Here is a 70,237-nt window from a genome sequence, read left to right as displayed (position 1 = left end):
CAGAAGGCAGAGGGAGGAGGCCGTCAGGAGGGGCAGGGGAGGATTGTGTCCAAAGAGAGCACAGGCCCCCGCGGATTTGAGGAAGGCGCGTCGGGGGGCACAGCCAGACGCCGTGGTGCCGGGGTGGAAGGAGGCGGGGAAGGGGGACCGGTCAGCCCGGGAGGGCTCTTCACTCAGGACTTGGTTTGGTTGAGAGGACACGCAGGCAGCCCCCGTGACCCCGGCCTGGCTGCCGCCTCCGTCCCCATGCTGCCTGCTCTGTTCTGGTGGCATCTGGTCATCGGCTCCCCAGCACCCTGGCTCAGAAGCAGTGTGTGCTCAGCCCGAGTGTACAGACATGTGCACACACACCCTGTGTAGAGGGAGGGGGGTTTCGTTAGAGATTCCTGATCAGATTGGCACAGCGAGGGCAAGGGCGAGGGGGCGGTTGGAGACGGAGCAGCGAGAGGGGAAAGGCATCAATCCACTGATTGAGAAGGTCTGGTGTGTGGAAGGGGTGAGTGGGGCCCAGGGTGTGGACCAGCAGGTGAGGCGCAGGCTCAGGCTTCTGAGCAGAGGGGAGGGGGAGGGGAAGGAGGCGACTGTGGTGAAGCTGCAGCCTTGTGCCCACACACAGGGCCACCTCGCGTCCTGAGGGAAGATAAAGGCAGACCACGTTGTTCACGTGGGGTGGAAGGGGGGAGGGGAGGACGTGGAATCCCTGTGGCCCAGGTGGGTGGGGAAGCTGCTGGTGTAGGGCAGGCCCCTGAGGATGGAGACCAAGAACTTGCAGTGACAAGGACCAGAGTGATGGTCAGCCTTGCCGGGCAGGGCATCATAGGACGGAGCGGGGAGGGAAAGGGAGGCACGAGAGGGAGGGGGAGGAGGGGCTTGCGGCCAGTACCATCGAGGAGATCTTGGCACAGGGATATAGGCGTGGGCGTTTGCCTTCAAGGACATTGCCACTGAGCCACCTCTGTTTTGGTCACATGGGTAGTGAAAAGTGGCCTGGGGCACCCCCAGCCCAGTGCGAGGCCCAAACATAGCACAGATCCTCACCGACTCGTGTGGCTGAGGCTCTTGTGCCAGGATGCCCCTGCCCAGGACATTGGTTAGGAGTCTGGGAAGGTTCCCAGTGGAGGGCCCAGCTGTACCAGGCTTTGAAGATAAATAGGAAGACACCAGGTGGCCACCAAGGGGAAACAGCATTTCAGAGAGCAGCGCAGCATGGCGCGGTCAGTTTGGGGTAGCAGAGTGGTTAAAAAACACTGGGACCAGACAGTGTGGCTTTGAACCCTATTCTCCTGGATATTAGCCGTGTGGCCTTGGCCAAAAGACTTGGCATCTCTGGGCCTCAGTTCCCTTGTGAGGATGGAAATAATGCCTACTCATTGGGATGTTATAAGGTTTAAACAGACTCTTGCAGGTGAAGTGCTCCCAGCAAGTGTAGGCGGCTATTTTAATTGCTAAGTGGAGACCACGAGTAGGTGTAGTGGGAGCAGGACCAGACCGGGGAGCTGGGTGCTGGCTTGCACCTGAGGTCCAGCACTGTGTCTCATTTGTGGGGTTTGCTGATGGAGTGTGCAGTGCATGGAGGGGTTGTTCAGAAAACCCAGCCCAAAGCAGAACGACATTTGCGTGTTTGAACCAAAAAGTCATTACCCGACTTAAGGGCTCAAATCTCATGAAAGTGCTCCTCACGGTCTAAGTCTGGAACGTATGATGAGCTAGTGAGTATACACCAAAGACCCAGGGCAATGCGGCATTCGACTGTGACTCCTGGGGAAGCTTTGATGAGACAAGACATGCAAATCAATTAGTTATGTCTGGAGCATGGTGGGTGTTCAGTGAAAGGAGACTCTCTCTATATAATAACCCTGGTGGATGCTGACCCCTGCTACTCAAAGTGTGGTCCGTGGGCCAGCAGCAGCATCAGGAGGAATGTCACCTGGGAGCTGTTAGAAATGCAGACTCTCGGGCCCCACCCCAGTCCTACTGAATCGGATTCTGCATTTTACAGGATTCAAAGGTGATTCTGTGCAGATTAAAGTTGCTCAGTTTTGGTGAATCGTAAATAGAGATCCATGGCTGTAAGTTCCAGAGGGGAGTAAGGGTCTGTCTCCGTCTGCTCGGGCACCATAACAAATGCCACACGAGAGACTTGGACAGCAGACATCTGTGGCTCCCAGCTCTGGAGGCTGGAGGTCCAGGAGCAAGGGGCTGGCTGATCTGGTTGCCGGTGAGGGCTCTTCCTGGCTCGCAGACAGCCTCCTTCTCTCTGTGCCCTCAAATGGCCAAGGGGGGGGGGACAAAAGGAGAAGGAAGAGGGGAAGGGGAGGGCAGGTTGGAGGGAGAGATTGTTCTCCTCTTATAAAGGCCACCAATCCTACCAGCTCAGGGACCCCTTCTATGACCTTACTTAACCTTAATATGTCCAAACACACTCACACTGGGGGGTTAGGGCTCCAACCTAGGAATTTGGGGCAGGGGTGCAGTTCGGTCCATAGCAGGGTCTCATTCCTTTTTTGGTTCTGGAAGAAGGAAGCTCTCACTCCTTCTTGCCCTCCTTCCCTCGCCCTGTCGCCCTGACTCAGGCCAGGTGAGCCCCTCCTCTGTCGCATAGGGCCATAGAATTCAGAGAACTGGGCCCACCTCCTCCCTGCTCTGGGCCCGGTGCCCGAATCGGTGGCAAGGCTTAACACTTCGGGTTTCAGCTTCTTCATCTGTACTCTGGGCAATTTGGAGCAGCTCCGCCTCCAGGCTTTGCCTCGAGGGGGAAATGCCTGGCCAGACTCTCCTGGCGTGGCAGGTGCAGGGGTATCTGAGACGCCACGGCACTCGCTGCTCCTTGCTCCCCGCCTCTGCCGAGCGCCACACGTGTGACAGCCGCCGGCACAGGGCCCCCGCCCGGCATCTCGGTGCCTTTGTAAGAGATGCTCAGACTTCAGAGCACATCGGTTCCCTGTAACAGAGTTTCCTGGAGTTGGTCATCCGGGTGTGATGCCCAAGCAGAGGGGAGGGTTTCCTTCCAGCAAGCCCTGAGACAACAGGGTGCCGGCTAAAGCGAGGTGTTGTGGCTTCCTGCTTGCTTCCGATGGTCGAGTACCTATCATGTGCCAGGCACGGGTCTGGCTGCTGGGGCTGGGGCAGTGAGCCAAGTCCCTGCTTTCGTGGAGAAGAACATGCTCTTATAATCCAGTGAGGAAACTCACAACACAAATAAATGCCAAGGATGTCAGAAAGGCTAAGAGGACAGGTGGGAAATGATGAGGAGGTGAAACCCCAGGCTCTGTGCAGAGAGCAGCAAGTCCAAAGGCCCTGAGGTAGGAATAGGTTTACTGTGCTTGATGAAAGGTGTACATTGTCTGTAAGCTGTAATTTTCAAAAGTAGCAGCTGTTGAATATAGGATTTTTTAAAAAGATTTTATTTATTTGACAGAGGGAGACAGAGTGAGAGGGAACACAAGCAGGGGGAGCAGCAGGCAGAGGGAGAGGCAGGCTCCCCGCTGAGCAGGGAGCCAGATGCGGGGCTCGATCCCAGGACCCTGGGATCATGACCTGAGCTGAAGGCAGACGCTTAATTGACTGAGCCAGCCAGGCGTCCCCCAGCTGAGTTCCGTGCCTGTTCTTGGGTGCTCTCTGCCTCATCACCTTGCCAGGGGATCCTTGGGGGATGGTCATGCCACACTGAGGTGCACACTCCTTCCCTCAGGTGGAAGAGAATTAGAAACGTATGGGTTTCTTAATCCTTTATAGGGTGTGTACTCTATGCCAACTCTGCTCTGAGCCCTTGGTGCAGATTCACTTGTTAGATCCTCAGACGTGGGCAACACAATTACCCCCGATCTACGGATCAGGAAACCAAGGCCCAGAGAGGTTGAATCACTTGCCCGAGATCTCCTACCTGAGGATAAGTAATTTTCTTGTCTTCCATGCCAATCCGTTCTGTTTCTGCCAAAATCAAACTCTCATCATTTCCCTGCTTAAAACACTTCACAGGCTCCCCATGTCACCCCCAAATCTCTGAGCTCCTCATTGGGACATTCCAGACCCTCTGAGCTCTGCCCCTGTCCCCACACTCCCACGTCCCTGCGCACCCTCTTTCCTCTGCTTGGAATTCCCTTCCCCCTTCCAAGTCTAGCAAACCACTGTGGGTGCTGGGCTGGGCTCTGCCTCTTCTGGCTTCCCCAGCTCATGGCTCAATGCCCCACTCTTCTCCCCTCTGGGCTCCAGCGCCACCTGCCTGGAGCACCCACATAAAAGAGCAGCCCGCCCCCTTCCCTACCCCTGCTTGATTTTCTCCATGACGTTTGTATTCATCCAGTGCACCATCTGGGTACCCGAATAATGCTTTTATTTGAACTTTACTGGACTGCAAACTCTTTAGGGCCCCAGGCATATTGACCCATATTTGTTGAGTGGGTGAATGTGTCCATAGAGGTGGTTCTCAAAGTGGGTCCCCAGACAAGCAGCATCTGCATCACTCAGGAACTTGCTGGAATGCAGCTACTCGGGCTCAGCCCCCCGAAACTGAGTCAGAAACTCTGCTGGGGGAGGCAGTGATCTGTAAGCCTTCCAGGTGACATTGATCTGGATTCAAGAACCACTGTCCTACAGAATGCACGGAAGGCTTCTCCAGGCCTGGCTAAGTGTCCGTGGAGGCCACATGCTCATGGGGCCTGACCTGGGTCGCCCACCCTGCAGCCGGAGCACTCTCTGCAGGAGTGAACTCTGCATCTGCATTCGGGCCTGGCAGGGCTGTAGCCGGCTGGGCAGTGGTCGGGGGGGCGGTGGGTACCAGCACTTGAGGGGTGACTCGGGCATGTGACAGTCTGGAAAAGGTTCACACTTGCCAGACATTCTGGGTGGGGTGCCGTGTGGAACTGGAGGGAATGGGCTGGTAAACCCTGGAGCAGGGGTGAGTGCCCCAAGCGGCATTCGGCAGACACAGCAGCAGGCAGGGTGACCAGCCTTTCCGGTTTCCTGGGGCTGAGGGGTTTCCGGGGACCCCAGACTTCAGTGGCAAAAACCAGGAATGTCCTGGGCAAACCGGGACGCTTGGCCATCCTGGCACATGTGCTGAGCGGGCTTCTAAGGGGCTGGGGTGCCTGTGGGAGCGATGGCCACGGCCGGTCCTGGCTTCCCCCGCTCAGCGCCCCAGCTCCAGCTAAGTCAGTCTTGCACGAGTACATCGTCTGATGCCACTTCAAATCCGTGATGTGTGATTCTGTTTCCGTGCGCTTCAAGAATAGGCAATACCGACCCTCCGTGTTGGAGGGCGGAGGGCCCGAGGAGCCTCCTGGTGGGGGCCCTCTATCTGGATTCGGGTGGTGGAGATACGGGCCTGCACACGTATAAAACCCAGTCACACTGCCCACCTGTATTTGCCCGATTCTCTGCTTATGTGCCACACCACGATAAAGAGTAAAGAGTAAGTTGTGAACCTGGAAATTTTACCTTTTCTGATGCATGAGGTCGTGTGTTTCAGAGAATCCGAGAATTGGAGGCTAAGCTGGAGATCCAGAAGAGACATCTGAAGGAGCTTGAGGAAAAGGTAGGTGGGGCGCCCGGCCCCTCCCCCCATCCCCTGGGGCTTCTTGCTGGGACTGGTCACCGTGGGGCCTTGTCCTTCTGCAATGCCAGCTTTGTAATGCAAGAGGGGGCTGCCTCCCGCCTCCCTTCTCTGCCCCGGTCCCCCCAAGATGGGCACATCCACGAACTATGTAGCTCTTTCAAAGGCTTTTCTAGGGAAGAAAAGTGCAGTTTGGGACCAACTTTGTGTGTGGGCAAAGTGGGGGTGAGATGTCTTTTATTTTCCCTCACAAAAGACCTTTCGGGGACGGTGTGACCCTCTCTGGAGCGTAAGCCAGGCTTGGTTCTGTCCCATGGACCCCTTCACCTTAGATGACCTCTGTGTGCCAAAACCCAGTTGTGTGTTCTTGGGAGTCTCTCCCCTCCCGGCGGGAAGCAAGGCTGACCTGTCCCATGCTGACACCCGGCCTCATGTGTCTCTCTGCGTTAGCATCATCTTATGGGTGGGGAGCCTGGGCCGGAGATGGGTTCAGACACTGGACCCTGATTCCGCAGCTGGGAAGGTGTAGCTGGTCTCCTGGGTGCTGCAGCCACCCCTCAGTGCCCCCAGCATGTTCCGTTGGTCCAGGCAGACAGACAACTGCCACTCAGAACCATGTGTGTGGCATCTGTGTCCCCCCACTTACATCCGCCCGGTGACCACGGGGTCCTTGAGCTCAGGGACCAGCTTGTATGCACCGCTGTATTCAAGACAGTTCTCACCGTGGAATAGGGCACCTCACATGTTTGCCAAACGAGTCATAGATGAGTCATAGACAAGTGAAGCAAAGCCTGTCATTGCACGTTCTGTGTCACAGAGGTAAGCTCACGTGTGGGAGCCACACGAAGGCTCCAGCCCCGTCCGGGGGTCATCGGGGACGATGTGCCCAAGGAGGGGATCCCAGTCAACCTCGAAGGCTGATACGCAGTCACCCCGGGGAAGAAGAGGGAGAAAGGGCATTGGTGGGCTTCAGTTGCCTGAGGCGGGTCTTAAGAGAGAGGACGCCAGTTCCCCCCGTGGGCAAAGTGGGGCCAAAGTCACAGAAGTCCCCCGAGGACCGATTTCTGGGCAGATAATCTAAAAATAGGAAAACAGCCCCTTCCCAACCTGGAGGCAATCAAACACCGTGGGCCCAAAGAGACAGAACAGCTCTTCAGATGATGCTAAGCCAGTTTTAGAAGCTTCCTCCCTTTCCTGAGAGGATGCAGGAGTCACCTTCCTTCTCCCTCCGGAGCCTCTGCGCCTCCGGCCCGCACAACCGGCAGTGTCCTCTAGGGGGCAGCAGAGGGTCGTGGCGGGCCAGCTCGCACAGGGGTTCGGGCCAGTTCTCCCACTAGAGCCCTGGGAACCTCTGTGGGATTCTGGTTTAAGCAGATGCCTAGTGTCTCCGTCTGCAGATGCCACCGCAACCATCTGGGGCTGTTTTGAGGTCCCGAGGGAATCTCAAGTCTAATTCCATCCAAGAATCTCCAGGGATAACCGGGCTTTGCAGGCAGGTGTGTCTGGGCTCTGCCCCAGGCCGGCCCTGGAACCCTGGGGGATTTATCCCTCCACCCTGGCCTGGGGGCTCGCGTCTCTCCCTGTCTTCTGGGGTGGTTGTGTGGATTGCATGAGCGTGGGCGTGTGATGTTCTGAGCCCCAGGCCCAGAAGAGGTTGGTGGGCCGTCAACGCTGGTTCTGCGTCTCAGTCCCCCAGCTGGGCTTTAGGACTCGAGTGGGCAAAATGGGTCACAGAGCAGGAAAGGACAGCAAATAGACTTCAAACACGCCACAGTTGTCTGGCTCATTAAAGTTTTACGAGGTGGTCTAGGCACACACGTAAAATAAGGCAGGTGGCATTTTTAGTGAGGAGGCCTCCTGGGCAAAGCAAGTGTGTGCAGGATGGTCTGTGTCCTCTTGTCGCAAAGGAGTTGCCGAGGGGGGCAAGCAGCGTGGCTCATGTCAGTGGCCAGGAACCCTTCCCTGCCACACCCCACCGGGTGCTCTTGGCAAGTCCTTCCACCTCCCCGGGCCTCAGTTTCCCCACGTAGAAAATGACAGCTGGGTGACTCCATGTAAGCCCTGTCCGGCTCCAACCTCCAGTGACTCTAAAACTTGTGTAAAAGTTGGTGGCTGTCTGTTTGGATTTGAATTTTTTCAATAAATAATTTAGGGGAGTTATTACCTCATGGGGGGAGGGAGAACGATTTTCAAAAGCCCCGGATGATGCTCCAACAGGTTCTACCTAATGAGCAGTAATTCTTTCGCAACAAAGCGGGTCATGAATTCAGTTCAGAAAGAGAAGTCTACTTTCAAACTGATCTGTATAATTTTTCCTTCCTTTAAGGCCATTTTTCCCCCTATTTTTTTTTTCTTTTAAAGCAGACGAACTGAATGGCACAAAAGATTTTAAATAATGGTCTCTTGGGAGAGGGGGCCCTGGCAGAGATGGTGCAGGGGGGAGGGCTTCTGCTCGTGGGCAGGTGGGTCTGGGGGGCCTGTGGCCCGGGGCGAACATGCCTGGTCCTTGGGCGCAGGCCAGGCCTGGCCCGGCCTTTGGTGGGAGCCACCAGCCGTGACCATGGGAGGGTCCTTCCTCCGTTTGTAGTGCGTCCTGCCACCGTCTGCAGGAAAGCCATGTCTCAGCACTGAAAGCATCCTGGTCTGTCTGAATCAGCCGGGGGTTTGGGGAGAGCACTTGGGGATGCGGAGGGACTCCAGAGGACAGGTTTCCCAGTGAGGTCAGCTGCCCAGGCCCACTCACTTCGCTTTCCTCCTCCTGAACCCGAACCTGGTGCGGTAGTTCTTGTGAAATGTGTCACTGAATCCCATACTATGTATCTTACATCTTTCTTTCTTTCTTTTCTTTTTTTCCCCCCTCATTTTCTTTTGGTCTTATTTTATAGTTTTTGTTCCTTTTTTTGTTTTTCTCACTAGCATTCATTCTGTGGCCTTGAAGACTTCACTAAGCAAAGAACTCGGGTTGGTATTCTTTTAATTTCACAGATAAATGTGATGATTTTCTGAAAAGGAGAATTTCTCCCATTTCTGACCATAGCGTTCCTTGAGCGATGAGGCTCCATGGAAGGTGGGCTGTGGCAGATGCCTCAGCTCCCTGGCTCCCTGGGCGGGGGGGTGGGGGCCACCAGGGGTCTCTGGCGAGTCCTACCCTTCAGAGGGAGGTTGGGAGAGCTCTTTGTGAAGAAGAAGAAGGGACAGTGGGGACCTGGTTTCTTCCCTGTTGTAGTTCATCTTCAAAAGGGGGGGTGTGGTTTTTCCAAAGTTTGTTTCTATTTTGGCTTTAGTTTCTGGGGCTGTCTATTGCCTGTGGACCAGACCATAGCGGGTTTCTGGGGTCAGGGGTCTTCAGGAGCAGGAGACTGATGGGCAAGTCCATGACCTGCACATAAAATACCCAGGAAGCCTGTGTGAAGAGCCCCCAGCTCCCTGCCCCTCCCCCACCCTTAACCCTATGCCTGGTTCTGATGCTCAGGGACCTTGAACGGAAGCCATCGGGGCAGCTGGTCCTGCTCTGCCCTGCGTGCCCCCAGGACTCAGCTCTCACCAAGTTCCTGCTTGGGCACCCATGTCCTTCCCCATTCTCTTTGCTCTGAGTGTCCACCTTAGGGCTGGGGGGGATCTGCCAGGGCCCTTAGGATCTACAGTTCTGTCTCTGAATCTAGCCCAAGCTGAGAGCCCTATGAGCTCTGGGGATGCCCACAGTGCCCATTAGCTGTCCTGACTCCCAGGCCGAGCTCTGCTGCTGGTTCCTCCCCTGCCTGATGTTCTCATGGGAGCCCTGAGCCTGGCCCCTGAATGCAAGGGCTTTGTATCTCCTGTGTCCCAAGGCCTAGGTCAGTGCTTGGCATGTGGTTGACTTTCATGCAGTGTTTGTGTAGTGACTAGTAAAGGGATCGTCCCAGGCCTAATCAGATGGGAAGTGGGGGTAACCATGGGGGGTGGGGTAGGTACTGGAGATGAGGCCATCCAAGTCCCATTTCCTCTATCCTACGTGGTCAGGGAAGGTCCTTTAGTGGGCTTAGCTGGAGAGATTGGGACTGAAGAGGGGGCAGGTAGGGTAGATAAGCCAGGGGCTTCCCCAGCCATTTTAACCGTTGAGTCTTACAGCATTTCAAATTGTTTTTTAATCTTACAGGATAGAAAAAGAGCTTATGGAATAAATTGAGTCCCTACGGCAACCCCAACCCCCACTCAAACCAAAATTCAACAGCAAAACAAGCTACTTCAAGCCAGAGACTGAAAACAGAATCCATGCATACTTGATGAGGAAGCCTTTTGGATCCATGGCTGGGTCCTGGCTGGGCCGAGCTGTAGGAGCCCTGAAGACGATGGGGATTTTTGTTGAGCTTGGGGCCACCTCTGAGTCCCCACTCTGGCACCTTCAAAGCCCGAGGGGCAGAGACCTGAATACCAGGAAACTAAGTGCAATTACTAGAAACTGAGTCACTGGAGGGCCACTGCACTGTCAGGGACCAGGCCGGAGTCCTTGTCCCTGCGCTGCATGCCTCCCCTGGCCACGGGGGTGTGACCAGCTGGACACAGACCTATGTACATATGTCTCCATGAACTGTGCTTCATGTAGCCCGGAATGTGTCAGCCAGAGTGACTTGCAAAGGTCCCTGTGACCTGAACCTGAATTCAAACCCTGGTCAGCAAATCCCTTCAGATCCCCGTGCAGCTGATCCAGCAGGTAGCGACCAGGGAGGGAGAGAGAGCGAGCGAGTGAGCAGGACTCTGACGAGGGGCTGGAGGCTCGCCCATTGTGGAGGGCGGATCCAAGGGCCTCAGATTTCCAAGAAGGAAGCCGCGGGCTCCATCACTCTTGTGGATGTGACGCGGCGACAGTCGCAGAGCATGACTGTCCCTGGGGCCATGCGGAGTGGGGACTGAGAAGGTGGACACAGACTATACCAGTCCCAGGCTATCTTTCATCTTGGTTGTAATTTGCAAGGCGCTGCGGAGGGAAAATGCTGGAAGGTGGAGTGTTCTGTGGCGCGTCCGTGGGGAACAAGCCTCCCTCTGACCCCAGTGCTATTCTCTCTCAGTCGTGGAGGAAGGAGCCCTTCCTGACCTTAGGACATGGGCCCCTGAGTGGAACCTCCTAGAAGACGGAGTGGGGCAGCCAGGAGGGCAGGCAGGAGCTGGTGAGAGTCGGCCCCGGAGGGAGCCCCTCGGAAGGGAAGAGACTTGGGGGTGGGGCTGCTGCTCTTATCCTAGGGCAGGTGGGGTAGGTGGGCGACCGTCTGCAGAAGAGGCCCCTGCTCACATGACCGCTCTCTCCTAAACTTCTGGAAGAAGACGTGTGGAATTAGGAGGGATGAAGTGAAACGGAAGGTGTGAAGGAGAGGATGAATGCCCTAGGAGGATCATCAGGGATTGGGCTGATCCCAAGGATGGGAAGATTAACTGCTCTGTGTTTGCTGGGCTTCGAGAGCAACCCTGGGATTTCTAGTAAGAAGAACCCTGGGAGAAATCCAAGTGACTGAGATTGAGGCCACTGAGGGGACCCACAGAGATGGGAGCCCAGCAGAGGAACTGGAAGTTCTCAGAAGGGCAAACCCAAGGATGGAGAAGGAGGTTGCAGTGGGCACAGAAGGGGTGCCCAGCCAGAGGGGGCGGGATGTCCAAACCAAATCAAAGAATTGGGGCGGGGGGGCGCTCTAAGCAAATGCACACCAGGACAGCTGAGAAGTGACCATTCTCTGTTGCAATCTAAACCCAAAGCACCTGCCACACCAGGTGTGGCAGGACAGGGGCCACCTGCCACGACTTACCAACATTTGGTATCCAAATGGGAATGAACTCGTGTCTTTGCTTGAAGACAGGCAGCTGAGCATCCCGGGTAGCAAAGGGAGTATGGAACCATGCAGTGAGTGAAAATGAACACCCATCTGCTTCCCCTGGGGGCCCAGGCAGCAGAGAGAGCCATTGCTTTGCTAACTTAGTAGACAGAAGTCCGGAGGTGCACATGGGTCTCTGGGAAGCATTTCTGAGGCACCGAGTGCCCAGCCTCTCCCCACTGCAGGAGCATCCAGGGGGGTGGTCCTCATGCCCTCCTGTCCCCGTCCTTCTGTCTGCTCGGCTCTCCCACTCAGACAACAGGGCAGGAATGCTGTTGGCTTTGAAGTCAGACCCATCTGGGTCCACTCCCAGCCTGGCCCCTTTCGCACAGCAGACACTCGCAAAGTACCTGCTGCTCTGAGTCTTAACTTCTCCGTGGGATGGGGGTGATGGTTTCCATGCAACATCTTGCCTCTTGTCTCCGTGGGGCATGACTAGACAGACCTGCAGGACTCCGGGATCCTGGCGGGAGATGTGACAGGCAGCACCCACAGCTCCCTTGGTGGGACTTGTTGGCGAAGGAGACCACCCGACCCCTGGGGGACCAGGAGCCGTTCTCCGAAACAGCGCAAGGGAGTGAGACCCACACCAGCAGGTATGGGAGCAGCCCTGGCTTAGAAACCCAAAGTCCCCCAGCAGGGGCTAGTTTCCTGTGACCGTCCCGGGCATTGCTTCCAAGGTCCCCGCCAGGGACAGACCCGGTTCCAAGAGCCGTTGTAGTCAGGGGACCCCGGAGCTCTGGTGGCCCAGCAGACGTGTACCCGGACTCCATCACAGCCCTCCGCTCCCAGGAGGGGGCATGCACCCCTCACGGCCGCCTCGTAGTGCAGCCAAAGTCCCCCACGGGTGTGGCTCCCAGGGCAGCAGAGCTACGAGGTCAGCTGAACCCCCCAATCAGTGTCTCGTGTGGAAAGGAGAAGGGTTGGGTCTACCCTTTCCCACCACCCTCCTCACAGATCTGCTGGGAGGCTGAGGGGAGAGCCCCGGCAAGTTGCTGGCACGTGGTGAAGCCCCTCACCCTCATTCCTGGCTCCTCTGTGGCCAGCGGCAACCCGTGCGGAGCTGGGCAGGGATGTCCAGAGGTCACCCCTGTGTCCTGTCCCCGCCGTTCTGGCGGTGCTGTGGGCCAGGAGACCAGCAATGCAGGCTGACAAGCCAGCCCCGTTTGTCTAGGATGTGGGACTTCCAGTTTGAAAGTGGGGTAAGTCCCAGTCAAGCCGGGACGAGGGGGTCCACATACAGCACGAGGACTTGGCTGGTGGCCCCACTTCACTTTGGTTCCCGATGCTCACGGATGTGTTTGCCCTCCGCGGCGCATCCTGAGCTCAACTTCTGTGAAATGCAAAAGGGCGGGGGGCATGTGTGCTGCACGGATGCTCAGTTCATCCGAAGGGCCCGAGATTTACTGACGGCACCCGGCACCGTTTGAGGTCTTGTGTGTAGGGGGGGCTAGCTGCAGGGGCACGGGGCACTGGGCCCCCTGTTTCTTGTCAGGGTTACCTTGGAGAGATGAACACGGTGCTTCAGCGAGAGCTCAACACCTATCTGAGCAAATTCATTAGCTTTCCTCCCACCGGCTGCTCCTTCCCCCTCTCTTCCCCCTCCTTCCATCCTGTGCACGGAAAGTCTCACGGTCCCCTCTGGCTCCAGCTTTTCCCTCACCTTCCATAGCCAGTTTGTGACCTGTGGAATTCTGCCCGATGGTCCCAGTACAAACAATGACATGTTTGTTTTTGCCAGTTTTCTCACATTTAACCAGAACCTGCTAGAGGCCTGCCAGTTTGGGGTTGCTCCTCCCTGAAGTTGTCTAAGAGCTCTTGGGGGCTTCTGCAGACTCCAAACTATGCCCCCCCAGACTACGCCCAGCAGTTAAGTAATTTCCCCAGGATTCTATCTGAGAATAGAAATGAGATTCAATCCCAGGGCGTGTGGTCCAGGTGCCTGACGACACCCCTCTCAGCCGCCACCCCACCCCGCTGCCTCCATGTCTGTCGCAAGCTCTGTGGGTCACCCCAGCACACCGGCCACTGCTGGAGCAGTGGAATTAAAACAAAACCTTCCCCCAACCCAGAAGACCTCTCCGTGGAGGTAGACAAGAAAGGAAGCATGTTTATTCTTGAATGAGCATCAAACCAGAACGTGATGCGCATCCTAGGTGCTCTGCTCAGAGATTTGCAGAGACAGAAAGGAATCTCACCCCTTTATTAGCCAAGCAGCCACAATCCATTCCGTACATGTCCTCAGGATAATAGTGATCAGTTTTCCAGTAAGAGGACTTGACAGCACCATCTGTTATGCCTAGGTCACCCTAAATTCACCTTGCCGTTGGGGTGACCCTCTGTATTTGTTAATTTGGGGGTTTTTTTGTTGTTGTTAGTTTCAGAGGTAGAATTTAGTGATTCATCAGTTGTATATCACACCCAGTGCCCATCACATCACATGACCCCCTTAATGCCCGACACGCGGTTACCCCATCCGCCTCCAGCAACCCTCAGTTTGTTTCCTAGAGTTAACAGTATCTCTTACGGTTTGCCTTCCTCTCAATTTTCATCTCATTTTATTTTTTTTTATACAAAGGGGAACAAAACTTTTCTCATCTTTATGACAGGTGGCTTTGGGGCGTGGAGCCGGGCATCCCCTGAAGTTAGGCCCCTCACCTCCTACAGGACCTGGGAGACAGGGTTGTATTTTCCTTGGATGTTTGCATTCCATAGAGATGGTCCCCAGGCCCTTCAGAGAGACATTCCTGGATCAGAAAGCTGGCAAAAGGCTTACCCTGTCACCTCCTGCATGCCCCAGAGGATGCTGTCCTCAAAGCAACATCTGACCAGGCCCTCCCTGCCTCTAAACACTCCCAGGACCCCCCCCCCCCCCCCCCCGCCCAGTGGCTCCAGAGATATGCCAAAGTCTTTGCCCTGGAGCTCAAGGTCTGCACAGACATGGCCCTAAGCCACCGTCTGTCCTTCCTCATTTCCCGTCCGAGCACCCACAGGACCGGCCACTCCCTTCATCTATCCTGATGCTGCCATGGGTCTGGGACCCGCAGGCTGCCTCCACCTGGCAGAATCCTGTGCCCGCCTCTGTCAGCTGCAGTCCCTCCAACCCCTGACTCCCTCCTGCAAGACATGTTTGCTCCTGCCGGGTCGTGGTGCATTCATTTCTCACCTCCCGAGTTTTGGATTCAGACCCAGGTTTGAATCCTGATTCTAGCACTTCTCCTATGTGAGGCCTGGACAAGCTCCTCCACCTTCTGGAGCCTCTGTCTCACCATCTACAAAATGGCTATGATAATGCCCACTTCCTAGGATTACCTAGGAAGTGAGCCTCTGTCTCACCATCTACAAAATGGCTATGATAATGCTCACCTCCTAAGATTACCTAGGAAGTGAGCCTCTGTCTCACCATCTACAAAATGGGTATGATAATCAGCTCACCTCCTAGGGTTACCGGCACAGCTGGACCAGCTAGGGTGATGTGACCGAGATCTCGGGCGATACTCAGAGTGCAGCACTAGCCCTAGGTCCCTGATTAATGTTTCCGATCCTCAGAGAGGAAGCATAGAGCTTCATTCACTCATATAGGAGGGTGAAACTTGAGCTGCACCGCCGAGAATTTATATTTCTGATGGTCCTGCCTGGAAATTTCATCTTACCTCTCTGTGCACATCATTAAGCATCTAATTCCAAGTGACCTTTCTGCGATGTTTTCTTGCTTTGGGTGCCTCCTGGCACGCCAGCTTGTAAACCGAGAGGCATTCATTCATATTGTATGATGCGTGTGAATGAAACCCAAGGCCCACTCGTGAATAATTCACCTGTTCTTACCCTCCTCAAAGGTTATTCTCCTGTGCAATCTGAAGGCCCTGCGGACATCTCGAGATCTCCAGAGAGTCAGTGTTGCAAATCCACTTAATATCACGAAGTCCTGACCCGGGAGCTTTGTATGGGATGGAGCCCACGGCTACGGGACGGACCGAGAAAAGCTTCAGCTACGTTGTCAGAGTGCCCAGCAGTGATGGGCTTGACATAATGAACGTTGATGTGAAGATCGACACTTGCTGGGTATTTCAGGACTCAGAGGACAGTGGTGAGGAGCGGGGCCGTCCTGCGGACGAAGCAGCCGGAAGCCCAGAAGTGGATACGGGCGCGCTCAGGAAGCAGCTGGAATCCTCCAAGCGAAAGCTCTTGGCAACTGTGGACAAGTCCGTGATGTCCAAGGCCGGGCTGAGGAGCAGGTAAATACAGTGTTTGCACCTCCTCTTGGTGTATTTAGCGAATCCTGGGCATCCTAATGGGCTTAGATCAGTGTGTTGAATTGCTTCTGCGGCTGAGGATGCGGATGCCTGGGGCAGCCCCACCTCTGGTTCCTCCTCCGTCCTGTCCTGTCCTCTGCTCCGCAGGTCAGGGGCTGAGCCCGCCCGCACCGTGTCCCAGGCTCCTGAGCTCTAGCTTCCATGGGGGTCCAGCCAGTGGAAGGCACCGAAGGGAGGAGGAAGGGAGACACCGGGGTTTCCCCTCTCCTGCTAGGGGTGACATCCCACAGCGACCCAGCCATGCTTTCGGGCTCCTCTCTGGTCCTCCCCCGCCTGGTGGCTGGCTCCTGGGCCCAGTATCACTGCCTCCTCCCCGCATGTCCCTCTGGCCACAGGGGCAGGAAGGGTGCCTGTCAGTGGCTTATCTCTGGGTTGCCGGTCCTCTCTGTCTGGCCTTTTAGCTCTTCTGTCATTACAGCAGACTCTCTCTGCTTATTTCTCACTGCTGACCTTCCTGACTTGGGTACTGTTCTCCTGGTGGAAGCGATGGGGTCCAGAGGTTGGCATGTGAGCCCAGGTCTTCCAGGCCCGTGCTCGTTCATGACCGTTACGTGATCCTGAGGCCAGCAGAGTGAGGTGGGGTCCTGCATGCATGTCAGGGGAGAAATCCAGCATGGAAACGCAGGACAGTAATGCCTGGGATCCATCCAGACAGGCTTACCACGATCCCAGCAGCCAAGTGTCTTGGATTTGTCTGGGACTTCATCATTTTTTGTATTTTCCTTCATTTTAATGAAGGCAAGTCATTAAATGTGTATTTACATGTGCTTTTTATCTTTTTCCTCTTTGTAAGACTTTTTACAGGAAGAAATTCACATATCAGAAAAGTTGTTTTGTTACTTTATGTGATTGTCCATTCATTCATTCATTCATTCATTCATTCATTCTCACTCATTCTACCACCTGCACTAGCCCACCCCAGAATCATGTGCTGAGTTATGTCAGTTTGCTCGGGCTGCTTTAACAGAGTACCACAGACTGGGGGACTTAACAGAACTGTACTGTCTCACAGTCCTGGAGGCTGGAAGTCCAAGTTCAAGGTGTGGGCAGGTTGGTTCCTTCCGAGGCCTCTCTCCGTGGTGTGTAGACAGCTGCCTTCTCCCTGTGTCCTCACGTGGTCATCCCTCTGTGCGTGTCTGTGTCCTAATCCCCTCTTCTTGTAAGGACCCCCATCAGATTGGATCAGGGCCCACCCAGATGACCTTATTTTAACTCAACTACCTTTGTAAAGGCCCCGTCTCCAAATACGGTCACATTCTGAGGTCCTGGAGGGTAGGATTTCAATATGCGAATTTGAGGGGACACAAATCAGCCCATAACATAAATCCTGGGGGTTGCGACCCAGGGAAGGTAGGGGCCTCCCAGCCCTGGAGAGAGCTACACTGTAACCCCACGTGGTTGTGGATTTAAATCTTTCTCTGGAAAGACTGGCAGTGAAAACCGGAAAGTCATCAAGCCCGGGGACAATGGTGGGAAACCCTTACCAATGGAGACCCCTCTATGCAAGGAGAGCCCTAGGGGTACCATGAGCAATGGAGGGGAGGGGGCCTCTGGGGCTGGGGCCCGGGGTGAGGCCGCTCTGGAAGGGAGCATCCTGGACCTGCCTGTGGGGAAATGTGGGCTGTGTCCTCTGTTCTCGGAAGGTGGGCCACACCATCCTGCATGAGGGGAGCTGGGGCGGGGAGGATGGACTGCGTTATCCAGGGTCACTAAGAGGGGAAGCCAGGGTTTGAATGCACAATGGGTTAATTTCACCATGGGTGTCATCTCGCCAGGGTATGGTAAAGGTTAGTAGTGTACATTGGGGTTCACTTTGATGAAAGGGTTAAAATTCTAAAGTATTTATTATGGGGCGCCTGGGTGGTGCAGTCGGTTAAGCGCCTGACTCTCGGTTTCAGCTCAGGTTGTGATCCCAGGGTCGTGAGATCGAGCCCCATGTGGGGCTCTGTGCTCAGCACAGCATCTGCTTGAGTTTCTTTCTCCCTCTGCTCCTCCCTTCCCTGAAATAAGTAAAAATCTTTAAAAAAGTATTTATGATAAAAAGAATAAACAGTGTAGTTAGAAATTTGAGAAAGAAAACCCACTCCCGTCTTCACTACCCTAGCAATCATGTATATTCATCTCCAACCTAAATGCCACAGATTTATCAGTAGCTCTACACTTGAGTGTTTACTCGGTTCCAGGCATGGTTTACATGTTTGTTTACATATTCACGTATTTAATCCTTAAAACAATACCCCAAGTCAGATGATAGTGTTATCCTCAATTTATAGATGGGGAAATGAAGGCGCAGGGCAGTTAAGTGACCTCTCCACGGTCATGCACACATCCAGCCACGTCGGGGGGCTCGGACTTGAACCCAGGCGGCCTGCCCAGGGTGGTGATAGCAGCCAGCCATTTCTCCTGCTGCCCTGGTGGGGTCTCCTGGCTTCATAGCACTCTGCAGCACTGCGTCTTAATGTTTGTTTAACTGGTCGTTAATCCATGAAAAATGGTACTTCATCACCTATTTCCTATTTGTGAGCGTATCAGTTCTTGAGGGCTGTGAAAACAAAATACTGCAAACTTGGTGGCTTAAAGCAACATACGTGCATCGTCTTATAGTGCTGGAGGCCAAAGTCCTAAAACTGAAAAGAGAGGCTTTTCTTGTCCCTTTCAGATATCACCACGTTTTATAAGCAAGCAGGTGCTCAGCTTGCTTATAAACCTGGGGTTTATAACCTGGGACCACTCCTCGGTTCAGTTTAGAAGGAACTTGATCACAAAAGACACACTTTCTTCTGTCACTTACATGAGTCTTCCTCAGGGCCTCAGAACTAGAGCAAGAGAGGAGACTCTTGGCCTTATTATTGATCATCATGCAACGTTTCATTCAATCTCCACAATAACGCTCCGAGCTAGGTACAATGACCTCTATTTTACAGATAAGGAGACTATGGGTCAGGGTGGGGAGCAAGCCCAGCGAAGGCCTCATGGCTGTTTGGTGGCAGAGTCAGGAAGCAGAGCTAGGGCCTGACCCAGGGAGGCAGAGTGTGTCTTGGGGCAGTGGGCCCCCCTGTGTGGACTCAGGCCGAGGAGTAAAGGTGTGCTCAGCATTCCCCCAGGATAAGAAAAGGCTTCATGTGGCTTGGCCGTCCCTAACTATGAGGCTGTTTCCACCTTCTCTCTTCTGTAAGTAATACAAAGATTAGTGATTTTAATTGCAGAAACTTTTTTCTGAATTTCAGTCATTTCCTTGGAAGAGATTCGGAAGAGCGTAGCTCAGATGGGAGGCAATGGAGCATAGTGTTAAAAGTATGAGTTCAGGAGTCAGATGGTCTGGGCTCGAGAATGCTGTGTGACCTCGGGCAAGTTGCCTGGCCTCTCTGATCCTCAGTTTTCTGGTGTGTGAAGTAAGGGTAAGGGAACTCACCTGCAAGCTGGTAATGTGAGGCTTGACTGAAACAACACAGATGAAGCTCTTAGGCCACGTGTCTCTGGCTCAGTTCTTTGTTGGTTTCACCTGAACTTGGGATTACCGGCTTAGGGAGAACAGTCTTAAGATTCCTGACGCATGGTGCATTATTATTCCATAGATACCTCTGAAGTATTCTAAATCATCTTACATATGTATGAATGTTTCACAAAATGTGCTTTTGTCAGAATTTCAAATTGGCCAAATGAACCAAAAAAAAAAAAAAGGTTGGCCTCAGTGTCAGTGAAAATGTTAGGCCCTGTTCACGGCCTCCTGAGCAAGCACCTTCCTGCTTCCGTGCTGCAGAACCCAGGAGCTGGAGCTCTCCGGAAGACACCTCCTCCGGACGGTGGCGCCGCTGAGTGCCCGCGTGGCACAGGAAAGGAGCGCCGCTGCCCAAGCCCAGGAGAAGCTGCAAGCCTTGCTGGGGGAGCTGGCCAGCCAGGTACCATGTCCCCTCTTCTTTCCAGACCTTGTTTCTTGACCCAGCAGGGTGGCCCCGTGTGCTTGGAGGAGGCGGCAGCTGCAGCTGAGCAAAGACGATGGTGGGTAGTGGTGGTGGGGTGCTGGGAGATCCCAGCCAGGGGGCTTAGAGGGGTCTTGATTCCAACTGTGCAGGCAGGGGCTGCGGCACCTGGGGCAAGGGCCTCAACTGCTCCATCTGTACAATGGGATCCGCATCCCGCCCTGCCTGGCTCACCAGGGTTCCGGGTGGGATCCGCTGCGGGGGAAGGGGGTTGGTGAGAGCATTGGGTGACCTGCAGGGGCCGTGCCCTCACTGGGAGCTTTGGCCAGAGGTTCATTTCTGTGGCCCTTGTGCCTGGCCTCAGGGAAGCCAGCTCGGGCCCAGGGACAAGCTGATGACTGATGTAGGGTCCCTGCTCTCAGGAGCCGGCATGCAGGTGGGGACGTGGATAGGAGACAAGTAACTCCCCAATTGGATGCCAGGTGCCGGGGGGAAGGTGCAGGCACAGTGTGTGTGCATGGAGTCGGGGGGTAGAGGGGAGCTACAGAGAACTGAGCCAACTGAGTTGGCCCTCACGGGAAGGGCGTGTGAGGTGTGGACAACAGCCTGTGCACAGGCACGGGAGTGTGGGAGAACATACTGGAGCCAGAGCAGAGGGTGTGGCCGTAGAGAGGGCATTGGCGAGACAGGAGGCTTCCAGAGGGGCCAGGTTGCCAGGACCACGGTGTGGACCAAATATTGACTGCAATGAGGAGCAGGCTTTAGGGGACTTTAGCAGGAGAGGCTCAGGACAGGGTTTTGGGGAAATTATTCTAATTGCCTGGGAAAGAGAGAGCGAGAGAGAGATGGTGGAGGCACGGGGACAAGTTAGTGCTTTGGACAAGCAGTGAGTCGTGCCAAACCTTAACTCTGACGCTGCCTGGCTGTGTGACCTGGGGCAAGTGATTTAGCCTCTCTAGGTCTCAGTTTCCTCCTCTGTGAAATGGGAATCATATAGTACCAACCGACTGGGGTCGTTGTGTGGGCTAATTGAGTTAGTACGTGTAAAACACTCACAACAGTAACAGTAAATAATACCAGCTGCTTTCGTAAATATTAGCCTTTATTGCAAGATTCCAGGGGAGATGATGAAGGCTGGAGGTAGGGCACACTTGGGGAATACTGCAGAGGCAGAAATGACAGGCTCCCAGGATGGCTGCATGCGGCTCTCAGAGCCTCCCCCACCCACCCCCCTGGACAGCCCAACAGCGACCGTCAAACTGCAGGTGGACGCCCGCTTGTGGGTTGTGAGATGAGGTCCGTGTTGCAACCAGCATCTTAAAAACGGAATCAACTAGGAAATAAGAAAGGGCATTAGTATACAAGGAGTGCTGTTTCGTGAAACTTCTGTTTCCATGGCACATGTGTGCGTGTCACAGGACACGGGGGGAAAGTATTTTCTCAGAGTGGGGAGTAGTCAAAAGAGCAGGAAAGGGGTGAACAGAGACAGGATGTGGAGCGTGGAAAGATAAGGAGCTCATTTAAATTGAAATTCGTCTTCGAGACGCCAGGGAGACATGCAAGTGCATTCTCCCCTCTGCATTGAAGTCCGGCTGCAGAAAGTACCATTAATGTCCTCCCCCGCCCCCCCAGCATGCTCTCATCTGTGTCCTGAGAGGAGGTGTCCCCTGAGAGGTAGTGGCATTGTATGGGATCCCACCGCGAAGGATGTAATCTCTCCGTGGAAAATACTTCAATAAAGATGTGTTGGGCCATGCCCTATATCCATGTAGGATTTCCGAGGGGCCTCAGCCACAGCCCCTTGCAGTCACGAGATGTTCCCAGTGTGAGTGGGAGACAGAGGACGAGGGTGGGAGCAGGGACAATGCTGTCGGGGGGCTCAGAGGCACCGCGGGACCAGCAAGTCTGTAGGATGCTATGGCCTTTTCGGAACGCATGTCCTTATTAGCGTGTCATGTGATCTCTACACTCCTGGGAAGACCTGTCAGGAAACCCCACTTCCAGATGAGGGGCACAAGTTCAGAGGGGTGGGGGTGCCTGCTCAGGGTCCCTCCGAGACCACTTGGCCCAGCTACAGCCCTGAACCTCTAGTAATGTCCACGTTTCAGAGCAAGTTTTATAGGAGTGCATGGATGAGTTTTTTTCTGCCTTGTGTACCTGATATTTGCCGAGTGGCAGTTTTGCCCTCTTGTCCTGTTCCCAGGAAAGCATTTGCATATGCAAAGTGACCTTGTTTCTGTAGTGACCTGTGGTCATCGTGAAAGCCGATAAAGACAGACTAATCGGTGATGGAGCTGATTCCGGGATAGCTGGGAGCGGTTTTCCTGCCAGGGAATCGGACTCCAGCTTCATCTGCCCCACATCCCCCAAGAACAAGCTGTCAGACAAAGTCTGCCGAGCCGTCCCCGGTCTTACCTCTTCTACTGTGCTCTGTGCTGTCTTCTGTAAGCTCTCCTGGGCCACAGCAGCGGCCAGCTCTCGGCACGCACTAGGGCCTGAGACAGAGCTTAACATGGAGACAGTGCCACCCTCGTGGAATTGGGCAAGGACTCCCGTTTTCACCCTGGCCGGGTCACCCCGGTCCAGCTTACAGCTCCAGGGCTGGCAGAGGGCTGGGTCCAAGAACAGAGAGATGTGTTGTCCAGACCTTGAGAAAAAGCCTTGAGTCAGATACACGGAGGTTCGAATCCTGGCCGTAGTGACCTGTAGCACAGTATCACTGTGCTAGCCGCTTCTGAGCGTCCCAAGGGGTTAGTGACAGTGCCCAAGTGCTTGGGGGTATGCACAATAAGGAACAGCTGCGTGCAGTGTCTTCCCAGCCAGAAGCCAGGGCCGGCTGACCTTTGCAGGGTCAGGCATTAACCCGTTAGGGTTAGGGAAATGGAGAGATCTGGGAGGTCCTGGGTGGACGTGGGGAAACTCAGATGGGTCCAGGCCACAGTTCTTTACAAACTGGTGTGGAGGTGTTCAGTATTGAAACCACTGGTGCGGCCCTCTCCGTGTGCACCAGCTGATGCCCACGTGGCCCAGCACACAGTTTCCTTGCAAGGACCCACGGAGCTCCCGGTGTGCAGGGCTCCTAGGAGGGTGAGGTGGGGGAGGCACTCCTCCCCTGCAAAATCTGCGCGGGCACCAAAAAATTCAGTAATGAAATAAATAATAGTTGATGCAATATTTTAATGCAAAAATTAATGCATGAAAAAAAACCCCCATGCACAAAACATGGAAGTTTAAAATAAAGACAGTGTGAGCGACAGTGTGTCGGGGCCTGGCTTCCTGACGCCCTCATCCACCGCCAACTTGTAGGTTCTGGAGAAGGAGCGCGCGGCCCGGCGGCTGCGGGAGCGGCTGCGGCGCAAGGACGAGGCGCTGGGGCGGCAGGCGGCGGCCCTGGAGCGGGGCCGGCGGACCCAGCGGCTCCAGCTGGGTCTGTTGCGCGAGCAGGAGCGCGGCCTGCGGGAGCAAGTGCAGCGGCTGGAGCGGGACGTGCGGCGCCTCTGTCGCGCGGCTGGCCTCCTGTTGGCTGAGCTGGACGCCCCGGCCCCGGGCAGCCCCCGCCCCCGCCCCCTCGGCACGGCCGGCCTCCGGGGCGACCCCGGGGAGGCCGCGGAGCTGCGCGCCCTGCAGACGCGGGCGGAGCGTGGCGAGCGCGAGCGGGACGAGGCTGCTCGCCGGCTTCGGGAGCAGCGCGCCACGGAGCGCCGGCTCCGCGGGCAGCTGGAGGATCTGCGCTGCTGCGTCTATGAGCTCAAGCTGTCGGAGATCGGCCTGCAGGGCCAGGTGGAGGACCTCGCCCAGCAAAACCAGAGCCTGCGCGAGGCGCTGGGGGCCCAGGCCCTGGGGGAGAGAGCGCGCAGTGCCGCCGCTGCTGGTCCCTGCAGCCCGGTAAGTGGCCGCAACCCAGGGCGCGAGTGATTTTTTGATTTTTCTCTAACTTTAGCCTACAGCCACGTGTTAATCACCAGCTCCTTCATTCCCCAGTCTTCCTCTTCATCCACTCATCCAACCCCAGCAGCCCCATCTATCCATCCTGGTTCCATCAGTCACCTACCCACCTAAATGCACAGCTAGTCATACGCCTTCACCTACCCATCCTTCAGTGCAGTCACCCCACTAGCCATCTGTCCACCTTCTCATCCACCCATCCACCTGTCCACCACGGACCACCCACTTGTTTGCATATCCATCCATCTGCTTGTCTACCTACCCTCCACCATCTCGTTCACCCTACCACCTGCCCGTCTATCCCTCCATCCAGCCACTCTACAGGGAGCCAACCAGCTACCCTTTACCCCTTATCATCCGCTCCCTCCTGTCCATCCATCTCTCCAGCAGTTAGAGTCCCCGCTGTGTGCCAGGCCCCGTGCCAGATGAGCCCCTTTGGGTATGCACTATTGTGTAACTGCCATGTGCCCGTGAAGTCTTCCCAATCCATCCCCTCCGTCGAAGGTGATGGCCCCTCTTCCACCTCCCGCACAGCCCCAAGGGTGGAGATGGTTCCCTGCCAGCGGTGCTGTATGTGCATCTTCATTTCTCCTCCGTCAGACTGTGAGCTCCTTGAGGGCAGGGTCTGTGTCTGATGGGTCTTTGTAGCCCACACCATCAGCACACAGAAGGTCCCCAAGACTAGCAGTGGAAAACACACAGGGTTGGGTCCCCTTCTGGTTCTCTTATTTACTAGCTGTGTGACTTTGGGCAAGTTTCTTAAGATCTGCAAGCAAGGGCAGATTGGACCTCTGTTTATTCATTTGACTGACAGAAGAGTAAAAACTTACGTTTAAGATATTCCTGCTCTGTGCTCAGCACCCTCCTGGGAGTTTTCAAAGGCATTATTTCATTCAGTGCTCAAGAAGACTATGAGGTGGGCGCTATTGGTATCCCCACCCCGCATGTAAGGAAATCGAGGCTCAGATCTGTTGTCACACAGCTAGTAGGGAACAGAACTGGAACTTGATCCAGATTTGATGGGAGTCCAAAGTGCTCTGTTTCTCCTGCACCAGCCTGCCTTCCTGAAAAGAGAGAGTTAACTCAGCCCCTCCCAAGAGATCAAGATCCTGCTTCTTTCCACCAGGTCAGTTTACATTTAAGGAGCAATCAGTGAGCAACCTTACCCAAAGAAGACTACTAGTTAAACAAACTAACAAAAAAAAAGTCAAATTTTTCTTTGGGTAAGATAAATCTATTTCAAATTAACTAGAATTTTAAATGCTCTACAGTGTCTCTCTGCTTAGATCATATTAATAATGAGTTTCCCTGTGGCCATTTAAAAAAAATTACTTTATGCTCTTGTTTCTCTTCTGTGTGATCTATTCATTCTTGCTCCGTTCTATCCATCAGATAAAAGGAAACCAGTGTACATTTAATATTGGCACCTTATTGTAATTCTGGAAGATAAATCGTGATAGATGGAAATTGTCATTTATTGGGGCTGCTGTAATGAAGGACCATGAGCTGAGTGGTTTGAACAGTAGTTCTGGAACTTGAAGTTCAAAGTCAAGGTGTCGGCAGGGTTGGTTCTCTCTGAGACTGTGCGGGAGGGTCTGTTCCAGCCCCTCTCCTGGGCTGGTGGAAGCCATCTTCTTTCTGTGTCTTCCCAGTGTCTTCCCTGTCTGCACGTCTATCTCTGTGCCCAGTGTCCCCTTTTCATAAGGACACCGGTCACACGAATGGACCTCATTGTAACTAATTGCATCTGCAAAGACCCCATTTCCAAATCAGGTCACATTCTGAGATTCTGGAGATTAAGGCTTTAACTTGGGAATTCTGGGGGACACCATTCAACCCGTGACAAGTGTCCCTCTGGATGAACAGTTATGAAGACCCGCATGGCGGTAAACTGTGGGTTCCAGTCCCTTGATGGTAGGAACATGTGCTCCTTCGCCAGCTTTGTGTGGGTGGATGCTGACGATCCCCAACACTCACTAGAACATCTTTGTGCCAGACACTGTTTTCTGGGCTCTATATCTGTCACTGATTTAGCCCAGCCACAATCTTCGGAGGGAGGCACTTTTTTTTTTTTTTTTAAAGATTTTATTTATTTATTTGAGAGAGAGAGATTGAGAGAGAGAGAGAGCATGAGAGGGGGGAGGGTCGGGAGGGTCAGAGGGAGAAGCAGACTCCCTGCCGAGCAGGGAGCCTGATGCGGGACTCGATCCAGGGACTCCAGGATCATGACCTGAGCCGAAGGCAGTCGCTTAACCAACTGAGCCACCCAGGCGCCCCGGGAGGCACTATTTTATTCTCATTTCACAGATGAGGAAGTAGGGGCACAGAGAGGCTCATGACCTGCCCAGGGTCACAGAGGTACAAAGTGGTGGGGCTCGTGGTGCCCCTCCAGCGCATACTGGTCAGGGGCTTAGTAATTAGCATCTCATGGGTGCTCACTTGGTGCCTACGCTTGGCTTGGGCTTTAGCTGGGTACAGGGGCTGGAAAGTGCCCAAGACAGACCCCCGCCTGCACAGGATGACCAAACCATCTGAGTGCAGGGTGTGGGGCTGAGGAAGGGGACTGACAGCCTGTGGGTCACTGCTGGGGGCCCTGGCATTTAGAATGGGGGCTGGACCCAGGACCATGGCGTGTGACAGTCTGCCAGGCTCTGTCTTACTCTCAGAGGGCTGTGACAGTCCTGACTTGGAGCATTTTGGAGTCTAAAAGGGCCATCTTGAGAGCAAGAGGACAAGAGAGGGCCGCTGGGGAGATGTAAAGTGCCAGCCAGTTACTAGCTCGCGGGGAAGTGTAGCTGAGATTTCAAATTTAAATGTTAGAGCCTATTGATAACAAAATTGCCGGTGCCCTTCAGGGTCTTGGTGTAGAACTGAACACCTGAGAAACTGTAGGCAGAGTTCTGAGAACATTGCACGAGTGTGTGAATATTTGCTCCACTGTCCATGGCAAATGGAACCTTCCAGCGAGGGGACCGCCTCACAATGGCAGTGCTGGAGGAAGGCCTAGAAACCAGGAAACCTGGAGCAGTGTCTAGCCCTGGGGAGGTGTGCATCGGATAGAAAACCATTACAAATCATCAGGGAGCCCCCGTCCCCCACCCACGCAGCGGCCCATTGGATACGTCTGATGACTCCTGCTGGGCGTCGAGGTGTGAGTTATGGTGATGTTAATCATCATGGGAAGATGTTTTACTTGCTTCGTATTTACAAACACTTTTCCAAACAGGATCTCATCCGTGCTGAGGTAGCCAGGCAGGGATCTGCCTCCTTGTACCCACCCCACAGTCCAGGGGAGGCACATGACTTGCCTGGGATCACAACTTGCCAGCTTCCAGAGCAGATCACTCGGGACTCAGGTCCCTGAAGGAACGGGCCACGGCAGGGACAACCCCTGGCCTGGGGAGCTGTCTGGGGAGGGGGTTTCTGCTCAGGGTGTGGGTGAAAGGAAATTTAAAAGGACTGTGGTTTGCAAGACAAGAAAGGCCTGCCTGCGGATGTGTCCACTTTCTAGAGCGTGCCCTGAGTACCTGCCATGTCGCAGGCAGTGTGCGGGCACCGGGGCTGGAAGGGTGAGCCCGCTCTTTGAAAGCTTATAGGGGAGACAGACAGGTGCGGCAGTGGAGACTTGGTCTGCAGACTGCTGCGGCAGGGGACAGCCCAGGGACCGTGGCCTGGCCTAGAGGGAGGCTTGTGCAGGGAGATGGCAAGTCACACACTTACAAATGCCAGTGTCAGGCTGTCATGCCCGAGCTGAGATCCTGCTCCTGGTGACGGTAGCGTCGGGAATGCGGACGCTGTTGGAGCCGCTCTGACCGTCAGTGTGGGCAGAGCGACCCCTGGTGGCGGTTACGAGAATCGTTTCCTTGTTGGGCAGGTCCCAGGCGGCCCCTCCTGGCTCACTCTGCGTCTGTTCAGAGGTGACTCTTGCACACTTGGTATCAAGGGCTTTCACACAGGTGAGTGATGTCAAAAAAATAACGTAGCAAAGCCACAAAGGTACAAGTAATGTACAAGGAAATAAGAATGGTTAGTGGCCTTATGCAGAGATATCAAATGTGTTACAAAATAAATATGGGAAAGCTCGAGATTCTGTTCTATTCTGAATATTTGTCAGATGTTAAAGGCACCTCGGCACTGTTTATAGTTGGTGAACATTGGAAACTACCTAAATGTCCCATGAGAAGGAACGGCCTTTGTAAGTGAAGGCGTTCTATACGTCAACAGTTATTAGACGGCTATAAAACACCACATTACAGAGGAACTTGTGGGGAGATGGTCCTTCGATATCATCACATGAGAAATGCACAAAGCAAAAATGGACATTCTGTAGAAACAGACTTTTGGAAGAATTTAAATGTCTCTGCAAAGAAGAAAGCCTGGAAGGGTATATTCTTTTTTTTTTTTGATTTTTTAAAAATTTATTTATTAGAGAGGGAGGGAGAACATGAGAGGGGGGAAGGTCAGAGGGAGAAGCAGACTCCCTGCCGAGCAGGGAGCCCAGTGTGGGACTCGATCCCAGGACTCCAGGATCATGACCTGAGCCAAAGGCAGTCTCTTAACCAACTGAGCCACCCAGGCGCCCCAAAAGGGTATATTCTAACACATGGATCATGTTTGTGTCTGGATTGCTCTGTATTCCTCATGTTCTTCTTTTTGCTTATCTTTCAAAATAATTGCACATGAAAGCTAAATTGCTGTGAAATTGGGGGTCACTGCTCCCGTGAGTAAAGGAGGGCAGGAAGGGTTGACCAGACTGAGCAGAGAGGGGTCGACAGGGTGAGAGAAAGCCCGGATCCAGTTCAAGACCTGCGCTCTGGTTCTGTTCTCCCATCCCGTGTGCTGTGTGATCTCGGACAAGTCACTCTCCCTCTCTGAGCAGTGATTTTGTCACTTGTCACATGAAGGGGGGGTAGCATCGTCTTCTATGATGGCCCCTCCTCCCCATCAGGTCACCTCCCCGAGGCAGGGGTTCTGAGTTTTATCCATGGTGGTATCCTCAGCTCCAGAACAGGGCCTGTCCCTTAGCTGATGCTCAGGAAGTATTTGTGGAACCAAGCTGAAGTCAGCTTGGGCATCGGAAGGAAATCTGAACAGCATAGAATGGTGCGGCAGAGTTGGTCTTTGATGCTGCCCTCCCAACTCTCCTTGGCCCGCTCCTTTGTCCTCCTTGCTATCGCTCTCCTGCTGGCTTCCAAGCGGAGTTTCTGTTTCTCCCATTCTCCATCTGGTTCCCTCCTCTTCCTCTCATTCCTTTCTCTTCTGCCCTCTCTCTCCTCCACTTCCCTTCTCTATCTCTTTCCAGTGGTGCCCATAAGACACTGGCAGAAGTGCTTCATTCTGATCACGCGGGAAGCAGGCGGATCAATGCAAGAGGCGGCATCAGGCACCGCGGGTCAGCGGGCCTGGCGCCCACAGCACGATGCTGGTACCCAGGCCCATCTGGCTGCAGGGGCTGTGGGCTGAGGCCCTGCTTTGTGACCGTTACAAGCTTCTGGGTGATTCTACGGTGCGGCCAGGGTTGAGATTCCTGGTCTGTGAGGATGCTGGACATGACACAGACAACGGGAAGGTCCCAAACTCAGCGTTAGGAGGAGATGCTTGAGGGAGAGAGTGGACTTAATTTGGGGGAGGACCAGGGAAGGCCTTGTTGAGGATTTGGCCTTTAAGCTGAGCCCAGAGGGGAGCTGGTTAGCTGGGCAGAGGGGCAGAAAGAGAGGCAGACAGCAGGCACTGGGGGTACAGGGCTCTGACACAGGGGGGAGCAAGGTCCCTTTAAGGAGCAGAATGAGGGTGGGGGCAATGTCCCCGGGCAGGGGTTTTCTCTTTCCGTATAGTGGGAAGCTTCAAAGGTTGGAAACAGGGGAACCACCTGATCCTGTTTCTGTTTCAGTGGGATTGCTCTGATGCTGAGTGGGGTATGGAAGGGAGGGGCAGAGAGTGAGGTGCAGGCAACCCACATCCTTCCTAGGAAGACGTGCCATCCAGGCAGAAGGAACAGCATATACAGAGGTGCAGAGGCAGGCACGAACCAGGGTGGGGAGGGGCAGGGAGGCTGCCATGAGCAGAAACCCGAGTGAGGAGCATCAGGGACGCCTTGTAGGTGGGAGAGTGCATGCCAGGAGGGCTCCCTGGCACTGCGAGCAGGACTGGGGGGCGGGGGAAGGAGGAGGCCTAGCTGGGAGTCGATGCAGGGCTCTGCTGAGAGCAGGTGAGGAGCTGGGGGGCAGGTGAGAAGGGGACGGACAGGTGTTACCTATTCACTTCTGTTTTCTCCCCTCACCTAGAATAGCACCTGGCACACAGTCAGAGCCTCATAAGTGCTTGCTGAGTAAGTGCTGAGCACCTGTCTTTCTGCAGGTTCTGCCTTTCCATCTAACTATCAAACATTTATTAAGCACCTCATGTGTGTCAGGCTAAGGTGGGGGTGCAGACCAGGTGAAGCCACATTGAAGGCCTGAAGGACTCACGGTCTAGTGGGGGAGGCAGCGAGGGAAGCAAATAACACCCATTAGAACCTGGCTAGAAGGGACAGGGTGGTCTTCCCCAGACTCGTCCCCAGCCCCTCGTGGACGATGGGTCAGAGCTGAGCTGTCCCTAAATAATGCTCTGCAGGGTGGGAGCCGGCTCAGGGAGGCTCCTCCCTGCACACCAGGCTTGCCTTTTGGGAGAGGCCAGGGGGAGGGGGTGCTGCCCGGAGACACCCGACTGCAGCATTGGGGACTTGACGGTTGAGGGACAGGTCTGCCCGGAGCCCCTGGGCAGACCCCTGCCTCTGCTGTTTGGGACCCAGAGGAAGGAGAGGGACCTGGGAGCCTGTGGTGCCCCTCTGGGGAGCCCAGACGCATCTTGGCTGGACAGACAAGCTCCCCAGAGAACGGGCTGCTGCGCCTCATTGTCTGCTGAGCAGAGAGGTGCTAGCAGGAGGGAGTTTGGCCCGCAGGACCAGGAGCACAAGGCCACGGTCAGGCCGCGTGCCCTCCGCTTTCCTCAGCAGGGGTGGGGATCCTGCTGGGGCTGGGCTGGGCTCGGAGGGAGCCCTTCGCTGTGAGGACACTCAACAGCTCTCTTCCTGTGTCTTCCTCAAGGATGCTCTGAGCCGTGTTCAGGATGAACCACTGTCCCTGGCCAGGGAGGATGCAGAGGATGCCTGCAGAAGACAAGGCCCGCAAGCCCCCTTCTGCTCCGCCCGTGCCGCTGGGCCGGGGGGCTCTGCAGGTGTGTGGGGTACCTGCAGGGACACCGGCTGGCAGGCTAGCTCACCTAGGACGATGTGCCGGGGGCCGGGGCGGGGCGACTGCCCGCTCTTCAGACAGGAAGCTGAGGCTTAGAGAGGTAGTGTTGCTTGCTTGATGTCACGCAGCTGGAGAAGGTGGGCTTAGAGCCGGCAACGTCCATGACAAGGCCCTTGACTTGGGCTCAGCTGATTGGTAGGCTCACTCCTGTTAGCACCTCACCGCCCGTGCCAGCGTGGGGCGGCGGGTGTCTCGGAGGAGGGCTCTTTGCAGGAGGCCATGGGATAACTATCCTATCCCCACCCCACCCCTGACAGCTCAGGTGTGCGACAGGTGCGAGGTTTCTGGGAGCTGCTGGGGCTGAGGAGCCCCTTGTCCCTGACTTGTCCCTAATGGGAACCAATGTCTCTGATCACAGTCTTGGGCATGGCTTCCGGATTCCCTGCGACAAAAGCCACTATGCTCGGGGAGCCCCAAAGCCACGATGTCCCACTGGGAGTCTGTGGCTTATTTTCAGTCTGCCAAGGCCAAATGCGGTTAGAGATGAGGGGGTTATTTATAGCCAGCAGTGCCGCTGACCCACACAGCTGTCATTCCCCCACTATCCTATTTCTGGGGGACAGAGCTGGCAAGTCACATGGTCATTCCCGGTCTCCGAGCCGTGGTTTCCTTACCTGGCAGGTGGTGGTGATCCTTAGGCCGCCTCTGGGGCTCGAGCGCCTTGAGTCAGTGAGAAGTGCCAGGTCATCCCAAGAGCTGGGGGCTCAGTCGCTAGTGGCAGTTGTGACAAAACTCCCAGGAGGGTCTCATTAACTCCTGGGGTCCTCTCGCCTCCCAGGCCAGCCCTCTGAGGGCTGCTGCTCCTGGGGATGCGTCGGGACTGGACAAGGACCCTCTGTTTTGGTGCCAGGTCTGGAGACCACGGATGAGTCCCTGGAAGACGTCACAGGATCTGACTGTGGACCGGTGAGGCTGGAGGCTTCCCCTGTGCCCCGGAGTGCCAGCTGGGTCTGACCAGCCCTACTGCATGTGGGAGGTGGGAGAAGGGGCTAAAGAAGGGTTTGGAAGACAATTGAGAGGGAGGTTTGAGGAGACAGAATGGATTACTTGCATTGAAGAAGTGTACGTAAAAGTATAGTTTAAAATATCTATGAAATGCATCTTGGGGGCCTGGCACTGGTCTAGGCCCAGGGCCCCGGCCCTCGGAGCGGATCGTCTACACCGCCTGTCCACTGAAGCCTTCCATGACAATGGAAATGTGCTACGCCTGTGCTGTCCAGAAGGGGAGCCATGAACCCCAAGCTTCTGAGCTCTCGAAACATGGCTGGTGGCCTGAGGCTATGTGTTGGACCGCAGGGATAAAGGGGGGAGACAGTGCACACACAGATACACAGCAGGCTGTGAGAGGGTGGGAGCGTAGTTAAGGGGAACACACAGTGTGGTGAAATGACCAGGGGGCTGCTGGAGGAAGTAACGTCTGAGCGGAGATGTGAATGGATGGAGGGTGAACCACGAGGGGATCCGGGGAAGGATATTCTGGGCAGAGGGGAGAGCAGGTGCAAAGGCCCTGGGGTGGTGTTGGGCTCGGCATGTTAGGGAGGCCTATAAGGCCAGGTGAGGAAACACCAAGAGCATCAGGAGATGAGGTCACAGAGGTGTGGGGGGCTAAACGGAGGAAGGGGCTGCTTCATACCTTCTCTTCTCTTCCCGTCCCTAGCCGACTCCTGCTGAGCCTAGCTTGGATGAACAGGCTCTTCTTCTCCTCTGTGGCTGCCCCCCGGGGCAGTACAGGGATGGCTCACCCCTCCCCGTGGAGCTGGCCTGGATTTTGGGGCGGAGGCTAGCAGCTGCCCAGGCCCAGGGGTCCTTTCTCCTGGTGCAGACGTCCACACTCCCTCCCTGGGGGCCAGCCAGAGACCCCTCTTCCCTGCTGCCGCTGCTCCAGGAGGCTTCTCCACAAGAATCCCAAATGCAACAGGTGCTGGATGCCAGAGACATAGGACAGCCGCGTCGGGATCATCACTGGGCAAGGAGCCCCAAAGCCCCCCTCTGCCAGGAGTCCCCAGAGACTTCAAGTTGGCAATTTCCCAGGAGAGGGCCCAGAGATCTGAAAGACCCTTGGAAAGACGGAGGAGGACCAGAGTGGAGAATGGAAGAGCAGGGGGCGAGGCAGGCCTGGGGCAGGAAGGAGGAAGACGTCCACCGAGACGGGAGCAAGCTAAGTCAGGAAAGCCAAGTGAACCTGAACTTGCGGGGTGGCGTGCGCATCGAGAACAGGGCTTTAGAAACCCAGGCCTCTGCCTCCTGCCCTTGGCCCAGGCCAAATCTCCCATTGCCTCTTCTACAGGAGGTCTCAGTGTCAACGGAGGGGCCCAAACCCCTGAGTAGGAGGGGGAGTGTGGGAGGGCTTTCATCAGAGGAGGAGGAAGAGCACCCCACAGCCAGGGCCCGGGGTGCCCAGAGGCTGTCTCCAGCTGGCGCTCAGCTCCTTGCAGGGCAGGGCAAGGAGGAAACTCTTGTGTGGGCTGGAAAGGCTCTGCATCTGCAAGAGGAAAGCCCTGGAGACGAAGGGCAAGAAGAGAAGGAGGAGGAGGCATCGCCTCTAGAAGGGTCCAGTCTGGGCCATGGGGATGTCCCGGAGGAGCCTGGCCCCGTGGAACGTGCTGGCCAGGATATGTTCTTCTTAGTGGCAGAGGGAGGTCTGACACCGGCTCCCGGATTGGCCTTTTCACCCAAGGGGACTGAATCCACCAGTAACCCATGGGCTCTGAGCAAAGAACCTGGCAGTTCTGAGCTCAGACTAGACGAATTTGAAAAGGAGATGGAAGCTTGTTTCCAGCAACTCTCCATCCTGGAGCTTGAGGGTGGGGGGCAGTGGCCGCAAGCTTCCACGCTAGCGGGAGAGAGCAGGAACTTGCCTTGGAAATGGCCCCGCTGCCAGGGGAAGGCTTACTCCCGGCAGGCTTTGGGAAACCAGGGCTTGGATATTTGTTTGGCCAGGGAAGTCAAACCCAGGGAGGTTAGTGAAGAGATTAGACCAGGAGAGACGGAGGCCTTGGGAGCCAGCGCGGTTCTTCCTGGGACGGTACCTGATTTGGATGACGTGAGTCCGCGTCCAGAGGGGCCTGCTGAGCTGGGTCGGAAATGGCCACCAAGAGCCCTTGAAAGGCAGAAGAGAAGGTTCCAGCAGCTCATTTCTGGACTGAAAAAAGAGAGAGGCCAGGTTTTACATGACAATGCCAAGCTTCGGGGCGACCGAGAGAGATGCCGTAGAAAACTGCGCATCCTCGAAAAAGAGAGGGACAGAAATGGGACAAAGATCGCCATGCTTGAACAGGAAAACAGCACACTGTTAGGGGACATCTCTCACTTAAAGGAGGAGCTGGACCAATGCTGGCAGGTCATTTCCGATCTTGAAGACTGCAATGGGAAAAGTTACGGCAAAATTTCTGAGCTCGAACAGGAGAATGAGAAGCTGAAAAGTCACATGGCCCAGCTTCACAAAACCACATGGGAGAGCCTCAGAAAATCCAAAGGTGTGATGGAGCGCGTCACCCTGGGAAACCAGGAGCTCAAGGCACTGATCTCGGAGCTCAGGGTCGGTTACAAGGAGCTGATGAAGGGCGTAGTGCTGGGAATAGACGACACGGTCCGGGCCTTCAGGGGGGAGAATGCCCACCTTCTGCACAGGATCCGCGTCCTGGAGACGGAAGTTGCGGTGGGGGCGAGCACCTCGGTGGGCCACGTGGTGAGAGCAGAGGAGGGTCTGCAGGGGGAAAGCAAGATGCAGGGGGACAAGGGGAACGTTGTGGAAAGGGGGGTGCAGGTGACTCAGCTCTCAGGGCAACTGACCCCAAGAGCCCACGGGCTGCCCTTGGAGGAGAAATCAGGTCCAGCTGACAGGTGGATGGGGCCTTCCTTAGGCATGGAGAATTCCAGATACGATGTCAATTCTGGCGCTCCATCCTTGGTCTGGGGAGGTGCCAAAGTGTCCAGTGCTCCTCAAGGACACATCAATGGAGGAGTAAAAGAAGCACATTTGGAAGAGGAGGAGGAAAGACCAGGGTGTTCTGTGGGCCCAGGGCAAGCTCCGACCACCCCAAGCAATGGCCCCCAGGTAGGTTGATAACACACAGCTGCTGCCTCGGCCTCTTGCTAGCTGTCTAGACTGCTGACCACCCCCTTTCCTCAGGGGAGGCTCCCCAGGCAGCCCTCGGGGGAGGTACCGCATCATCCCCACTTAGCAGAGAAGGAGGGCACAGGGATGTTGAGTACCCGGCAGTCATGCGGCAGGAGGGGCGGGGCTGGGACTGCCACCTGGGCACTCGCCACCTGTGTTCCTGCACGCAACCTGGGACACTAGCCCTCCCCCCTCCTTGGGCTGTTCCGCTGGGTATCGGGTGGGACAGCGGAGGGGCGGTGTTGGCACTTCAAGATCAGAGCTCATGTTTTCAGATCCAAGAGTTTATCAAGCAGTCCAAGTCCTAAGTCTGCCCATTGGGTCTCTCTCTCTCTTTTTAAGATGTAATTGACATATAACATTGTATAAGCTTAAGGTGCACGATGTGTTGACCTGATACATTTATGTATTTCAATATGATTATCACCATAGGTTGGCTAACACCTCAGTCATTCTCCGTGTTGGGTCTTTAAAAAGGACGATGGAAAGAGCAGGGACTTAGGACTTAATCGGGGGTCAAACCTAGCTCTGCACTTAACCACATCTGTGATTTGGCTAAGACATGGGCTTCCCTGAGTCATTGTCCACACGTATGGAGGGTTCTCGCTGTTCAGGAATCCCAGGATGAAATGCTCACGATATTCTCACTGTGGTCTTTGATGTCTGTAAGATGTTCAGTGTCAAGCCCTTTGTACCCACTCATTCATTCTCTCCCAGTCTCTCTCTCTCCCCCTTTCCCCCCCCCCCCCCCCCCCGCCCCTTGGCAATTTTATCAGTCATTTCAGAAGATCCCTTTGGGTTTTGTCAGTTCTTCATTGTATGTATTTTATTTCCCTGGATTCCATTTATACCTTCATTCTTCCCTTTCTTTCACTTTCTTTTGATTTAGTTAGCTGTTCTTTTTTTTTTTTTGCTTCCTGTGTTGAAAGCTTAGATCATTGATTTTCAGCTGTTCTTTTGTGATCTATGCACTTACATCTCTGCATGTCTCTCTGAGCACTGTTTCAGCTACGTCCCGCACATTTTGATATGTTGTGCTTTTATGTCCGTTCACTTCAAAGTACTTTCTAGTTTTCATCTGTGACGTCTCTCTTCACCCATGGGTGATTTAGAAGTGTGTTGCTGAATTTCCAAGCACCTGCTGAATTTTTTTCGTTATATTTTTGTTCCTGATTTGTAGTTTTATTTCACTGTTGTCAGAAAACATAACTATATTATTATTTTTAAAAGATTTTGTTTATTTTTTTGACAGAGAGAGACATAGCGAGAGCAGGAACACAAGCAGGGGGAGTGGGAGAGGGAGAAGCAGGCTTCCCGCCGAGCAGGGATCCCGATGTGGGGCTCGATCCCAGGACCCCGGGATCATGACCTGAGCCGAAGGCAGACGCTTAACGACTGAGCCACCCAGGGGCCCATAACTATATTATTTTAATTATTTTTAAATTTGAGATTTATTCTATTGACCAGGTTATGGTCTATTTGGGTAAATATCCTGGGTGTCCTTGTAGAGAATGAATAGTTTGCCATTGTTGAGTATTGTGATGGGGCCAAGCTGGTTAATTGTGCTGATCAGATCTACTGACAGGCCAGCTATTTGCTTTGTTATTTACCCAGATATGTTTGCAATCTCTGAATGTGCATTTGTGTATTTCTTCTTCTGGTTATGTTAGTTTTGATTCATATATCTGGATATTATTTATGAGATACATGCAGACTTACAATTATGTTTTCCTGCTGACTTGACTCTTTGATCATGATGAAATGCCCCTCATTACCTCCCACGCTTCTTGCCCAAATTGCACTTCGTCTGATATGGAAGTAGTCACATCAGTTTCTTTCCCTTAGTGTTTTCATGGAATCCAACTTCTTTTAGACCATCCACCCTTTTGCATTCAACCTGTGGGCATCTTTATATTTAAAGTGTGTTTCTTTGAAACAGCATGTGGCTGGTTTGTTTTTGTTTGGCTCAGTTTTGCAATCTCTGCTTTTCACTTGGGGTGTTTGGTCCACATATATTTCATACATGTGATGCTAGAATTGGGTGTTTGTCTCCCTTCTTACCATGTATTTTCTTTGTTCTGTTCTGTTCTATTTCTCCTTTCTTACCTTTGTTTTTGGTATGAGTAAGTATTTTCTCTTATTCCTTTGTCTTCTCCATTAGCTCATTCTGCTATACATTTTAGTATCATTCCTTCAGTGCTTACCCTAGAGATTTCAGAATGTATCTATTCATTATGTAAATGTACCCTAAATTAGTACTTTTAACATATAATACAGAAATCCCAAATAAATTAATAATTGTTAATAAATAATGCAAAATTTTTAATAGTTTATCTCCATTTACTCTTTCTCTTTTCCTCATTTTTGTCATATGTATTATGCCCATGGATGATAAACTTCATAAGGCATTGTTACTATTGTTATTCCAGGCAAGCAATAATCTTCTACATTTACTGGATCTCCCACACGGTCCTGTGCTGTCCATTCTTGCTCTCACTCCTGGGGATCTGTTTTCCTTCTGCCTAAAGAGTTTGTCATTTCTCAGAGTGAGGATCTGCCGGTGATGAATTCTCTCCTATCTCTTTTTATGAAAACAAACTTCAACTTCCACTTTTAAGAGATATTATCCCCCCTGCTGGATTCAGAATTTTAGGTAGGCAGAGATTTCAACCTCTTTAGCACTTTGAAGATCTCATTGCATTGCCTTCTGGCTCCCACAGTTTCTGTTGAAAAAAAATTGGTGGTTTTTGTCATGGTTTTTTTGTTTGGTTTTGTTTTCCTGAAGTAAGTGTGTTATTTTCTCTCTGGCTGCTTTTAAGATTTCCTTCTTATCTTTGGGTTTTGGCAATTTGACTGTGATGGGCCTGGTATGGTTTTATTTGTATTTATCCTGTTTGGATTTTTATGAGCTTCTTAAAATCGTAGATTCAAGTCTTTTATCATATTTGGAGAATTTTTGGTTATTATTTATTCAGATATTTATTCTGTCCTATTTTCCTCTTGTTTCCTAGAATCCAGACTTTTTGATTATATCCCACATCTTTTGAAACTGTTCTATTTTTCCCCCTTTTTTAAGCTTTGTGCATTAGTTTGAATTTTCTATTGACTTATTTAGTTCACTAATTCTGTATTCTGTTGTATCTTATCTTCTGATAATTTCATCCAAGGAGTTCTTAATTTCATTTGTTATATTTTGCAACTCTAGGATATACATTTTATCCTTTTTGAGAGATCCTCATTCTCTATTGAAATACTCCCATCTTTTCATTCATTTCACCTATTTTTCCTATATTTTAAAAAATATATAATCATAGTTATTTTTGAAGGTCTTGTCTGCTAATGCCAGTATCTGGATTATCTCTGGGTGTGTTTTTATCGACTATTTTATTTCTTGGTTAAGTCCCATTTTCCAGCTTCTTCACGTGTCTAGTGATTTTTAAAAAAATTTTGTTGGACATCATGTAGGATATCTGGTAGAGATTCCTGGGTGTTATCTCCTGCTAGAGAATGTTTAGTGCCTTCTGCTCTGGCAGGTGGAAGGGTCAGCAGACCAGATCATTCCTGGGCAGGTGTATGTTAGTTTCAACCCAGTCCTAGGGCCTGATTTTCCTCCTGGGGCATGACCTTTCAGGGGCAGCTGCTGAGTCCCCTGAGTATTCACTGAGGACACCAATTTGGGCTCAGCCAGAACTCTGCATCTTGGCAGCAGTGTGAGACCTCTGAAGTCTCCTCAGCAATTGGCCTGCCAGCTTCTCTTCTCTGCTGGGCCTCCAAACCCCACACTGTGCTGCCCAGCATAGGATTCAGCCATGGATCCAGCGGGCATTTCTAGGGAGGTACCTGGCTCTCTCCTTTCTGTTACTTTGCTCCACAGACCCAGCTATCAGAGCATCTCTGAACTCCAGCCTCTGAGTCCCCCATCAAGCAGGACCACCCCTCTCAGCTTGGGCTCCCACTCCTGAACCATGGTTTGGAAAATGCTGCGAGAGAAATCCAGAGAGAATGTGGAGCTCACCTTGATGTGCATCCTTTCCCTCAAGGATTGTAGCCCTGCATTGGCTGCGACTCGATGCTTGCAAAGAATTGTTTTATGCATTTCCCCAGATTTTGTAGTTGTCCAATCTCAGCTGGTCAGACCTGGTAGAAACTGGACTCTGAGGAGAGGAATATTGAACTGAGCGTTTCAAGGTGGGAAAAGGGGCGGCAGATGAAGAGCTTTTCAGGCAGAGGGAGAAGCAAGTGGCCAGGTCCTGAGGCAGGAATGAACCTGGGTCATAGGAAAAAAAACAGAAAGTAGCCAGCGTGGCGGGATCACATGGCAAGGGTGGGGTGTGGTGTGAGATGGAGCAGAGCTCAGATGGCCTGCAGGTCCCAGTTATGATCCTTTCTAAATATAGTGGGAAGCCACTGGGGGCTTTTAAGGAGGAGAACAACGTGGTTCAATTTCTTTCTTTCTTTTTTTTTTTAAAGATTTTATTTATTTATTTGAGAGAGAATAAGAGAGAGCACATGAGAGGGGGGAGGGTCAGAGGGAGAACTGGACTCCCGGCCGAGTAGGGAGCCCGATGCGGGACTCGATGCGGGACTCGATCCAGGGACTCCAGGATCATGACCTGAGCCGAAGGCAGTCACTTAACCAACTGAGCCACCCAGGCGCCCCGTGGTTCAATTTCTTTTGTAAAAAGATCATTGTCTACTGGGAGGAAGAGGGCCAGGGGGATGCGGGAACACAGTGAAGACAACTTTGTAGTCAAGAAATGATGCCAGGATAGAGGGATTTGGAACTACAAGAAGGGAGGATTCCAGACAAAAACCAGAGTTGAAGGAAATGAGGTTTGTTGATGCACAGGGGACAGAGGACAAGAAAGCTTCCCCATTTCATCCTCCCAAGTCACAGACTTGATCATGTTGCTATTTTGCTTAAAATGCTTCTGTCCCTTCCTCTTGTACTTGGTGTGAAATCCCAGTTCCTTCTGGTGAATTCTAATCCAGGCCTGGGGAGCCTTAGCTGTCGCTGTTTACCTCCCACCCTCCGCCCTCCAGCATCCTTGCTTGGCCCCTCCTCTACCCCAGCCTTCTCCTGGGAACTGCCGCACATCCTCGGGGTCTCCTTTTGGGGGGACAGCGCCTTCCAGGGCCACAGGATGGGCTCATGCAGAGGTGTGACGCCATTTTCATAGCTTGTCATTGGTCCTAGTGGGAGCATCTATGCCATGGGAATCAGCAGATGCTACGGATTCGCGAGCCCCTCGACCAGCCCAGAGAAGAGTAGTTGCCTCCTGGCTTAGTGCCTCCTGACTTCCCCTTGCCGTGCTGTGTCGAATGGCCTGTTTCTGTGTTGGTCTCCCCCACCAGAGTTCCCCGAGGACCGTGGGCACCATGGCTCTCAGCCCACAGAGAGCATGTGGCTGGAGCCAGTGCCGATCATGCCCCTTTGGGAGCAAGTGGGTCATGGGGCCCATCACAAGGCTGCTGGGTGGTGCCGTCCCATGTGGCAGGCAGGGCTGGCCCCCACCCCACACCCCACATGCCCATTCTCTTTAGAACGTACTGGGGGATCCAGTAGAACATACTCTTAGGATCCTTGGGGCGAACCCCTTGTCCAAGTCACTGGGGAGCGGACGCAGCGAAGGCACCAAACTTCCCAGAAAGGCCAAGTTGTTTTGCAAGTCTTAGAGCTGGATTTCATGAAACCATCCGGAGCACCCATCTGTTCTTGACAGGGCCCAGCCTGTGCATCTCAGGCCCACGCTCTGTGAATTTCTATTAATTAGGAGAAAACCACATTCTGCTCTTGGATTTCTTTACTAACGAGGGGGAGTCCTCATCAGCCACGAGGCACGTTGATTCTGTCCTCGCACTGGCCTCTCTCTCCTCTCCCAGCAGAATGGCTCAGCCTCTGCCCCCCTGCTCACAACCAGGCCAAGAGCACAAGGCAGAGATGACCTTGGCAGGCCTCACCTTCCCAGGGTGGCAGGTGCTTTAAATGAAGGGTGGACTGCCACGGCCAAAGGAAGGGAGTGTGAAAAGCCTCTGAGCTTCTGGGTTCCTGTGCACAGAGCCTGATGATTAGCAGTGCTGCACCTTCCTAGGCCACTGTAGCATGTGAATTGTTTAATGATACTCAGACCCTAGGCCCAGAAAATCCCCCTCTGATCATCTCAGGGAAGGACTCAGAAGTCCGTCCAGTAGTTATGTGGAAGGCTGTTTTTGACAACGCAACCACAGCAGGAAAGTTTTAGAATGCCCCGAGCATTCAGCATGCCACAGAATGTATGCTCACGATGGTGTTTTCAACATCCTTTTATAATATGGAAAAATGCTCCTGACATGGTATTGAGGGAGAAAAGCAGGATACCAAAGATGTAAATGGTCTGTTAAATGTTATGTAGAGAAAATGTATGGGTGTGTCTGTGTGTATATATGCATCTATGTGTGGATGGAAGTTATTAAAAAATAAAACCTGAGAATCCAGAACCACTGGGGGAAGCAGCATTACTACTATCCAGCCCCCCCACAGAGTGCTAAATCACCTCTCCTTCCCACCTTTCTGCCTCCCAGAAACTCCCCATGACATCCATATGAAACCCACTCATGTCTGACCCAAAAAGAGTGAGAGACCATTTTGTACTGATTTAAGAAAAGCATCTGGGGCGGGGGGGGGGAATGCAGTATCCTCTGTTTTATATAAACGGAGGATGCTTTAATGTAATAAGCATCTCCTAATTGGATTTGAACCTTAAATTCCATTCATTATACTTTTTTTTTTTTTTAGCAGCATGGTGACTGAAATCGATTGAAACAGATTCTGGAATGCCATGCCATTTTGCATATTTTTGAAAAGATGTGCAAAAGATATATATATCTGAATATATATATATATATATATACACAGACACACACACACATATATAGCTGAAAATCAAATTCTAGAATGTTCTTCTATGATTCCCCAGACCCTCTCCAACACCCACCCCTCCACTCAAAAACCCCAGCATGGCCACACGCTCACATGTGCACATGCATAAATGCATAGCAAAAAGACTGGGAAAAATATATGGATAATAATGATGATTTTGGCTAATAGGACTTGGGGTGATTTCTGTTCCTTTATTTTCTAAAAATGTTGACCTGAGAAAAAATGTAAGCCAGAAAAAAAAAATTAAGAAGGAAAACAGGTCCTTTGTTTGCTGAGACAAATTACTTGGAAGCTAAGCTAACCTAAGCATTTCAATTGGATGGGTGATTTCCACAGCTGCGGGACCCAGAGGCGGACCCCCCCATGGAGGACCTGAGGCTGCGCGTGGGGCAGCTCCAGCACCGGGTGCTGACCCTGCAGTGCCAACTCAGAGACCAGGCGTCTGCCCACTTCCAGCTGCAGGTGGCGCTCGGGGAAGCTGCCCACCTCCGGGACCAGCTCCAGGGTGAGGTAGGCTCGAGCCGCGCTTCCTTTCCCACCTGTAAACGAAATGGGCCCATGCTCCAGGAAGTTTTGTTTTTGTTTTTATTTATTTTTTTAAGATTGTATTTATTTATTTATTTGAGAGAAAGAGCGAGCATGAATTGGGGGACACGAGGGAGAAGGAGACAGACCCCCTGCTGAGTAGGGGGCCCGATGCAGGGCTCAATCCTAGGACCCTGAGATCATGACCTGAGCCGAAGGCAGACGCTTAACCTAACTGGTTGAGCCACCCAGGCATCCCTCTGGGAAGTTTTGAAGATGGAAAAAAGAATCCGGCGAAATCTCACCATTCCCAGCATTTTGGTAGTATTTATGAGATTTCCAAGGTAAAGAGCAGTATGCAGAAGGAAGTGAGGCCTGTAATCCCTCAATCAACCAACTTCTGTTCCATCTGAAACTCATATACATGCGTTTTTCTAGAAAGTCTAACTAGTTTTCAAATGTTACATATATAGGAGTGAAGTGAGAGTGATTTTATGAAAGGGCAGAGAGATCCTTGTCGATGTGAAAGCGTTCGTTATCTGTGATGATGGAGATACGAACTTTCGTGGGGGATAAAATTGCACAGAACTTAGTACACACATACACACACAGGACAAGCAGAACTAGAGAAATCGGAGCATGATTGTTAACAATATAATTGACATTATAGGGTTGTAATATACTATAGTTTTGCAAAATGTTCCCCTTGGGGGAAATGGGGCAAAGGATACAAGGGGTTTCTTTGTATTATTTCTTACAACTGCATGTAGATCTATAATTATCTCATTTTTTAAATGCAAAACAAAAAAAAATAGTCCTTCCTCCCTTTGACCCCAACCCCTTCTGAACTCCGGCATTTTTTTTCAACCCTATCTACTCACATTCAGTGTATGTGTGGATGTGTATACATAAATGAAATTTTACCATACAAAAATATTCTGCATCTTGATTTTCTCATTTAAAAAAATTTTTTTTTAAGATTTTATTTATTGGGGCGCCTGGGTGTCACAGTTGTTAAGCATCTGCCTTCGGCTCAGGTCATGATCCCAGGGTCCTGGGATCGAGCCCCGCATCGGGCTCCCTGCTCAGCGGGAAGCCTGCTTCTCCCTCTCCCACTCCCCCTGCTTGTGTTCCCTCTCTTGCTGTGTCTCTCTCTGTCAAATAAATAAATAAAATCTTTTTTAAAAAAGATTTTATTTATTTGACAGAGAGAGAGGAGCAAGAGATAGTGAGAGAAAGCATGAGTGGAAAGGAGAGGGAGAAGCAAGCTGACGTGGGTTCTATCCCAGGACCTGGAGATCATGACCTGAGCCGAAGGCAAACGCCTAACCGACTGAGCCACACAGGCACCCCTAAATTTTCTCATTTAATAGAAAATCTTGGTGATATCTCCATATCAACACATACAAACTGATCTCATTTTTAAAAAAACTCCATATTATATTTTCATAAGGCCAAACCATAACTGACTTAATCAATTCTTTGTTTATGGAAATCCAGTTTTTTTTCTGTTTCTTTGCTTGACAAAGCTTAGTGAACCTTTCTATAGCTCTATCTTGGGATATGTTTCTGCTACATATTCGAAGGTTAAAAGTCTAGCAAAGTAATTATTGGGTCAATGGATATGTATGTAAGGGCGAGTAACCCCCCAAAGTGGCTGTATTATTTATGCTTCCGCCAGGAATAAATGAGCGTATGTGTTTGCCCGCACTTGTTACCCCGAATGTTATCACATTTTACATGTTTTTGACAAGCTGATGGATGAAAAACACACCATCAACATTGAGACGTAATCTCTGGCTCCGTTCCCGTGCATTCTTTGTATAATCAGATGCTCTATACTTAGAGTTTCATGTCTGTTGCATCCTAGACCTTGTGCCCAGTATTTTTTTTTTTTTTTTTGCCTGTGCAGTAATCTATTGGGTGGATGTGATTTTCATTCACCTGTTGTTGGATCTATGGTTATTTCCATTAATTTATACATTCCTGTTTATATGCAAGAGTTCAGAGAACTGGGATTACTGGTGCAGAGTGGGGGTAGTGATGGTTCTTAATACATATTGCAGAGAGCTTTCCCAGTGCTCGAATCCACTTGCAAAGCCCGGGCAGTGAACAGGGAATGTTCCTCACCGTGCTATCAGCCAGCAAAGGAGCTCTTAGGCCTTTTTTCTCCTGTCACTGATCTGTGAAGAACATAATTCCATTTGCACATGTTGGGGCTTTTATCAGATCCAGTATCTTTTGAAGTCTGTTTTTCATAATTTTCAATGTGTTTTTTTTCTTTCTGCTCTTCAGTTTGGGTATTTTTTTCTAACCCATCTTCAGGTGAATACTCTTCCAGAGAGTCAGATTTACTCACAAACTCATTATTTTTGTTCTTAATTTCAGGTATTATATTTTGCAATCCTAGAATTTCTATTTGGTCCTTAAAAAAAAAAGATTTTACTTATTTGAGAGAGAGAGAGAGAGAGAGAGAGCACAAGCAGGGGGGGGGGGCAGAGGGAAAGGGAGAAGTGGACTTCCCACTGAGCAGGGAGCCTGATACAGGGCTCAATCCCAGGACCCCCGGATTAAGACCTGAGCTGAAGGCAGAAGCTTAACAGACTGAGCTACCCAGTCACCCCTCCATTTTGTTCTTTTTTAATTTTAACTTTATTTTAGCTCCCCCCCCCCTTTTTTTTTTTGAGAAAGAGAGAGCGCAAGTGGGGTGGGGCGGGGCAGAGGGAGAGGGAGAGAGAGAATCTTAAGCAGACTCCTTGCTGAGCACAGGGCCAGATGCGGGGCTTGGTCTCATGACCCTGAGATCAGGACCTGAGCCGAAATCAAGAGTCAGATGCCTAACTGACTGAGCCACTCATGTGCGCCCTCCCATTTGGTTCTTTCTTCTTCTTCTTCTTCTTCTTTTTTTTTTTTTTGTAGCTTTCTGTTCTCTGATGAAATTCTTGTAATATAACGGTGGAGTATTTCAATCACAGTTACCTTAAGGTTGGTGTGTGTTCCCATAGCTCTGTTCCCCACTCCCACCAGCATGTGCAGAGGCCCCCACCTCTCCATGAGCTCACCGATGTTCACTACCGTCTGTTTGGTGATGACCATCTCAGTGAGCACAAAGTGTTAGCTCCGTGTGGTTTGATTTGCCTTTCCCCAGTGGCTGATGGTGTTGAGCATTTTTCACGTGCCTATTGGCCATTCATCTATCTTCCATCAGAGAAATGACCATTCAGTTCTTTTGTCCATTTTGCAACTGGGTGGTTTATTTCTTTGTTGTTGAGATGCAAGAGTCTGTATATGTTCTAGATACGAGTCCCATATTAGATATGTGGTTGGCAAATATTTCCTCCCATCTGTTGTCTTTTCGCTTTCTTCTCATTCACTTTTTCATTGCAATGCATTCACGCTGTTTCCAAAACCGAAGCAGAGAGGAGGTTGAATCCAAGCCTGCAAATATTATTGAGTGCCTTTTGAATAGAAGACCGTCTGCTTGGAGCTGGCGTTTTACACTTTGAATACTTTTGGGAAGGTATGCCAAAAGAGCTGTGTAGGAATGTTCATCGAAGCCTTGTTTGTGAAGCAAAGAAATGATATACATTTTCATAAAGAATGGGCTCAACAGATCATATTTCAGCCTCATGCTGAAATAATAGGCAAGATTTTAAACAGATGTGATCAGTTCGTATGTATTGACATAGAAATAACACCTTTGATTGTAAATTAAATGACAAAACCAAGATGTAAAACGTTTGAATGGTGTCATTTCATATGTGTATATACATACGTAGGCATTCTGGTTGTGAATATGCAAGGTTGAGACCTGTGTGAGAGATCAGAAGAGGTTGGGAAGAGGAAGAAGGATTTTTATTTGTGTAGCGTTCTTGTTCTGACTGTAGAGGGAACAAGAGGATGAAGGAGAAGAACTTCTAGAACAGCCATCTTACTCTGTCTTAGGATTTTGTGGGTCAGCAATTTAGACAGGACTTGGCTGGGCAGTTGTGCTCCACAGAGCATCAGTGGGAATGACTCGCTGGTATTCAGCCAGGTGTGGGGCTCGCCTGGAAGGTCCAGAGTTCTTTCACTCACGTACGCGTGCCAGATAGTAATAATTGTTTACATTCAGTGAGCGTTAACTGGATATTTTAAGCAAAAGGGAAACAATTCACAGAGCCCTCGATATATAACCCTCACTAATTGGGTAGGTGCTAATATTATCCCCACTTTACAGACGAGAAGACTGAGGCAGAAAGAGAAGTGATTTGTACAAGGTCACAGTTCTAGTGAGTGGCTGAGCCAGGATTGGGACCCAGGGTGTCTGGCTCAGTTACCCAGAGGTTTAACATGGCACCAAAAAACTGGCATGTTTGCAGGGGGCATCTGGGAATGCTTCCTGCCCGAAGGAAGAAGCAACAGAACTGGCCCCACAGCGGCAGTCTGGCAGCGCTCAGGGCATCCTCCCTCCTCTGATCTTGCGGAGCCGGGGATGGGAAAGGTCCCTGTGCCTCACTGAGAAGCCCGTGTGGGGGAAAAAAGGGGACTAGAGCCAACCTCTCTGAGCCCAGCTCGCCTGGGGAGACGCTGGCTGTGTAAACAGGGACTCAGCATTTTACGCACGTTAGTTTTCTTTCAGCTTAATGAGCTTCAGAAAAAGCAACTATGCCTATGAGGTCAATATTAAATGTCTCTTTCGAGCAAATAGAGCTCGGGTTTTCCCCATTCTAGGTGTTTAGTCCATCTTTATTATTTAAAAAAAAAAACTGGAAAGAAGAGATATACCCCCCAAATTCCCATTTGAATCTAGTTTTTTCATGTATTTTCTTCCAGTATACTTGACATGTGTCTGAGATCCCACCACACCTACATGTCTGTGTCCTGCTTTTCCTGCCTGAGAATAATCCAGAAGGCCTGTCCTTGTCTGTCCTGAGCCCCGAATCTGCTGTTCGTGCTGGAGAACAAAGCACGAGATGCCGCAGTGCATAAAGCTGCCGGGCCCTTGCTCCGTGGTCAGGTCCGTCTGTCCATCCTCCCCCCTCCGCCCTCTTTTACATTCTCATATATAAACACCGTGATGCACACATTTTATTAGAAAGATTTTCCCCACGTAGCCAGACGTGTCTTTAGGACAGATTCCCAGAAGTGGTCTTACTGGCCCAAATGTTCTTCACCATTCGGACGTGCCGTTTGTTGGAGACGACACATTTCACCTCCGATGTGAACCTGGATTTGGGGAGTGGACCTGGAGGGCCAACCCTTTCTGTCCCGTCTCCGGGCGGGGTGCAGAGGGGGCCCTGGGCCCCACTGACTCACTGGCCTGACCCGTGCTGGGGCCTCGGTTTCCTTAGATGTTAACTCAGAAATGTGAGCCACGCAAGCCCTCAAGCCCTTCTCCCTCCCAGCGCTCCCACGTCTGTTGGAGGCTCAGGTCTACGGCTGTGACGTGGAGTGATGGTAATTCCCCACTCACAGCTTGTCCTGACGTCAGCGGTGGAAACGTCCACTGTAACACCCTATGAAAATGTGATGCTTCCATGCTCCGTCCTCTTGTTTTTATCATTTCCTTGTACCTTTTTCTCCAACAAGGACCATAATCCCTTATAAACTATGAAGGCTGCCATATGCCAGGGACTCCACACAGAGTTTGTTCTAAGGTCCACAAGCAACATGTCGGAAAGGGGAACATGAGCCCCACTTTACAGATGGGGAAAACTGAGGCTCACAGAGGAAGTGACCTGCCCATAGTCACACAGAGCTACTTGGTAGCAGAGCCATGATTTCATCCCAGCTCTATCTGATGCCAAAGGCTCCCCTCAGCCACACGGTCCCTCCAGGAGGTCAGGTTCATGAAGAGCCCAGTAGTCACCATCACCATCAACAAGGCCGCCTTCTCTGGGGGGAGCCACATGTACGATGTTTGGCAGATGCTGGCTGAATGCACGAGGCCCTGATGTTTTGGGGTGGTGTGATCCAGGGGGCCCGGGGAGCCCCACCCAAGTGTGCTGAGAGCCCTGGCCTCCGAGTCAGACCCCCCCATTCCTGCCCTGCCTTCTTGCCGGGACTGGGTGTCCAAGTACCGCTGCCTAGGGGATGTGCCCAAGCCTCTGGGCAAAAAGTCCTGGCAGGAAAGGATCATCACCTCCTCCTCTGACGGAGCAGAAGAGCACACCAGGAGGGAAGGAGACTGGCCCAGGGCCACCCTCGAATGACGAGAGTCTGTCATCCCCTCCAGACATGCACAGATGCAGGAGGTCATTTCAAGGTGGGGGGGGGGTCACTCACTCATACCATTTGTAGGACAAATCCCTCCCAAGGGCCATGCTGTGCCCAGCGATGGTGCAGGGATCCAGGGCTGTGTCACTCTTGACCTTGAGGAGCTCCCAAGCTATGTGGGAGACAGACCCGCAAATACAAAAATCAACCATCAGGATAGAAGGAAGCTGGGAGCCAAGCACAGAGGGACATGAGCTCTTTTATCCTGGTGCCCTTAACGATGCCCGTTGTACAGATGAGCAAGTCGAGGTGTAGAGAGGAGCTTGGTCACAGAGCTGGTCAGTGGCAGAGTCCACACTATTGACCCCCTGATCCTGGACCCCATATCCAGAGGGCAGTGGGGAGCCTCTGGGGGCCAGAGTGCAGCAGTGTGGTGACTTGTTTTCAAAGCAGGTTCTGGCTTCTGGGCACGGGGAGGAATTGCAGGGAGAGTGCTGAGCTCAGGCAGCTGGGAGATGCAGAGCAGGGACCCAAGGCCCCAAGCCCAGCTCAGCCGACCAATCCCCGGGGTGCCCAGCATCCGTGGACCCACCTGGCTGAATCTCTGCGCCCACACCTTCAGGCCGAGCTGGCTTCCCTGGTCCAGAAGTGCCAGGAGAGGAACCATCTGACCACGTACCTACTGTAGGAGCTGTGCAGACACGGGGTGGAGGATCGGCTGCTCTCTGAGATGGCGCAGAGCATGGGGGATGACGTGGCGCTGGCCGAGTACACGGCCACCTTCCTGGCCCTGGGGCTCCCAGAGATGGTTTCCATAGACAGCACTGTCCCCCTTCCAGGGGCAGCTGTGGGCCCGTGAGTTTCCTGTCCACCCGCCTGACCTGAACCGTCCCTCTCCCCTTCTGTCCACTGAGCCCACCCAGAACGTGCCCAAGACTCTGGCTCCATGCTGGCCCCTGTGCTCCCACCTGGTGCAGGAGGGTGATCTGGGCGTCCTTACCCTTAAAGTGCTTACACCCCAGTGCCAGAGACAGACACACAAACAGCGTCAGTTCAGTGTCCTGCAAGCACCAGGGGTTCTTTCACTTGTGCCCCAGGGCCTTAGCACTCACCGCTCCCCCCCCGGCAGGATTCTTGTCTGTCCCACAGCCTCCTACCCATCCTTTGAGACACAGTTCAAGTGTGATCTTGTCCAGGGAGACTTCCCTGAGCCCATGGACCACGGAGTTAGCCACATCCTCTGTCCTCTGTGGCACGTCAGAGGGATTTTCCCCTGCTGTTGTGGGAGCTTTGTCAGCACCCCTCTATTGGGGCCAGAGTGGCCCCATAACCATCTCTGTCTCCCTGGTGGCTGGCCCAGAGAAGCTGCTCGGGGAATACTTGTTGAGTGAATAAAATCAGGAACTAATTGAATGAGGATCTCCTCTCCTAACAGCCATCCAAAGAGGAAACTGAGGCCCAGAGAGGTTGGGAGGCTGACTCAAGGTCACACAGCCTCCAGGCAGTGTGGATGGTCATGGATGCCAGTTCTCACCCAGGTCTGGTCCTGAACTTCTCTGTTCAGGGGTCTGTGTTCATGGTACGGCGGGTGCTCAGCTGAGGCCGCAACCCACCCCCCTTCACACACAGGCAGGCACACAAACTCATTCCTGGGGACCAGCCAGCAACACCCCCACCAAACGCAGCTTCTGATGGTGTGAGGGCGAAGTACAGCTCCTTTTGTAGACACAGCCAGCCCTGTTTTCCACACTCCCGCTCAGCGGCTTAGCACTGGCTCCGCTCCTCCACTCCTTGGCCCTTCCCAGCCCAGCTCTGCAAGGCCCGCCTTCTCCGTCCCTTCCGTTCCCCCACAGCCATCAGGGGCCCCCTGGTCCCAGCCACCATACAGCCCAGGAGGCGAGACCTGGAGGCCAAGGGGTCTGCTCAGGGCTGCATGGTAACTTGGTTCAGAGTCAGAATTTGAATCCAGAGTCCCAGACTCCCAGTCCAGTGCTCATCTCTTTGCATGAATTGTTCAAGCCTCTTCAGAGCCAGCATAGGGCTGAGGAAACAAGTTAGCAGCTTGCTGAAATGCTTGGCACAGTCTCTGTTGACTGAGGCAGGAGGGAAAGCGGAGTTCCAGGGGTTGGGATGCAGTAGGTGTCATGTGGGAGGGCCAGCTGGCTGTGTGCTGAGGGGGCATCTTAGCACTGAGAGCCCCACCCTCCAAGGGCTGCTCTGAAACTAGAACTAAAATGTTTGCTGGGATTGGATAGGCTGACTTACAATGACCAAATTCAGAGACACTGAAGTATAAACCTAAACACTAATTTATCAGTTTCGTGTGAGAACTAGAACCATGTGCAGGCTGATGGATTGGATGGATGGATGAAAAAATGTCAGCATATACTTCCCCTAAATGGCGGAGTTGTCTGGAAAGTCAAGTTCATTCATTCATTCCTTTGTTCATTTGTTAGTCACTGAACATTTATAATCATTTATAATCAGAATTCTCTTGGACACTGGGATGAGAACAGGGAGAGTTAATGGTATTGTCAGCCTGATTCATTCATTTCCTGTAAGGTTGTGCTCCTGGGGCCTGGACGTGCCTCCTGCTGGGCCAGGGTGTCTCCCCGAGACCTGCTGGAAGCCGTGGCTAGTTATAAGCTTCTACTGTTCTAAGGTGGTTTTGAATCTACCCTGACTCGTTTTGCATTACTTTACGGTTCCGCTCTCTAAGAACACCCCCATTTTCACGATTGGGGCGGGGGTGGGTGACTGATTGTTCCCTGTGCAAACCACAAAGTCCACAGGTACTTACTGAGCACCTACCGCCATACCCCAGGCCTGGTGCCAAGCGCGGGGCAGAAATGGTGAAGTGGACAGACCAAGTGGGCAAGAATCTTACAGGCTCTGAGCCTCAGTTTTCCCATCTGTAAAATGGCAACAGTACAGCCTACATGGCAGAGTTGACCTGAAGACAGATAATCTGTTGAGCGCCCCATACAGGGGGTCCCACTGGGTAAGAACCTGGCCTTTTTGTGGGCAGTTGTCAAGAGGGCGTGCTCTGACATCAGGGAGCTCCACCACTGCCTAGCTGTATGGCCATAGGAGGGGACACTTATGTGTACCCCTTAACAGTGCATGGGCACTTCCCGCTTTTTTTATGGAGCTCACTCAGGAGGTCCTCCCACGGAGAAGGAGCCTCATTATCCCTTCCCCAGATGGGAAACCTGAGGCTCAGCAGTTGCAAGTCTGGCTCAAAGACACACATCTCTGAGTAGCTTTCTAGCTCGGCCTTGTCAGTGTGAAACTGCTTGGCTGAGCCCAGCTGGGGTTTGACCCCAGTAGGGGGCTTCTGGGTCCTGCCACTGCAGTCACGAGCCTGTGGGAAAGGGGGTGTAGCAGGTGCATGTGCGCTGTTGGGAGTCTGGGCTGCAGCGCGGGGTCTGGCACATCCCACGTCCTCAAGGAATCGGTCCCTCTTGTTGCTGGAAGGCCGACCCTCAGCGTGCGGCCAGTAGGCAGTGATGTGTCTCAGAAACCAAGGGTGGTGCTCCAGGCTGGCTGGCTGGAGGGGCTGGGTGCCGAGGGGAGCAGTGGTGGGAGACTGGAGTGGGTGGGAGGTCACTTGTGCTTCATTCCTGAGTGAGTGGGGGGCCAGCGCTGGTGGGGGTCCCTGTGTTTCAGGAAGGCAGATCCAGCAGGCGTGTGGCCTAGGCCGGGCTGCCGGGGCCATGAAGGCCGTGCACACGGCGGCTTGTCTAGTTCAATAGCCAGTGACTTGGGCTGTGAGGATCGAGGGCCAGGCAGCCGAGCAGAGCCTTGGGGGCACTGAGGCCCTCGGGGTGGTGGCGGCAGTTCCTCTTGCTGGGAGCTGGGCACTGACTTTACGGGCACTGACTCTCATTTCAGAGAACACAGATGGAATTCCCGATGCAGGTTGTGGAGCCCGGCTTACAGCCTGGGAGCCCTGCCCGGCTGGCTGGGGAGACACGTGTGGGCTCGGGGTGGGATGCACCAGAGCAGAGGGAGCACCGAGGCTGGGCAGCGGGGCTGGCCTACGTGCCAGTTGAGGCCTTGCGGAAACATCTCTGGGAGGGCCTGAACCCTGGAGGCTCAGGATGTCTGGTGTCTGCCCTTGGGAGGAGACCCACACTGACCGCAGACGTCCTGGGGAGGACAGGCCGCCGTTCGTTTGTTCACTGGATGGCGATTATGGCTGAGACTCAGCCCTTCTCTGTTCCAGCATGTTCCATGGATTAGCTCACTTCATCCTCCCAAGGCCTGCTTTATCGGGGGGAAACCGAGGCACAGAGCAGTCAAAGAGCTGGTCAGGGTCACACCTGGGGCCGGCAGACGGGTTCAGAGCTTTGTCCGTCCACACTCCTGCCCTTGGAGGAGGGTGCTCACGCTTGCAGCAGGTCACTTGGGTCAATGTGTATCTCCCATTGAGTTGACGATTTTCTCGCCCTGGTGGGGCAGGTGATAGACCGTAAGCCTCTGTCCTCTGAGCACCTGTGTCTTTTCCTCGGTGCCGTGTCTGAGTCTCGTAGTCAGCTCAGGCAGCTGTAACAGAATCCCACAGGTGGGGGCTTAAACCACAAACATTCATTTCTCACGGTTCTGGAGCCTGGAAGTCAGAGATGAGAGTGCAGGCGTGGATGGGGGGCTGGTCAGGGGGTCATCTGGACTGCAGCCTCGGGAAGATGGAGGCGACCGGGGCAAGGGAGCTGCTCATTTCCGTTCCTCTTGCCCTGCTCATTTCTCTCCCCTCCACCTCCTGGAAAAAGCTTGCTTTCCTCTGAGTACTGTCAACGAGATCTATATATGGGCCTTCAGAAATGGATCTCGTCTTAAAAAGCAGCAAAACCCTAATTCATTAAATCAACGAGCCCAAGCCTGGGCCTCCAAGGATCCAGGCAATTACTTTCTCTTTAGCTTTTGAGTTTTATGAAGTTTAGAATATTCCCCAAAAGTTTACACAGGTAGAGAGACAGGGGGAGCGGAACATGCGAATCTTTGCTACCCTGTGTGGAACATCCAGTAGACATCCATTCTCATTGTATTCCACCAAAACCCCACAAGGGACTTAGTAGTATGTCCATTCTACAGATGGACAGGACAAGGCTCGGGGAGTTCCACTAACTTGGCCAAGACCATGGAATTGTAAGCGGCAGAACCAGGATTCAGCCTGAGAGTGCCTGGCTCTGAGCTTCTCCAGGCTGGTGGGATACATGAGGCGCAGGAAGCAGAGGAGGACCACTAAAACCCTGATCGCATGCCGAATGCGGTGCCCCCTGGAAGCCAGTTGAACGGATCTGAGGCTGCCCTGGATACGAAGGTCAAGGAAACCTCGTTCTCATGTTGAAGGCGTCTGCATCGAATGAGACACGCTCTAAAGCTGGGTGTAAGGGGAGGCATGTGTTTGGAGCACTGGCAGTGAGCAGAGTCTGAGAGAGAGACTTGATGGGGAAGAGGCTTCCTGGAGGAGAAGGTACACACATCAGGCTTGGAAGGATATAGAGGGGTTATGATAGCTGGAGGGATGGAATGAAGGCACTCGAGGCCCGGAGACCTGCATGAGGGAGGGCCCCGGGGTGTGAACACTGAAGGTGCTAGAAGATGCATGGTGTCCTGGGGGATATAAGCACCAAGTGCTAAGAAGAGGCAGTGAGCATGCCTAGTGCAGAAGGCTCCAGGAAGTGTGGTGTGGATTATGGTCAAGCCATAATCTGTGCCCTTGTGCATTAGCTGCTGGATTCGTCAATCCCCTTTAGAGGGGACAAACGGCCCAGTTGTCCCTGCACGGCACACGGAGGGGCTTTGTGAGAGGTAGGTGGCTGAACTCTGCCAGGTGGAGTCAGGGAAGACTTCACACAGCAGGGGACATTTGAATGAGGTCATGGCATACACACAGGGAGAGAGCGAGTGAGCGCCGGGGTATTTAGGCAGGGGGGCCAGCTGATGTAAGTGCTTGGTGGGCACAGTGATGGGGGAAAGGAGGTATCCCAGTGACCAGCTCGCAGGGCCCCTGCTCCGCCAGAAACACCCATGAAGAAGCATGGTCTGGGCCGCTGGTCTGGAATCTGACGTGCCTTCAAGGCCAGCACTGATCTTGAACAAGTTAGGGGCTGCCAGGCCAACCAGCCAAGTTGCCATTGCCACACCACTCTTTTTTTTTTTTTTTTTTTTTTAAGATTTTATTTATTTGCGAGAGAGAGAATGAGAGACAGCATGAGAGGGAGGAGGGTCAGAGGGAGAAGCAGACTCCCTGCCGAGCAGGGAGCCTGATGTGGGACTCGATCCCGGGACTCCAGGATCATGACCTGAGCCGAAGGCAGTCGCCTAACCAACTGAGCTACCCAGGCGCCCGCCACACCACTCTTGTAGACCCCGTGCAGTCATGGGATCCAGGAGGACCACCACTCAGTCGATGGGGTGGCATGGGGGACTTGGGTTCCAGCCCAACCTGAATTCCTGGGCGACTGAGCCAGGGACCCCAGGGGCAGTTCAGCGATCAGCTCTCGCAAGGTGTCATCGGGACCTCTGTGGAGAAAGAATATTCCTCTTGGAAACTCTTGCCATCCAGCTGCCCTCCATTTCCCCACTTTTAACAGCAGTTTCTAAAACACATTAATCACAGGCTCCGTTTGGAGAATTAATTCGGGTAAAGGAAATGCAATCGTTTTCCTGCACCTGTATTCTCTCAGAGCCGATCTTCCTCCTTTGTGGGTCACGGGCAGGGGAGGGACTGGTGGATCTGGGCAGGGAATGTGCTTTCTGCAGGGAAGGGTGAGAAGCCTGCTTCGTTCCAGTTGCGGCCACCTGCATGAGGCTTTTTCTCCTGAGCCGTTCAGAATAACTGCTGAGATGTCTTTTCTTCCAGACCAGCCACCATCTGGATGTCGAGTCTGAGAAGGCAGCTGTTGTAAGAGGTCAGTGCGATATTCAATTAGGAATATATGTGTGCTCAGACATGGTCCCAGCCAGCAGGACTATCTGACGGGTGGGCCTGGGTCAAGTGTGAGGTGAGGTGAGGAACGGGACCCCGTTTTCTCCCCCCTCCTTCCTGACTTGGCCCTGCCTTCTCAGTTCACAACGTAAGCAGAACACAGTAGGAAAAATACGGTCGCTGCAGAAGTAGCCCAACTCCTCAGCCGTGTAGTTTCACTCCTGGAAATTCATCCTAAGTGAATAATTCTCTGTGTGGAAAAGCTCAATGGACAGGTGTATTCATGCCAGGGCATTTCTAATAATGAAAAACTGGCGGTGGCGGGAGGGGGGGATGCCCTCCAGCATTGTTAATTAACCCATAGACTCAATGAACTATTGGTCACTAAAATCATGCTGCTAAGCATCATGTAATACCATAGAAATGATGATATTCACCTGAATTTTTAAAAGCTAAGGAATGGAATGTAAGGGGTGATTACACTGATAAAGCTATATAACCACATCTGGATGATTGGCAACTTATGCTAGCAGATAAATTCTAACAGTGGTTACTTAGAAAGATGGTAATAGGGGTGATTGCTTGTGTTCTGTTATTTTTATTATGAAAAAGGAAATTAAGATGCTACCCAGGCAGGCAGAATTTCCCTGGTTAAGTGCAGCATGCTCTCAGTGTGGGGGAAGGAAGGCTTCTAAGGATTCGTTTAGGGTTATGTTCATATCAGGGGCTCAATAGAAACATGGAGAAAGTATGGATGGGGTTGACTTTAGGCACCTGAGCTGCTCTTGGGATCTGCTCATCTAGCAATTCTTAGTACAGGATTCTGTACTTACCAGCTGTGTATTCTTGGAGGAGTTAATTAACCTCTCTGAGTCCCAGAGTCTTATCTTCTAAAGGAGGACGATAGGACCTTTCTCAGGAGTGTCTAGTGCCTGGCCCAAAAAGAGAGATCTTTTCCTTGTCTTTGTCTGGCCAGGCTGGGCCTGTCCTCCTGTACCTTCCTCTCCTATGCTTGCAGTCTGGGTGAGCATCCGTTTTCATGGTTGGAAGGGCATAATTCCACTTGGTCCTGCATCTGCCAGTAATTTGTGCCAGTGTCCTTCCTTTTCTGGGCTCAGCTTCCACACCTTTAAAAGAAGGAAATGTGCTAGATTGATTGAGTTATTTGTGCAGTCAACATTTCTGGAAAACTGCTGTGTACCAGATCCCTGGTAGGTGTTTCAGGGTTTACAAAGATGGGTCAGCTTACAGAGGTGGTGGTTCCTGTGTTGAATGAGCTGGCAGCTGGGGAAGGAAAGCTGAGGCAGGCAGGCAGTTTTCTAGGATAACCATGACCATGGCAGGACCATCAGAGGGGTATGGATGAAGCACTCGAGAGTTTGAGGATACCCAAGAGGGCCTCTGTCATGGGATGTGGGGATCTCGGAATAACAGAGACTGGAAAAGGTTATTCCAAGGCTCAGAGACTTGTTGATTTTTAGAATAGATTTCTGGGTTGAGGCTTGACTGAGAATACTCTCTTCTAGCTCAGAAATACCTCCTGAATCCCAAAATGGACAGTATCATCATCCAAAGACCTTTGTATTCAGAGTCCTGGCCTGTTCCCGAGGCTGAATGGCCAGCACAGACAGCTCGACTAGATTCTCTGAAGGTAAGAGGACATCAGTCGTATAATTTCTTAGATCAGCTTTTTTATTAAAAGTATAACACACATATGGAAAAGGACCCCACTTGTAAGTGTACAGATCAATGAATTATCATGGAGTAATGCCCAGAAACGTATCACCAGGTTGAGAACTGGAAAATGCCCAGCCCCACAGAGAGAGACCCCTTGGTTTCCCCTCCTGGTCTCTGTCTATTATCTCTTTTTTAATTTGTGGGTTTGGTCAAGTTGTGTGTTCTGTGTCTGGTTATTTTTCATCGAGTGCTGGACATCATGTGTGAAAACTTGAAGACATCATTTGAGGTTGATAATGTTTTCATCCAGAAAGGGCTTCCTTTTGCTTGTGACAGGTGATGAGGCCAGGACAGAGACAATTCCTCATGTCACAGCTGGTTCAGAGATGAGTTTCAGTACTTGCGAGGTCTGCTTTCCTTCCTGTTCACTCTTACTCCTTGGGCACAGCCTTTTGGGGTCCCGGCCAGAAGCCTGTAGTGTTTATCAGCATCTTTTGTCTGTGGCCCTTGTCGGTCCCATGAGGCTCTCAGAAGCTCTGCTTTGCCTTCCACCTCTCAGCCGCCACCAGCTCTGCCCTCACCTGGAGGGAATACGGTCTCCACGGCCATGGAAGCTACTCTGGTTTGTCTCCTGTTTTCCGTTTAAGTCCCTCAGATCCTGACCATATGGTAGCTCTTGGATGGTTTAAATAGATGCTGTGTTATGTTCTGTCCAGCTTCTCTAGTACTTACTGGAGGTTCGGTCCAAAATGTCCTAATCAGTTGCAGCCCGAGCAGCCCTCTCTTTTCCTAGAGAAAACGTATTTTACTTATGAGGTGTGGAGTCTGACAGCCCTGAGTTCAGATCCCAGCTGTAGTTTGGTGTGATGGTGGGCAGATTACTTAACGTGTCTGTGTCTCTGCCTCCTCGTCTGTAACATGGGGGTAATACCGCCTACTGCTAGTACGAGCACAAAATTAGGGAAGCAGGGCAGAATGTGTGTCTGAACAAGAGAGATGCTCAAGAGGAAAAAAAAAAGCAGCCATGACTCAGGAGGCAAGTGATCTTATTCTTAGCATTTTATCTCAGCCTATTATTGGTTTCCTTCTACCAGCCTTTCCTGTGGCTTCTCTCCTGCCTCCATGATTATATTAATTTTTTATCTAAAACCTGGAGAGAGGGGTGCCTGGGTGGCTCAGTCAGTGAATCGTCTGCCTTTGGCTCGGGTCATGATCTCAGGGTCCCAGGGTCGAGCCCCACTTCGGGCTCCCTGCTCAGCAGGGAGTCTGCTTCTCTCTCTCCCTCTGCCCCTCCCCCCAACTTGTGCTTTCTCTCTCTCAAATAAGTAAAACCTTTAAAAAAATAAAACCTGGGGACAATAATTTCCTCTTGGAATTGTTGAGACAATTCTTTGGAATCGTAATGTGCTTACTATTCTGCCGGGTGCAAGAGACATGTTCAATAAATGTTAGCTATTGCTATTGACCTTCTTAAACCTTCTTTTTCCCCCTGACTGGTGACTTTCATTTTAAATTCCTCATCTACAGGTTTATTACCTAGGAATGAGAACTTTCTTTCCAGCTCTGGTCTCTTTCTAGGAAAATTACCTCTGACTTTTGATCTTTGGCCTGGCTTATCACAAGCAGGTGGGAGGCATTCTCAACAAAGGGAACAATGCCTATCAAGACAGAGGGGTGAGTGCTCCTCAGGGGTTGGGGGAACTGGGAGCCATTAAACGTGGCTATGGCACAACGTAAGAAGGTGTAGAGAGGAGTCTAGGAGATTGCAGTGATGGTGTGGATGAGAACAGCGATGGGAAAGAAAACCCCAACTCCCGCTTCTTTAATGCTTGCTTACTATGTACAATGCACTGGCTTTTCCAGTCCTCACGAGGGGCCTACAAAATAGGAATCAGCATTAACCCCCTTTCCCTATGAGAGAAGGTGAGGAGAAGAGGGGGTACACGGTTAGTAAGCGGCAGAGCTGGGGTCCAGCCCAGGCAGCCTGGCTCTGAAGCTGGTGTGGACAGATGGAGCGGGGCCTTCCCTGGGGGGATGGGAGCAGTCCCTCCTACCTCTGGTGCAGCCCAGTCTGGAATTCAGTGTGAGAAAAAAACCCTCAAAGGTGCACTCTAGGTGGTGCTGGCCAGAAACCGACAGCTACCCTCTCGAGGACGTGGTTGGAGCAGAACTTGCATGAATGAATGAACCAAAAGTGCATCCTAACACTCGCCCAGGTTTCTCTGTTATTCTTTAACTTTCTTCAAAGTCATCGCCACGCCCATAGCATGCCACTGGATGAAAACCCTTCCTTTGTTGGACAGAATTTCCAGCCCACAGGATGTTTTTGTGCCTTTGCAGCAGGATGAGAGAATGTCAATGTCAACATTTCTGTTTCCATGCTTTACCCAGCACTTGGCCGTGGGGGGTCTTCCTGAGTAATTAGAGAGGGACTGGTGGGCTCTTTCTCTAGAGGGTCACGCGAGCACCTCGCTCTCACCCCCCAGCACAGCATTGTCACCCCCCCTGCTCAGTCGTGGTTTTGCTCAGTCGTAAAGGACGTCGAGGAACAGAGCCCTCTGCCTTGCGGAAAAACAGATTGCAAGCCATGGATCCGGGCTGGCTCGGGGCAACAGCTTCCGATGGTGAAAATGAGTTTGTTAAGTAATTGCACCAGGGGATCAGTGACCCGTCAGCAAAATGAGGTCATTTTTGAAGGACAGTAACTAAATTTGTCACATGTCGCAAATTTATTATTTTATGGTTGAGCTTAGACCAAAAAAAAAAAAAAAAAAAAAAAAAAAGCCGAGGGGAGCCTAGAAATACACAAAAATATCCTGAAAAGGCTGGTAAACCTTTGGTGATTTGTCTGGAAATATTTGTCCCTATGTCACATTACCCTGATCCTGTCACTCGGTCACTGAAGACCCTTCATCCGTCCTGTGTTTAACAGCAGACTGTAGTGATGAACAGTGCGGCCTCGGGGGTCCTGTGGCCTGGGCTCGCATCCTGACTTTGCCTCCTATTGGCTGTGTGGCCATAGGCAAGTCACTTAACCTCTCTGGCCCTCTGTTTCTCCATCTGTGTAGTGGGATAATAATATCAGTTACCTCTTTGGGCTCAAGACTGAATGAATCAATATGCATACATTGCTTAGCATGATACCTGGCCCATCACAGGAGATCAATGAATGTTCACCATCATGGGTTCAACCATATGAAATACGCCCCCGTCCTACAAAATCTGTGGTTTCATAAGGTTTACACTATTCTTATTAGGATAAGTCCAGGTTCCTTAAGTCGCTGTTTGCATTCAGTGTGTACATTACTATACATGGAATGACCTTCAGTTTTTAACACCGCAGAATCCCGCTCCTTCCCCAAAGTCTGGCTCAGACACCGCCTCCTCCAGGAGGCCTTCCTACTCCTCAGTGTGCAGAGGGTGCTTCCCTCCTGGGTGCTCCCCGGTAGCTGCATGGGCCTCTCTTCCGGCTCCATCTCTGCAGCGTTGCTGCACGTGTGTCTGCCTGCCTGCGCCGCTGGGTGGGGAGCACCCTGGGGGAGGGGCTGGTCCAGGCGGGGCCCACAGGGCGGTGCTCGGCGACCCTCACCCCCTCTTCTCTCGCGCTCTGCCTTTCTCAGCCATCATCCTCTGCTGGCACTGAGAGGGTGCTGAGCGTGCACCATTGCCCACGGTCACTGCCCCCCTGGGGTCACTGGAGAAGTGTGCGTCATTCCACCTGTCTGACCGCTGAGGCACAGACCTGCTAGCCCGTCAGCCAGGGGACTGAGCAGGGACGGAAGTAGGACTCGCACTGCTGAGCACAGGGGTCCTTCCTTCCTGTCATTTGCAGGGAAGGCGTATGATAAACGGGGGATGCTGGGCATGAAGGGCTGATACCGTATAGAAGCTGCTGGGGGAGCTCCAGGAAGAGTGGGGTCTTGAGGTTGGGTGGCTTGGGTGTGGGCATTGAGCTAGTCACGCCAGAGCGGCATGGATGTAGGTAAGCTCTTTAGAGTGTGTGAAACAGGCACCGGGTTCCTCATCCGTCGTGCGGGCCTGATGGCCGCCTGGCGTGAGGATTCCATGGAGACAGGTGAACCAGTTCATTGAGAAGAGCCATGGGCAGTGCTGGGCATGGGGTCAGCATCCTGTTGATGCCAGTTTCCTTCTGATGGGATGGTCACCATCTCTCGACCCTGTGAACAAGAAACCTTAGAGCGGACCCCTGCTCTGTGGGGACAGCCATCAGCGACCCTCTTGGCAGACACCTGCTGGGTGATGTGGTGGGAACCACCCCCCAGCCCCGGCTCCTCACCCGCGGCACCATGATGGCATTGTGTGCCTCGTTGAACTGTCATAGAAGGAAATGAGCAATGCAGGGGGAGCCCTGGTGGGAGGCCCAGAAAGTGATCAATACATATTCCTCATCATTGCCGTCTCTTCCCTAGACGAACGTGGGATCGGGGGCTTTTATGAACATGTAGAAGCAGAGACCATTTTATTCTGCTCTTGCCTCCAGCTTCCCCTGCCCTCGGGGCGGACGCCTGCTCCTGGAGTGTGCCTGGCTGCAGCTGCCTCAGAACCAGCACTCCCCGCACAGCGCCTGCAAGAGGAAGGTGGACCGTCCTGTCCCGTCCCCCGAGCTGATGGCCTCCCGCCACCCTCTGAGCTCCTGAGTCCTGCTAGGATCCTGGCTTTCCACAAAGAGCTTCGACAAAGCATTTGCAGCAATTCCCAGGTCAATAAATCACCACTGGAGTTATAAATTTAATAGAACCACTCACGCTCTGGGGCCATTTCATAGACTCCATAAATATTTGAAGCAGAACCTTCTGACACTGCTTTAAGAAATTGGTAGCAATCAAAGCCCTCATTCAGTGGCAAGTGGTTTTGCCTTTGGCTCGGGGGGCGGGGGATCTATGTTGGTTGTCTGAGCTTGGGAGAAATGCTGGAAGGAGCTCACACATTCTGAGGGCTTCGGCTTTGGCTAATGTCAAGGCAGCAAAGAGAGTATTTACTGTACCAAAACCTATTGAATGACGGGTCTAATGGTTCTCCACTGGGCATGATTTTTCCCAAGCAGGGAAAAATTTGGCAATGTCCGGAGACATATTTTGTCATCTCAACGGGGAAGTGCTCCTGGCTTCTAGTGGACGGAGGCCAGGGATACTGTTACACATCCCACGATGCACAAGATAGCATCCTACAACAGAGATTATCCAACCCAATGTCAACATTGCTGGGCTTGGGAAGCCCCGGACTGGCCCGATAGCTCCTAACATCGCCAGCAGCAGAGAACTCTTTTGTTACATTCCTGCCCTCAGGGCCCTTCCCCATGTTTTAGAAGATTTTTGTCTACTAATGGACATGCTTAATTTAAGTAATTATATATTTGACATTTTAAAACATTAAAACCAAGCAGAACTTTCTAATAAGCCCAATCATTCAACAGACACTTGTTGATATCCCACAAATGCCAGGAAATATAATGTGGAGGGTGAGGGGGGTGAGTCAGCTTTGGTCCCCGCCCCGGGAGCTCAGAGGGCAGTGGGACACACATGGACAAACAAAGCTCTGTGCAGCCCATGGTTAAGAGTGCCATGAGATGTGAGACAGAGGGAAGGGCCCTTTCTGCCTGGCTTCAGAGAATAGAGGTCACTCAGGAGGGAAGCGCTGAGAGAGCCCCTAGGCCCATTGAGGTGTTCAACACATGGGTGAGGTAGGGAAGGGTGTCACAGTCAAAGGGAACAGCATGTACAAAGCTCTGAGGCATGAGACTGAACTTTGGGCGTGTCATCGAAGGAGAAGTATGCAAAGCAGCCCCTTGTCAAGCCAGCTGCAAGCCCCTGAGAACAGGACTCATGCCCTGACCCGGATAGAGGACTCAGGGGTAGAAGGAAAACACATCCCTCCCAAGGGCAGGCTACGCAACAAGAGAATCAAGGGAGCTTGGACCACATATGCTCAGATCCTGTCCCCAGTCTCAATCAGAGACATCATCTCTGTCTTTAGAAAGGGGCTGGTGAGGGGTTTGAGGCAAAGGTCAGGGTTACCTTCCCAGTGCTGTTCCCTCCTGGAGGTTCTGGTCACTGAGGGTCAGGGAAGTACCAGGACAAGAAACCTAGGACTCTCAGGGTAGCAGTCAAAGGATGAAGATTTTATTTTAATGTAGTTTAACTTTTACGTTGAAAAGTGCAGAGAGTTCCCACATACCCTTCACCTAGCTTCTCGTAATGTTGACTTCTTATACACCTAACCACACCACAGTGACAGAAACAAATGGATCGCCATGATCACTTAACACTGGTGTGTGACCTCCTCCTTTAGCGCCTTTCCCACCTTTATTTTGGGGCAATGCCATCAGCTTTGAGCATCAGGAATGTGATGAAGAGAGTATCTACCCAGTGAAGTGAGGGCCCAGCCAGCTGCACCACCCTGCTAAGCCAGCCGGATGCCCTCCAGGCCACCCCCTCCAGGGGTGAACCGTCTCCAGGTTCAGGTGCCCTGCGTCCTGTCCCTGGAGTGCTCCCCACCCCCTGCTTCAGCTCATATTCGGGGCCTCGGCGGAGAGGCGGCTGGGGGAGCCCATGACTGGAAGCTAAGGCGATCTTCGCAGCCTAACATGGTGATTCCGTAGTAAATCATGTTCCGAAGCCAGAAACCACTTATTCGCCCAGCAACGAGCTCCTGCCTGGGGCTGGCGCTTTGGGTCACCTCAAGCTGGGTCGTTGCTTCGTGCCGTGATCCCCTGGGGGCACTTTTGTGATGGTGGACGGAGGACTCTGGCATTTTCTTCGCCTCAACCACAGACCCCAGCCTTTGGACAGGGCCACCCCCTCAGTCCGGTCAGATGCCCCTGGGTGTGGAAGCTGTACCTGCTCGGGAGGCTGAGCGGGGTCGGGCAGGAGCTCAGCATGCGGGAGCTGGTGTCAGGCTGCCCCCCGCACCAGAAGGCCACCGTGAGTGACCTGACCTCCAGAGAGCAGCCAGATGGGCCAGCCTAGGCTGCCGCGGCAGAAAACAATTTGTCAGCCCGGCTGTCAGCAAGCGACAATGGTGGCCTTCTATGGGATCGTCTGGCCAGGCTCTGCAGCGCGGAAGCCCCGAACCCAAACGAGGTAATGCACATCCTCTCCCCCACTGCTGTGAAAGGGCCCCACCTGGGCTTTTAAGTAAATCAGATGAGAGGGTTGGCCTGGCCCGTGGCCAAGCAGCAGAAAATGTTAAGTGCAGTCTGTCTGTGTCTCCCTGCTGCCTGATTCATTGTCCTGCTCTCCTGGGAGGCATTTTGCTCGAGTGGCAGAGGTTCTGCTCAGCAGATGCTTCGCTGGGCACTGCTGGGGCAGGTGAAGGGCTGAGAGATGGGTCGCAGGGCTCTCATTCCTGGTTCCCATCCTCCAGGCTCCTGGTGGGCGGGTGTGCAGATCAACTGAGACTGCATGGCGTGGGCCAGGGGCAGCAGGGAGGGAGAACACAGGATCGGGGGGCACAAAGCTGCGGCTAACCAGCAAAGGGTCAGTGAGGACTTCCTGAAGGAGGTGTCAACTGGGGTGGGTCCTGGAGATGAGCAGGGGTCAGCCAAGGAGGAAGGACTTGCAGACCGGGGCAGCCACATGTGCCAAGGCCTGGGGTGGGGTCAGGGGTAGGAAACGGGGTGGACATACTTGTCTTTCTGTAATCCTGGGATGGAAGGTGCCAGAAAGAAGGTAGCTACCTTTTTGCAATCCCACTGTGACTTTCTTCTTTACTTATGCACGTTAGTATGAGTAAGACATTTTCACTCTTCAAAATTTGGAAGGCGCAGAAGTGTGCCCAGTGCAAATTTCTTCCTTGTCCCCAGTTCCCTTCTGCAGAGGCAAACAGGTCCCAGTATTTTAGGAATCCTTCCAGAGACGCTGATACACCGTCAGCAGTAGAACTCAGACAGACATGGAGGTGCCATTTCATAGGTCTTGGTGATCGTTCTGCATCCCGACATACATCTTTCCTTCATCTTTTAAATGGTTGCGTTGTTTCCCATCATGTGGTTCCTACCAATCCTCTTGACGGACATTTGTGTTGTTTCTGATCTTTGGCCATTAACACCGGTACTGTCGCGAAAATGCATGTACGTGCACCTGTTTGCACATGTGTGAGCCTATCTGAGGGTAAATTCCGGAAGGAAGAATCACTGCCTCGAAGCAGAGAAGCCATGGTCGCTTTGAGAGTCCTGGCCAGCCCCGCTCCTGGCCTCACCCTGGGGTCCCACTGGCAATGCTGGGGAGAGGGGGTCCTGGTTGCCCACAGCCCTGCGCTCACTCTAAGATGTGTTCTTTCAACTCAGCGTCTACCTCTGAGTCCCCACGACGTGCCAGGCATGGTCGGAGGTGGTGAACGAGACAGAGGGGGACCCTGGCCTCACTGGGGAACTCCGGAGTGGGGGGAGGGAGTTCGTAAGCAGGTGTTTGCTTCCTGACCCCAACGAGGGACGGCCCAGGTTTCCATCTCATAGCCTGGGTGGGATCTGGCCACCAGGGACAGCTGGTGACAGGGCCCTGGGGAGTCGGTGGCTGAGGGCGAGCGGAGAGGCTGGCATTTGGGCAGAGCCTTGAAGAGTGATATGGTCCCCAGGGCAGAGGTGGCGGCCCAGGTGGGGCCAGCAGGAAGGGACGTAGGGCTTCCGAGCTGTGCTCTGTGCTGGGCACCGCGCTGGGTGCTGACACCCCCACTCCCAGGGTAGAAGCCCCTGGCTGGGGCCTAGGAAGCCAGAGGTGGGAGGTGCCGGGCACACCTGCATTTGCTGCCCCACTCCACTTCTCCCAGCGTGGAAGGCTTGCTTTCCTCCTGTAAAAGGGAAGTAGCTTCACCTAACATTGTCTCAGCTCACCGGAGCCTCGCCCGGGGTGTGGTGTCTGTGACAGGTGCCCCTCCGGTGTGTCCCTCTTTCCCTCCTTCTAATGCCGGCAGGCAGGAGGCCCAGGAGCCCGGCGCACACCCTGCCTCCGCTCACTTCTCTGTGCCTCAGTTTTCTGACCTGGCAAATGGGGATGCCTGCCTCCCAGGGAGGGTCCGAGGGGCAAGTGGGGTCATTTACCGGGAGCGCTGAAAACAGGCCTTGGAACACGGGGGTGGTCGGGCGGGTGCTGTGGAAATGCCACCGCTGTTCTATCTCTGTGCGCGGGATCTTTGACAACCAGAATGAAAACAGAGTCCCTTCGGGCGGGGCGATAGCGAGACAGAGCAGGAGAGAGGGCAGCCGGGTGACGTGATCAGCCGGGGCCGGGTCCGAAAGCTGATGGAGGGGGCAGATGGCAAGAGAGACTGGAATAGAGTCATGGTGCTGCTCAGTCCCTGTGGTGGTGACGCTGCCCAGCTTCCCTAGGAGCCGCAGAAAATCCGCTCGAGAAGTTAGTCCCGAAAGCAGTAGCCCGTCCCTGCAGGCTGAGGCCTCGCACGGGCCCTTGCCACCCCAGCTCAGAGCTGTGCACCCCCTCAGGGTCCCTGGTCCTTTCTCTTGCTCTACCTCCTCCCCGAACAGCCCTGAACAGCCCCAAACAGCCTTCGTCGGGAGTGCAGAGACCCTTGCCGGGGTCCTTCCGGATGTTGCAGGGGCAGGGGGAGGGGGCTGACTTCCCTTTCCTAAAAGTCCCGGTTTATCTATTGGGAAGAATGCTCATTTGTGCTGTTCCAGGGTATCCTTTTTTTTTTTTTTTCCTTTGACCCTTTTAAAACTAACCAATCTAACATGGGCAGCAGACACTAAACAGGTAAGAGAGAGGGAGCTCTGCATCTCGTCTACCTGGGCCAGAATCCCAGCTCTGCTCCCCAGCAGCTAGAACAGGACCCACCTCACAAAGTGTGTTCTGGAAGGATTAAGTAGAGGCTAAGAGCCTGATTCTTAGCGCTTCGTGGTATTGGTGTTATTTTAAAGTGCAACTTGCCACCACTCTTCAAGTAGAAAGCCGCATCAAAAACAAAGGAAGCACTTCAAAAACAAAGACTTTACTGTGTAGGGCATAAAATGATTTCCCACACTGCGCCTTCCTCCTCTGAGCCCAGGTCTGGGGGAGGCAGCGCAGCCCCAGGCGCTGGCCTGCAGCCCCTCAGGGATCTGACCCACAACCCCTCCAGCTTGCTCCCCGCCCTGCTGCGGCCCCAAGGTCTCTGAGCCGCCTGTGGGTCCTGCCTCCCAGCGTTTGCCCTCTGGTCTGCTGTGCCTGCCAGCCATCCTTGGGAGTGACACGGTGGATCAGGATTGGCTCCAGCAGCCTGCCCTTTGCTCTCTCTATGGCCTCAGGCAAGTTTAGCTCCTCGGGGCCTCAGTGTTCTTATCTGTAAAATGGGGACACTTAAAGGAGGCAATTCATCGAGGCATAAAGCACAGAGCCCCCTCGCTGGGTAAACTATGATTATTTCTGTTGTTAAATTCTTCACTGGCGAAAGTCAGGGGACAGCATCCACCTTCCTGTTGCTGGAGTCAGGCAGGACACAGAGCTGCACCTGCGGCTCCAGGCCGGGGCTGTGTCTCCGAACTTCTTCACTGTCCAGCCTGCAAGGGAAGGTCTTTTTTTTTTTTTTTAAAGATTTTATTTATTTATTCATGAGAGACAGAGAGAGAGAGAGAGGCAGAGGGAGAAGCAGGCTCCCAAGGAGCAGAGAGCCCGATGCGGGACTCGATCCCAGGACCCTGGGATCATGACCTGAGCCATAGGCAGACGCTTAACCATCTGAGCCACCCAGGCGCCCCAAGGGAAGGTCTTTATGCCCATTTTGTGGCTGAGAAAACGGAGGCTCCCACAGACCCAAACTGCTAGACTCGGGATTTGAGTCCCAGTCTGTAGGGCTTAATCAGTTTTCCTTGCCCCTGGCACGCGGGTCCTCATGTCTATTCCTTTGTGATCCACGCACCCCACCCCGTGCATGCCTCATGTGTTCCTATCTGCTTCCAGGAAGGAGCTCACGAGACCTAAAATAAAAGACACAGATACAATAGAAAGAATCTGTATTACAGAAGAGTGAAAACTTAGGGCCAAATAATAGTTGAAGAGGGAGTCAGAGAGAATGACCACACTGGGCACCGAGGCCACGGGCTCCTGTGACAACTGAATGGAAAAGTGAGTTCTGAGCTTCCTGGTAGTCAAGGCAAAAAGCGGAACAGCGTGGGTGTCTTGGTGCTGACTTTCCAATAAAAGGAAACAGGTCTGAAGAACGTTTCTTCCAGCTCTGAGCTCTGAGGGAAGTCATCCTGAGGGTCTGTATACCGTCAACAGGACAAATGTGGACTCGTGTCCCTGGTAACACGCCTCCGCATCCTCGGGAGATGGAAGGCACATCTGTTGGAAGCTGCGATCCACCTCTCCCTTTGCCAGGGGCCCACGCCAGGCTTTGTGGGGTTCTCATGGCTCCTTGGGCTGAGCAGTATTACTTGCCCTTTATGGGAGAGACCCATGGAGAAGCCTCGGCTCTGTCCCAAGTCTATCTGCTTGTGGGGCACAGAACCCCCAGCACCAGTGCACGCCTGCTGCACTCCTCTGCTGTCCTGCCCAGCTCAGGGGGCTCCGTGGTGGATTTCCTGCCAGGAGCTGATGCTGCCTCCCCTCCCCCTCCCAGTCTCTTTCTTCCCCTCCTCCCTCTCCCCTCCACACACACACACACAGCAACTCTCCCTCAGCTATAAATCTCAGCTAAGTGCTCCCCTGGGCTTGCAAGCCCCCGGGGGCCCAGCTCCAGGACTGGCAGCTCCGTCTGCTGGGGCTGGGACGCAGGGGCGAGGCTGGGGGGCAGGGAGAGTGGTGTGCAGAGGGGGGAGCTGGACTCTGGCTGCCTCTTGATGCTGCCGCTTCCCTCATCCCCATCCCCAGGCCTGGGGTGTCCTGCAGTTTGCCTCACACTGGACCAGACCCAAGAATCAATCTCCGGCACCACGCGCACACAAAGGGAAGCCGGCACACAGAAGCTGATGGCTTACGTCCCAGTGGCCTTAAGTAACCAGCTCCTCCGCTGTTAACCATGGTTCACTATTGGGTACCCGCCATTACTCCGGGTCTGTTGTGTTGGTGCTGTCCTGGATTCGAGGTAGGCAGAGCTGGGTCAGAGAATACTTACTGGGGGTGGGGGGTGCGGTTCACTGTCAGGTGGCAGGAACCAGCTAGCCAGCCACCCTCTCCCCTCTTCCAAGGCTGCTGTGTCTGGTTGTTCAGGTTGTATACTGAACAAAGCATCTGGCTCGGGGGCAAAAGGGGATGAAATCCAGCCCTCCTCTCTTTGCCAAAAGGCTGTGCCCATCTGGAGGGGGCGGTGCCCTTTACAAGTTCACGCAGAGGCCTGCAGGCTGTGACCCCCCTGGAAGGGGTATCTTTGTGTGATTCGACACAGAGGGTCTGTGGAGTCTCTGTGTCATGTGTTGCTGACCCAGACCCAGAGGTGCCAAGTCAGCAGGCAGAGGCCAGTGGGTCTTTGGGGGACACACGATGCCACCCCAGTACAGCCCTCCAGCTTGTGAAGCGCTAGGGGCCGTGTCCTGCCCCCATGCACCTTTGGGCTTGGCTCAGGAGCTAGGAGGCCTGAGCCTGGAAGCAGTCCTGAGACAGGACGGTGGTCTCTGCCCACAGTCATAATTAGGATTCTGCGGCCCACCAAAGCCACCCATTCCTTCCTTTTACCCCCAAGTAGTCTGAGCCCTGCATCCTCGGTCCCGTGTTAGGGACTTACTGCTACTTCACCCCAGCACCAAGCTGAGGGGAGAGAAGGAGCACTGGACCAGGAGCCAATGGACCTGGGCCTACTCACAGGGCTGCTGCTCAATACCTGTGTGTCCCTAGGTGAGTCACTTGACCTCTCTGTGTTAATGGGCTGTAGTTTCGATATGACTGCGTAATAAACCAGCCCAAAGCCAGCCACCCCAACCATCTATCGTCACATACTCGGGGCTGTAGGTTGCCTAGGGTTTGGCCAGCCAGGCTGGGTTTGGGCCGAGGGCCAGGTTCAGACCAGCTCCACCTGTCACCATGTTCTCCTTGGAATTCTCGGGATTCCTTCTCTG

General features: G+C 52.9%; 2 protein-coding genes across 4 annotated transcripts in view; both read left to right on the top strand.

Annotated features, from left to right (window-relative positions):
- The window catches only part of JAKMIP1 (janus kinase and microtubule interacting protein 1), a 64,524-nt gene extending 56,037 nt beyond the window's left edge, over positions 1-8,487 (top strand). For all 3 annotated transcript variants that reach the window (XM_021677606.1, XM_021677605.1, XM_021677604.1), the window contains 2 exons: positions 5,468-5,533; positions 8,437-8,487. In XM_021677606.1, coding sequence (XP_021533281.1) covers positions 5,468-5,533; positions 8,437-8,487 — 117 coding nt within the window. The remainder of the gene's footprint in view (positions 1-5,467; positions 5,534-8,436) is intronic.
- A 6,852-nt stretch (positions 8,488-15,339) lies between these two features.
- Positions 15,340-61,981, top strand: C2H4orf50 (chromosome 2 C4orf50 homolog). The gene is given in 10 exon segments (XM_044913113.1): positions 15,340-15,626; positions 19,465-19,603; positions 22,931-23,509; positions 32,519-34,918; positions 42,237-42,410; positions 47,047-47,070; positions 49,213-49,431; positions 55,492-55,540; positions 57,084-57,208; positions 61,736-61,981. Coding segments are annotated over 10 exon segments (4,242 nt in total).
- The last annotated feature ends 8,256 nt before the right edge of the window (positions 61,982-70,237 follow it).

This window comes from Neomonachus schauinslandi, chromosome 2 (assembly GCF_002201575.2).
Source record: "Neomonachus schauinslandi chromosome 2, ASM220157v2, whole genome shotgun sequence".
In the NCBI taxonomy this organism is placed as follows: Eukaryota; Metazoa; Chordata; class Mammalia; order Carnivora; family Phocidae; genus Neomonachus; species Neomonachus schauinslandi.
Note: the sequence above shows the minus strand (reverse complement) of the source record. Positions and strands in the feature narration are given on the sequence as shown.